At 38.4% G+C, this 72,089-nt stretch overlaps 3 protein-coding genes across 4 annotated transcripts; 2 read left to right on the top strand and 1 right to left on the bottom strand.

Moving 5' to 3' along the window:
- Positions 1-2,272: 2,272 nt before the first annotated feature.
- Positions 2,273-6,289, bottom strand: LOC109214430. 2 transcript variants are annotated; one of them, XM_019378347.1, is made up of 5 exons: positions 5,392-6,289; positions 3,559-3,611; positions 3,164-3,330; positions 2,927-3,078; positions 2,273-2,729 (listed from the first exon to the last, which is right to left on the bottom strand). In XM_019378347.1, the coding sequence occupies exons 1-5, from the start codon at positions 6,128-6,130 to the stop codon at positions 2,389-2,391; spliced, it is 1,452 nt and encodes a 483-aa protein (XP_019233892.1). In that variant the 5' UTR covers positions 6,131-6,289; the 3' UTR covers positions 2,273-2,388. The 2 variants fall into 2 exon arrangements, with proteins under 2 accessions (XP_019233892.1, XP_019233891.1); XM_019378346.1 differs by having other exon boundaries at positions 3,164-3,333; positions 5,392-6,288.
- A 37,283-nt stretch (positions 6,290-43,572) lies between these two features.
- On the top strand, positions 43,573-47,154 carry LOC109214428 (NADH dehydrogenase [ubiquinone] iron-sulfur protein 7, mitochondrial-like). Its single transcript, XM_019378343.1, has 2 exons — positions 43,573-44,100; positions 46,648-47,154. Exons 1-2 carry the CDS (start codon positions 43,697-43,699, stop codon positions 46,880-46,882), a joined length of 639 nt encoding a protein of 212 aa, XP_019233888.1. The 5' UTR covers positions 43,573-43,696; the 3' UTR covers positions 46,883-47,154.
- Positions 47,155-59,776: 12,622 nt separating this feature from the next.
- LOC109214426 (far upstream element-binding protein 2-like) lies at positions 59,777-66,579 on the top strand. Its single transcript, XM_019378341.1, has 6 exons — positions 59,777-60,205; positions 61,274-61,542; positions 61,673-61,765; positions 61,851-61,922; positions 62,077-62,193; positions 65,083-66,579. The coding sequence occupies exons 1-6, from the start codon at positions 59,896-59,898 to the stop codon at positions 66,232-66,234; spliced, it is 2,013 nt and encodes a 670-aa protein (XP_019233886.1). The 5' UTR covers positions 59,777-59,895; the 3' UTR covers positions 66,235-66,579.
- Positions 66,580-72,089: the final 5,510 nt, after the last annotated feature.

Below are 72,089 nucleotides of genomic sequence, written 5' to 3' on the forward strand. Positions count from 1 at the left end.
GCCCAAAGAGGTTTGTGTTTTGAAAGAATGTTAAAATGACTGAAAAATTCGGCTAAGTGTAAAATATGCAGGCCTCAGATGTGGGAAATGCGAAGGTGGGTTCGCAAATGGGAAATGCGAGATCTTTGTTCGTATTTGCGAACTCAGGCCATTTGGGAGAACTTCGCATTTGCGAACTCCTAGTCGCATTTTCGAAGAATGGCCCTTCGCATTTGCGAGCCATTGGTCGCATTTGCGACCACAGCCCAGTGCCCCCTTCCTCGCAATTGCGATTCCAGGCTCGCATTTGCGAGCTCGCAATTGTGAGGCCTGCTTCGCAATTGCGAAAATTGCAGAACTGAAATGCCAGATTTTTCTTAAGTTCAAAAATGCACTCCGACACCTATCCAAAACTCACCCGAGCCCTCGGGGCTCCAAACCAAATATGCACACGACCTCAAAAACATCCTACGGACTTATCCGTGCGATCAAATCGCCAAAATAACATCAAAAACAATGAATCAAACCTCAAATCACAAGTTTTTCCTCAAACCTCATAACTTTCAAATCTAGAGTTTTAAGTCCAAAACACGTCAAACGACGTCCGATTTCAACCAAACTTCACAAAAAGCGCTTAAACCATATATAAGACTTGTACCGGGCGCCAGAATCAAAATACGGGCCCGATACCCTAGTCTTTTAATCAAATTTCATTTTCATTTTCCTTAATCATTTCCAGAAAACAATTTCACACAAAAATTCATTTCTGGGGCTTGGGACCACGGAATTCGATTCCGGGCATACGCCCAAGTCCCATATTTTCCTGCGGACCCTCCGGGACCGTCAAATCACGGGTCCGGGTCCGTTTACCCAAAATGTTGACCGAAGTCAAATTTATTCAATTTAATATCAAAATTTAGCATTTTTCACACATAATTCATATTTAAGCTTTCCGGCTACGCGCCCGGACGCGCATGCAAATCGAGGCAACCCTAAATGAGGTTTTTAAGGCCTCGGAAGTACAGAATGGGTAAGAAAACAGGTGATGACCCTTTGGGTCGTCACATGATGAGAACACTCAAGCGCCCATTAAGTGAGCCGAAGCGCTCAACACGTTTTGAGCCTCGCTTCTGGGCTTAAGCGCGCTTTAAGTGCACCTTGATAACATTCTCGTTGCAGTAAGGCATGATCTTACTGAAAACTAACCATCGCCATTTCTGTCAATTGCAGGATATCCCTTTGATTTGTACATAAAGTAAAAGGCTTAAGGAGTTGTAGCAGTGCATTCACTCTACTGATCGCCCGGTCATTGATTCTCCTTCTAAACTGGAAAATCCAGTTCCCACCACTTAGGCATTCTGCACTAGAGCTCCTTCAATCTAATCATATACCCTTCGGTCTGGTATATATTTTCTATCCGTTTATTGATCTTTTTTTTCATTTGTTTAAACACATTTTTTCTCTTTTTACATCGCCTATTTTTATATGACCTTGTCCAAGAATTCCTTGCATAGACTTTTCAATATGTTTCTAAACTGTGACTCCATGAGTTGGACTAACTGGTTTAGTCCACCAGTCATGTTCTTTACCATATTTACATCTGATCACTCTTTTCAACAAGTATTCTCTATCTTGAAAGCGATTCAAATTTGAGATTTTATTGTGTGGTCGCAACTAGTAAAGTTGCTGCCACATGACCAGGAGGTCATGGGTTCGAGCGGTTGAAACAGCCTCTTGTAGAAATGCAGGGTAAGGCTGCATACAATAGACCTTTGTGGTACGACCCTTTCCCGAACCCCGCGTATAGCGGGAGCTTAGTGCACCGGACTGCCCTATTGTGTGGTCTCAAATCACTTACTCCAAGAACGCCTTGTCTTTTGCTATTCATTGTTGTTTGCCATCTCATGAGGTGTCCGGATTGCCTTCCCAAAGGAAAACCCAACCTTCTTATCAGTAATCTCCTGACCAGATAATATGTATAAATTATTGCAGATCCTTCAGTGATAATCAATAGTACTCTAGATGGGTTTTTTCCAGCCTGTAGAGGTTTAAGGCAAGGGGATCCTATTACCATTTTCCTATTTTCGCTAGTTATTGGAAGTTTCAGCAGATTGGTGTTTAAAGCAATGGAATTATCATGGATTAGGGATTCAGGGTAAGTGCTTTGGAGCATAGAAACATCAAGGTTACCCATGTTTTATATGCAGACAACACACTCATTATGTGTGATGCAGATGAAGTACAGATGAAGAACCTAACGGTAATTTTGTTCCTTTTTGAGGAAATTGCAGTATTGCGGATCAATCTCAGGAAGAGTTATATACTCTCTGCCAATGATGTTGCAAACTCCAAGAAAAGATGAAAAGTGAAATTACTTAGGCAAGAACTGACGGTCATACAACATTTGAGTTATATACTTTCATGAACATTATACTTTACAAGCTTGACTGGTGTTCCTCTTATATCTGTGTCCTTCAGTGGATCTTTGCGCTTTCTATCACCATCAGTAGGCAATTTATCTGTACAAAAGTAAGCAGCAGAGACTGGTTTGTCCAATGAATCTTCCATTTCCTCATCGCCAATGTATTTGCCTTCCCTACGCTCTCTCTCTTTAGCAGTCCAGCATTCGGGCTTAGATTCAGGGAGACAACAGTCTGGCAATGAATTACAAATTGCCGCTTTGGCATGGAACTTCAGTTTGTCGTGATCAAACACCCAGAGACCTTGGTCTTCCAGGATAAAAAGCCATTCTGTGGATATAGGCAACGTATCTTAGAAGACACAAACATGGCAATGAAGAGTTAAGTATAATAGTAGTATGTTATCTACAAGGTAGGTTTGCTATTGATTTTGAAAAGCACAAAATATGTGACTTAGCCAGTAGAAAAGCAAAACCAAAAAGATCCAAAGTATTCAAATGACTAGCAAAACCAGATAAAAGACGTACTTATGAGAGCTTTGGGTGTCGTAAATTTTGGATTCCTCAGGTTCTCTTCTGTTCCAGCTCGGGTAGAGACCCATTTAAGTAATTTGCTGGGTAGCTGAGACTCGGAGAAAGCATTTACATAAGCAAGCACCCTATCTTGATCACATATTTCCCTAGAGCCAGCAATTCCCAGATTTATTAGCACAGAGAAAAAGTTATCAAGCTTATTTCAAATTTTAGAGCAGCAATTTTCCGTACCTAGCAAACTGTATGGCGTTATCAGCTACTAAGGACCATAGTAGAGCCAAGTTCCTGAAGTGGGATTCTGGTAGCTGAAACCATCTGCTAGAACTTAGAAATGAATTATCAATCAGTATCACAGCATCATACAATAGTTTCTGTAGAATAACTGCATCTTCAGAACTCTGCTGCAACAACAAATATTGAGAGAAAAAAAAAAGAACTTGTCAGCCTTAAAGAAATCCATCTTAAGCTGCATATTTAAATTTCCATTAGCACGAGATATCCTTAAAACAAGTATCACACATACAAACAGATCGAGGAGTACAGCACAGCATGGAAGTTTTTGGGCCACCGCACATGCTATCCACTCTTAAATCTTTGCGATAATGAAGGTTGTCATGAATACGTACCAATAAGGTAGTGACCACCAGCCTTTTCTCCAACAGAATTCTGAGAAGCAGATCTACAAATAAAACTCAAATCAATCATGAATCAAGTCCAAAATTGTCAATGCAAAGCGTCACATACATGCCTTGGCTTAAGCGAAGCAAGCAAAAAAAGCAGTTAATTCGGTTTACTAAGGTTATCATGCAATGCAGTCAAAAGCTCAAAATAAATAACCATATGAAATGCCAAGGAATCTAGTAATAGGAGGTTCAAATACTCTCCCCTCCCTTGCTCTCTCTCGGGTCACCAAGATTCAAACAGATGCTCATTTATGGCATTGTAGGATAAGTGATGCTGGAAGATCAAGAATGATACATTTGCCAATATTGGTTTTCCGGAAGCACACAACTGCTTTTCTTCAGGTATCCTCCCGAACATCATTATTCTGCTGTTTAATTTTCCCGCTCAGGTACAAAGTTCCCTCTGAAAATGCACCCTATTATGATGATGCGTACAGCTTAATAGATAGCTAAGAGTAGCAATTCCAGCGCATGTAACTATTGAGATTTCATGGAAAGAATATTGCATCAGTAGATAGAGAACTTCATGAATATGGAGCCACAAATAAAGAAAATTGGACTAGTGTGTTTAGATGGTGGGATTAATTAGAAAAAAAAATCATTTTGCACATGGAAGATTTAAATAGAGAATGCATTGCTCGGAAACAAATCGCAATTCAAAGGAAATGGACTTCCAGGAAATGAACTCTTCAAAGAATACCTAGAATATGTCAAATAAAATTCCAAGAGTAGCTGAACCTTACTTCACATGCAGCAGCTTCTTTTCACAAACCATCAACCAAACTCCAAAAAAAGCCTAAAGAAAGTAAAACGGTGATGGCAAGAATATTGAACAACCTCAACCAAGTCACAACAACACAAGTACAAAAATATTAAAGGTTCCTTCAACTATAGTCATAAACAACCAACTTAACTCGCAGCGTAGAAGCACATCAAAGTTTATATCCATAAATTCCAGCTTTACCAGCAAAAGAAATATAAGTGGGACTACCAATTAACTCAGTAAATATACTTCCATAGGTAAGCACGATTTTACAAAATTGACCATTCACATGCAATGAGAACACGTTGATCCTTATATACTGGACCCCAAGGCTAGCTAACTCCTAACGGCTTCATACTAGAAATGAAAGTCTAAGGGTGTACACCCAATGGGTTATAAAGTAAAGGGATTAGTGATAAGCAAAATTGATAGAAGGTTGTCCTCAACACAATGGTTTTCTTCTCTTTCAGGGAGTGAGTTAATCGATTTGTTCTCAACATTGCAGCAACAGCTACAGTTAATTGGTTCTTCAATTGATTGGTGAAAAAAAGGAGTTTAGTATGGAACAGTAAACAAAAATACAAGAACAATGATATTTAATTATTTATATGATGCAGACAACATGACATAATATCATAAAGACCCATATATACAGAAAGTTTGAAAGACATTACAAAGAAAGTTCTATACGTTAATATTATTCGGTTCTTGTTATTAGACAGTCTAAGCATATTAAGTGGATCAATTTTAGTGAGCCAAATGACACAATTATCCTCATAAATCCCCACAAGAAGGTATGCTTGACCTGCTACTATGTTGCCATTACTGTCCATCTTGTTACATAATTTGATTTACTTTTTTTATGCTTTATGACTGGTCAGGATAGCAAGGTGATGTTACTATACAAGAATTACACATTAACAGTAAGGGGAAAAAACAATAAGCTACACTGCATATTCAAGTAATGAAACTTGGCCTCTTTCAAGGGGAAAAAAGAAGAAGCAAGAACTCACCTAAGTGTTCAAAATTTTGGAACTGCTTGAGAGTCTGAATTGCCCAATTTCGCGCATCATTTTGGACGTCCTCATTTACAAACCCCATATTAAACTTCATAGACAAATTAAGCAAGAACACCTCACATATTACGATTCCAGCTAAATCCCTGATCCCATGCCTTATATTTCGACCCTCATGAACCTCAACACTCAAAATTGGAAAGAAAACCCCTAAATTCTCGTCAAATTTAGCACACTCAACCCGATCAATTGTCCAAACCCCAACTAATTCCTCAAAATAGAGAATATTCTCATCAAACTCGTTCAAGATGTCGCTATCACCTAAACATATACATATATAACCAACAATTTTCTCTACCAAGTCCCTAATTTCACCATTCAAGCACAACCCATTACGCGAAAACTCGCATATTACATCATACAAAACGTACAGTACAGGGGCAAGCAAAGCAATCTTTTTCAACCCGTTACATGGACCCGAGCAAGAAATTAGCAAGTGAAACAAGTCTTTAGCGACAACGATTTTGCTAAAACCAGCTGATTTTGAGGTGTGAAAAGTTACAGCAGAGTAAAACCAAGTAATTTCAAGAGGCGGGTCGGGCATTGTTTGTATCAAACGAAAGAAAATGAACTGAAAATTTGAGAAATCAGAACTTCCATTTCTGTAAGAGGCCAAGAAGTGATTGATTGATTCTGTTAACATGGGCTCGAAGCCCTTTGTTGTTGATAGGCACATTTCTGGATGAATTTTGGTGGGGTTTAGGGTTTAACGGTAACCTGAAAACCCTAGGTGTAAAAAGAGTTGATGGAGGTGGGAATTAGGGGGAAAGGGAAGTTTTGGGGTCTATTTGTAACGGACATCTTTTTGAATTTGATTTCGTACCATTTTGATTGGATTTTTCAAAAGAAAAAACTAGGACTATATTGGATGGAAAGTGGAAAAATAAAGAGAAATTTTCATAAAGCTCTATCTTTTTAGTAGTAATTAGCCATCTATAGATACCATTTGCTATATTACGGAATATAGACACCTTTTCTGTGGTTATAAAATGTATTTGAAGTATTTGAGCTATTGTATTCATGAATAAAGTAGCAAAAATAGACGTGAATCAGGGAAGTCCAGCTAATCAATTGTTGTATTCGAGTGTATTCGACTGTATTCATGGAGTAAACATGGGATTACAGCTGGACAGATTATTGTATTCGACTATATTCGATTGTATTCACGGCGTGAAATAGGGGATTACATTGTTTTTAAAACGGAAAGTGAATCAATTAACATAGTAGACTCCTAATATAACTCAACAAACTCAATTATAACACACAAATTTTGTATTTTTCAGTTATAAAAAAAGATTCTCAACCGCAAAATACAATGAAATAGATAGAATACAGAGGAATACATTGAAATACAATGAGAAAAAAAGACATTGAATACAATGAAATACATGGAATACAACGAGATACATTGAATTACAATGGAAAAAAAGATAGTGAATACAATGAAATACATAGAAATACAGCGAGATACATTGAAATGCTCTTAAAAAAAAGGTAACAGAATCTTCAAATTGCTCAACCCAAACTTCAGACTCCGACGACCCATCGGATTCCGACCATGATTCCATAAGCAATTTGAATGTATCTCGCTGTATTTGAAGATTCTTTACACTCTGTTTGACTTTGATAAGGACATCACTTGATTGCTTGCTACCGTGATTTGTGTGGTAAGCAAATAATGAAATCTACGATTAAGAATTTTGGCGGTCCAATTAAAACCAAACAATCCTTCAATCGGGTGAACTCTAACGTAGCTGAAACTACCACCACAGACGAAGGTCCCAGAAGAATTCAAAACATAGAAAAAGTCGAAACCTATTATTCTTGTCTTGATTCAAGAATCCAACCAAAACCAAAGATGTAACCCACCAAAATTCTCAAAGGCCAATCACACCAAAGGCTTCAAATTTCTAAAACCACCAAATTGCAATAAAATCTTAGGGAACTTGCGGTGAATAGCAGGATAAGCCTCATATGTTGTGACTATCAAAATCAAAGCTTAAAGAAGAGAGATTTTAGGATCAGAAACTTTAGACAAAGAGGTTTTTGAACTGGGTTTCTCTCAACCAGATGCGGGAGCTGGAGCAATTTTTGAAGTGGGCTTTGCACAAATCCGGTGGAAGGAGGAGGAGATCGGAAATTTTAATGGGATGGGGAAGAGAATGAGATGTATCAAAGTAGAGAGAGAAAGAAAATAGTGTAACCGATTAGCGTATTTAGTGGCTTAGGGCTAGGAGATAACCAAAATTAAATATTTTGCTATAAACCTTAAAAGGTATCTATAGAATATAATTTTTTTTAAATGGTATTTATTTAAAATAAATATGGTGTTAACCTTTGCTATAGGAGGTAAAAATTCCAAAAATAAATTAATACGTGACTCATACTTTGTAAGAGCATGTTTGGAAAACCACCTAAGAATTGGATTTGGATGTGATTGGGGTGCAACTGCACAATTTGGTATGTTTGGCTTGGTCAAGTAATTAGTTGGTCAGCATGAAATTTGGTCACTCTTCAATTCTCTAGGAGGAGGAGGTGAGAATTGGTGGTAGTTACACTGTGTAATTACAATGTAACTTTTTAATTTCTTTCCTTTTTCTTTTTATTTTAATTTATTTTCTTTGTAACTTTTTATGTCCATTATTTTATTCTCTTTTGATTTAAATTTTTGATTTTATTTTTTACTTTTTAATCTCTTTTTTTAGTTTTTATTTTGCGTTTGCGTTATTATTCTAGTTTTTGAAATTACACCACCTAATATTAGAAATAATGAGTCATTATCCCACTTGTGCGATTTCACTAGGTAGTTGTTGTTGTTGTTGAGTCATTAACGAACTCGCATATAATGAGTGATGTCATTAAATTAAATTTCGTTGTTGAATAAGGTTATAAACTTATTATGTTTCCTAATGTTAAGTTGTATTGGAACTTATTTTTATTATGTTGGAATTTGACAATGTAAAACTCTTTCTTTTTTTTTTTGGATTTTGAAATTGTGTTATATTTTGTTATTTCACATTGTATGTTGTTCATTGTTTAGTTAGAAACTTAGAATTGATAGATTAGTTTTGTCAAATATTTGAATAATGTATGATATTATATTTATAAATATTAATTTATTTTATCAAACATGCATTACATGATGTTATTACAACAAGTATATTTTTAGTTTTAGAAATAATTAAACTAAATATTATTAATTTGAAAAATATGTATCAATTGTGTCACGACCCGAATTTTCCACCCTCGGGAATCGCGATGGCGCCTACTAGTGAAAGCTAGGCAAGCCAATTATTCCAGTTATTTAACCTTTTTCGCTTTTTTTAATCCCTTAACAATTGTGAATAAACATTATATAAACAGCGGAAATAATAAAGCGGAAGAATGAAATGTAACAATTTAATAATAATACTGATACTAATCCATAAACATAAGCTACCCAGAACTGGTGTCACAATCTCACGGACTATCTAAGAATACTACAAATAGGGGTCCGAAAAATAAATACAACGCTATTTCTGAAGTACATAAAAGAAACAGTATGGAAAGATAGAAGGAGACGCCAAGGACTGCAGACGCCTGCAGGACTACCTCGGATCTCCGTCACTGGACTGAAGGCAGCAACCTCACTGTGGTCCAAAAGCTACAGCACCGGGATCTGCACACAGTGCAGAGTGTAGTATCAGCACAACCGACCTCATGTGATGGTAAGTGTCTAGCCTAACCTCGACGAAGTAGTGACGAGGCTAGGACAAGACTACCAATTAAACCTGTGCAGTTATATCACATACAGCAAGTAATATTGACATAAACTAGCAGTTAAAGATGGGAAGGGGAAACATATTGCGGGGAAATATCAAGTAACAACAGAATTCCAATAGATAAATGTAAAGAACACTATAAATGAATTATCAGCAAGAATCAGGAAATCAAAGACAAGTGCATGGCATCACCCTTCGTGCTTTACACTCTCTCACAAATATCATGCACGGCATCACCCTTCGTGCTTTACACTCTTCCTCACCCAAGCAACAATCACAAAGCAATTTGGGCAAGGGAATCAATAACATCACCATAAAATCAAGTAACCACAGAAAACCAATAAATAAACGTAAAGAACATCATAACTCAATTGTCACACCTCCTTTTTTACACACCACCCCGAAGGATAGTATATAAGGGAGTTTTTCCAATTTAAGTGACATTATTCGAAATGGAATTATTTATTTATCAGAGTCGCCACTTGGGATAGTTTATTTGGTGTCCCAAGTCACCGGTTTATTTTAAATCCCAAATCGAGGAAATTTCGACTTTACTTTTGAAGTCTGCGAACCAGAAATTCTGAATAAGGAATTCTGTTAACCCGAGGGAAGGTGTTAGGCACCCCCGGATTCCATGGTTCTAGCACGGCCGCTTAAACTATTATAATTGGCCCATTATCTGATTTTAATACATATTTTAGCCTATGGTGTATTTTAACTTATTAACCGCTTTTAAATTATTTTTTAGGAAGATTCAACGTTATCTAAAATATGTTTTGAACCACGTCACATGAAATGCACCCGCGGTCCACGACATGTTTTGTCTAACGTTGTTGAGATTTGGATTTGGGTCACATGAAATGCACACCCGAGTTTAGGAAAGTAACATTATCAAAATAACGCGCCTAAAGCAACTACGCGTTTTTAACTTTGCGAGGACCATGAAAATTTGCTAAATGGCACGCCTCGAAGTCTAAGGATTTTAAAAGAAATAATTAAGGGAGGGCCACGCATTTGAGATTTTATTTGGCGCGGCGCACCTCAATTCTATTTTAAAGGGTATTCAAACTAAAATTCGGAGGGCCATAACCATTTGTGTTATCTACTACGGCTCACCTCCACTAGTTAAAAGTCTGATTAATCAATACTAAATGTAATTAAAGATTTTATTTAAACTAACTAGGATGGATTATATGAGGGAAAACTAATTCATTGCATAAAAAGGCCTGAGCCAACACAAGAGGATTGGTGGCCCAACAAAGAAATGGCCCGGCTCTGATTTAAAGAAGCCTTCAGAACTGGGCCTCAAAAACAGGACCAAATTCAAAGCCCCTGCAGCTGCTGAGTCAAAACCCAACATCGAATCCCTACTGCATATCCGGCACCCAATGAATCAAAGGAGCTTGAGTAAACTCTAACGATTGAATCAGCACATTGTAATAAAGTAAATGCAGTATTTTGAAATTTCAGCGCCCTAAAGACATGTTGTATATCCTTTTGAAACATTTTTAATAGAAATAGACACCTGGGATTCGAACCTGCTAAGTAGTCAATCTCATACCACACTCAATACTTATCCAACTTAAATATGCAATGCTCATAAAACATGTAATTTCCTGCTCGAATTATCATTCCCAAAACTATGCAAACTCAGAACCAAGTTCGAAAAAAAAACAGGAAGAAGAACTCAAAACAATGTAATCATGCTACATAATAATCATGAACTAGAATTCAGACATTTAACTTAAACGAATTTGAACCAAACCATCATGATATGCCCTACTGATTTAAACCTATATTAAAGAAGCATTCACATCCTTTTGAGGTCCAAATACAAAAATTCTTCGACTTAATTACAGAACAACATGATTAACTAAAAGCCTAAAACATACTTTGAAGATGAACATAAGAGTACCAACACAATAGAATAGACAACTCATGAAAGAGCTTAAATTATCACTAAGACAAAGAAAAAACTCTATTTGAACAAAGACTGATATTCAACAAAGTTGAGATTCATTCTCAGATCTTCTATTCTTGTTACATGTTTTCGGATTTGAACTCCATATGCCACTTAAAAGAGCCAAGGAAATACCTGGAAGTGAAAAAGGTAAGAAAAATGAAGTATCATCAGGTGCAGCAGTAGAAATCAGCAGTAAAACAACCAGCAAAACAACTCCAAACCCTAGAAGTGATGTATAACAGCTCAGTATATCAAATTCAACCAAATACAGCCCAGTAAAACCTTAAACCAAACTTTGACGACCAAGTTTAAACCATTTCACACTCGGATGAGTTAAAATAGTTTCAGAAGTTGGAAAGAAATCAAAATCACTGAAAATTCAATGAAACAATAACTTTTTCTCCAATTCTCAGCCGTTTTCCTTTTGTTCTGGATTTTTCTCTTCCCAAATTTGAATTGAGCTTTCCTTAGCAATGCCTTTATAGGCAAGTTATTAGGGCAGCCTTAAAGTGTTCAGTTTTGCATTTGAGCCCTTTGTGAATTTTCATTTTTGCTCAAAAGTCCTTGAATTACTGACTTGCTTGCCAAGCAAGTCTGTTTTTAGCTTCTAAGAAGCTTCTTCAGGTGGTTATTGCAAGATTCCCTAACTGAATTACCCAAATTACCCCTTAGTTACCTTGTTTTTACACTTATGGAAAATCCCCTGGGCCAAAACAAACCGAGCTTCTTTTGAATCAGGCCACAAATGACTCAACAGACCCAAAGCTGATTTTAAACTAGTCCAATGAGTATTCAAAGCTCAATTTCTGGCCCAAACCTTACCAAAGCTAATTAACAATATAAGAAGCAACCAATTGATCATTTTCTGACTATTAAATCGCCACTTATGAAAAACAAAAGACAAAAGATCAAAATTAACAAAATTAACATAACAGAATTGACCCTAAGTTTGTTTGATATAACTAAACAAAATTACTAACAAGTTCATGCCATCTAATTTTACTAAATGGTCAAATGAAACAAAAACAAGCAGAATGAGAAAGAGAAAAAAAGGAGACGAGGAAAAGAGAACAAAAATAAAGAAACGAGAGGAAGAGAACAGAAATACCCAAAGCATATAGGCGGATGGTTGGTTTGAACAGACCTCCAGTACCCTCCGATTTTGACCGGAATAGGTTTTAATCATGTGTTCTCAAATGAAAACACACGCGTAAAACCCCTTCCGGCTTCAAATCTTCAACACGACCACTGATTTACGTTTTAGAAACTTAGGGCTCAGAGCTTCGATTTAAAATTCGAAAGGTTCTGAATGGTTTTGAAGCAGACGGAGTGGGTATTTGGAATGAGTGAGGCTTGGGGGTTATTTGGTGTTAGTTTGGGGTTGAACAGAGGTGGCGCCGCCACCGAAGAACATCGTGGCGGCGCTAAGGTTTCTGAAATTCGAGGCGTTCTAGGAGGATTTGAGAGGAGGTGTTTGGAGATTTGGGATGGGGAGGTGGAGAGGGTTCAGGGGTGTATTTTTTGGTGGTGATTCGTGGTGGTGGTGGTGATTCGTGGTGGCGCCACCACCGGTGGCGGGTTGAAATAAGGGCGTACAGTTATATACTAGGGGGTGGGCGAGTTGAGGTCCGTTGGATCAACAAAACATCGACGGCTCAAATTTGTTCTAAATCAAACGGGGTCGTTTGGGCTGGGCGGAAGTGGACTGGGTATTTAATAGATTTGGCCCGGTTTGGGGGTTTGGACGGGTGCAAGGGTTTGGGGCTTGGCGATTTGGCCCACTAAATCAGCCTTGCTTATTTTCCTTTCTTTTTCCTTTTATTTCTTCTTTTCTTTTCCTTTTCAAATTAAAATAAAACCAAAATTAACTCTTAAAACTAAATTAATTTACTAAAATAAGCTAATTATCCTTCATAGAATTTATAAAAATTAATTAAGTCCTAAATTAAGAGAAAACTATAACAATTCGAAAATTAAAGAGTAAAAATGCAAAAAAAGATGAACTATTTTTGTTGTTTTCTTTCATTTTTTGTAATATTAATTAACTAATTATCCTAAAAATAGAAAATTGGATCCTAAATGCAAATGCAATGTATTTTTGTATCGTTTCATGAATTACATAAATTAAACATGCACACAAAAATGCAAACAAACACAAAATCATGCAATAATTCCTAAAAATTAAATAATTAAAAGAAAAATCCTAATTTTGAGAATTCTGTAGGAGTAATTCATGTGAGGCAAAAATTACGTGCTCACAGCTGCCCCTCTTTGCTCGGAGATTCGAAGGGTTTCCAGACAAAGATAAAATGAGCAATTATGAGGGATGTTTGCCTGCTTGGCACTCCATGAGAAGCATTTTTTGAAAAGTGTCTGACCGAACCTTTCTTCAGAGGTTGCCTACATATCCTTGGCTATAAAGGAATCAGGTCAGTGTAGTTCTGGAAGTTTTGGTAGCTGGGACTACCAGGAGCTGTGATTTCACTGCTGCTGCTACTGCTATTGCTTGCTGACTTCCTTATTACACCAAAAGGAAAATCAAAAGCTAAGCTAGCTAGGCCTATCAACTACGAGTTACAAGATTCCTATCTATAAATCTCTTGAAGCTTGATCTCGAGTCTTAGCTGATTTTGCTGTGGAATCCGATCTGAACCTTGATGCTCGCAAGTTGCAGGTGCTGTTTCTTTCTTCAGCATTTGGATCAAAGCGGGACATGCGACGCTTGGGACTACAATCATATCTTGAGCAGTCCGCAGCTTTCTCCGCTTCTGCATTTTGAGTTCACTTCTTTTTATTTTTCTTCTTTTTTCTATATTCTGGATTGAGACTCATTCTTTGATCATCTTGAACCCTGTGCCTCGAGGTAAAACCTGCTCAGACATCAAAACAAACAAACAAACGAAATTTTTTCTGCCCCAGTTTTCACTAGGAAAATTTTGTGAGTTATTTGTAACTAAGATCTAAACTATATATTTTTTTTTGAAAGCAATAAAATAAGGATTTGTGTCTTTAAAAGGAAAAAGCGACTAGGGAATGGATGCCCTATGTCTAAAATCTCAACTAGGGAATGGAGGCCCTATGTTGGCAAAAAGGCAATTAGGGAATGGAGGCCCTATGTCTAAAAATCTCAACTAGGGATTGGAGCCCTAATGTTGGCAAAAAGGTGACTAGGGAATGAAGACCCTATGTCTAAAATCTCAACTCAGGGATTGAGCCCTAATGTTGGCAAAAAGGCGACTAGGGAATGGAGGCCCTATGTCTAAAATCTCAACTCAGGGATTGGAGCCCTAATGTTGGTAAAAAGGCGACTAGGGAATGGAGGCCCTATGTCTAAAAACTCAACTCAGGATTGGAGCCCTAATGTTGGTAAAAGGCGACTAGGGAATGGAGGCCCTATGTCTAAAAGCTCAACTCATCGATTGGAGCCCTAATATTAGTAAAAGGCGACTAGGGAATGGAGGCCCTATGTCTAAAAACTCAACTCAGGGATTGGAGCCCTAATGTTGGTAAAAAGGCGACTAGGGAATGGAGGCCCTATGTCTAAAAACTCAACTCAGGGATTGGAGCCCTAATGTTGGCAAAAGGCGACTAGGGATGTTGGCAAAAGGCGACTAGGGAATGGAGGCCCTATGTCTAAAAACTCAACTCAGGGATTGGAGCCCTAATGTTGGTAAAAGGCGACTAGGGAATGGAAGCCCTATGTCTAAAAAGCTCAACTCAGGGAGTGGAGCCCTAATGTTGGCAAGAAAAAAGGCGACTAGGGAATGGAGGCCCTATGTCTAAAAACTCAACTCAGGGATTGGAGCCCTAATGTTGGTAAAAAAAAGGTGACTAGGGAATGGAGGCCCTATGTCTAAAAACTCAACTCAGGGATTGGAGCCCTAATGTTGGTAAAAAAAAGGTGACTAGGGAATGGAGGCCCTATGTCTAAAAACTCAAATCAGGGATTGGAGCCCTAATGTTGGTAAAAGGCGACTAGGGAATGGAGGCCCTATGTTTAAAACTCAACTCAGGGATTGGAGCCCTAATGTTGGTAAAAAGGCGACTAGGAAATGGAGGCCCTATGTCTAAAATCACAACTCAGGGATTGGTGCCCTAATGTTGGTAAAACAAAGTTGACTAGGGAATGGAGGCCCTATGTCTAAAAACTCAACTCAGGGATTGGAGCCCTAATGTTGGCAAAAGGCGACTAGGGAATGGAGGCCCTATGTCTAAAAAGCTCAACTCAGGGATTGGAGCCCTAATGTTGGCAAAAGGCGACTAGGGAATGGGGGTCCTATGTCTAAAAAGCTTAACTCAGGGATTGGAGCCCTAATGTTGGCAGAAGCGTAAAAGATTGAGGTTGGGAATCTAGGCTATCATTTTGTTTGGATTTTCTTCTTTTTCTTTTTTTTACTTTCCTTTTTCATTTCATTTTATTCCAATAAAATACATGAAATAAATTTGGAGGAAAACTTCCCTTTTGGGTTGATTGTTACTGCGAAGCTGTTTCTAGCTTTTGCGCAGCTTTTCTTTTGGGTGCACCTGCATTTGCATGGTTGTCTTGGGCTGCACCTGTTTCAACTTCAAACAAAGAGCAATTGTCAGTTTGAAACGGTGGTTGGTTTTGTGGCCTTGATTGTTTCGATCACTCGATCTCGGCTTGAACCTTTGTTGAGAGCCTCTGCTGCTTGCTGGTTTTCTGAAGATTGATCTCTCTCTCAAACCGAGGGACTCAACTTTTAAGACTTCATCACGGCTCGCCCGCGTGGGGCTTCGACCCTTTCACTTTATTCTACCTTTAGGGCTTTTGCCTTTGGTTTTCGTTTCTTTTTCAATAACTTTGAATTCAGAGCATCAGCCATCATGGCCAATTGGGATCGACTTGATGCACCCGCTGAGGCTGGGTACTTTTCTTCGGGCTTGGCTTTTGTTAGGCAACACCCTGTAAACTAATCTTGCCACCTTTTCTTTGTATTAGTTTCGGAAACAGAGTTAGACCGAAAGGGACTCAAGGAAAAGTAAACAAAAGGCAAGAAAAAATGAATTTGAAGAGAAGCGTCCCTTTCGGGAAAGAAGGAAGGACTTATCTGGGGTGCATGCAGGCTTCAATAGACATGACATGCTTCTTGGACTGGATGCCCGACCCGCACAAACTTTTCCAACTTCTCATAACCTCATTGTGACCCACATTTTCAAATCGAGAAACCGGGCCAGGACTCCAATAGTGGTAAGGGGTGTCTTCTTTTCGATCGACGACGCCCTTTGTGGGTTTTCGCCAATTGACCTCTCTCATTTCTCTTCTCATTGTCGCCTAATAGTGCTCTTTACGAGTTTTTACTAACCAGGCTCTCTCATTTCCAATTTATCTGCTTACCGTCGTCTTATGGTGCCCGTAGGTTTTCACCGATAAGACTCTTTCATTTTATTTCTCTCATTTTGATTGTATCAGATCCAAGCAGCTGTGTTCTCTAATTCCGACGCCTTTGGCTGATTGATCAGAAGGACTTTGACAAGGTTCGGGTAAAAAGAGAATTGGATCGCATTACAACTTTGGAATCGTTCGGGCGGGATCATCGCCGAACCATTATATCATCTGCCACAGTTTCACTTTTTGGGGAAAACAGGATTTTTATTTTGTTGTGACTGAACCCTAGAGAGAGGCTGCCTACGTATCCTTTCGGAATCAAGTCGAACGTAGTTCAGGAAAAACATTTTTTTTGTTTTTCTGTTTTGCTTTGTTTTCTTTTTTTTTCTTTCTTTTGTTTTGATTTTTTATTTTATTTTATTTTCTGTTTTGTTTTTTAATAACACTTTCGGGTTTCAAAGAGGGTAGTCAAAGAAGAGTGACCGGCTCAAAGGGTTGGCAAGAGGTGGATAGTGTTTGGGTAGGGAGAATGAAAGCCTTCGTCATCCCAATCAGATAATATCATCGCTGCGGAAAGCCTAAACATAGTACCTCTTTACTGCGTCCACATTCACAGCTGCTTCGGGATCATTTCCTTCGACATCTCCCAAGTACAATGCTCCTCTGGGCAATATCTTTCTGATGATATACGGGCCTTTCCAATTAGGAGCGAACTTTCCTTTCGCTTCCTGGTGATGGGGAAGAATGCGCCTTAACACGAGTTGCCCCACTTCGAAATTCCTGGGACGCGCTTTCTTGTTGTAAGCACGGGCCATTCTTTGTTGGTACAACTGCCGGTGGCAGACCGTAGCTATTCGCTTTTCATCAATTAGGGTCAACTGTTCTTGACGGGTCTTGACCCACTCACTGTCTTCAATTTGAGCTTCGACAATGATCCGGAGAGAGGGGATTTCAACTTCCGCGGGTATCACAGCTTTAGTCCCATAGACCAGGAGGTATGGGGTTGCTCCTACTGATGTGCGCACCGTAGCGCGATATCCAAGTAATGCAAAAGGCAACTTTTCATGCCACTGCCTGGAGCTCTGAATCATCTTTCTCAAAATCTTCTTGAGGTCAATGGCTTTAGGCCGATAAGGAGTAGAGTTCCTATGCGTTATTTTGAATTGTTCGCATATTTCCTCCATCAAACGACTATTCAGGTTTGCAGCATTATCTGTGATGATAGTTGCAGGGATACCAAATCGACAGATAAGATTGGAGTGCACGAAATCTACCACAGCCTTCTTGGTGACAGATTTGAGAGTGATGGCTTCAACCCATTTCGTGAAGTAGTCAATGGTAACCAGTATGAATCTGTGCCCATTTGAGGCTTTCGACTCGATTGGCCCAATGACGTCCATGCCCCAAGCAACAAATGGCCACGGTGCTGACATGGGATGCAGTTCTATGGGCGGTGCATGAATCAACTCACCTGCACCTGGCACTGATGGCACTTCCGGACATAGCTGAAACAGTCCTTTTCCATGGTTATCCAGTAATAGCCTGCTCGGAGGATTTTCTTTGCTAAAACATACCCGTTCATGTGGGGTCTGCATACTCCTGCATGCACTTCATGCATGATTCTTCCAGCCTCTTCTGCGTCAACACATCTTAACAAGTTGAGATCCGGAGTTCTTTTGTACAAGACATCACCACTTAAAAAGAAACCACTCGCGTGCCATCTAATGGTTCTCTTTTGGTCCCCACTAGCCTGCTCGGAGTATTCTTGCGTTTTTAGAAATCTTTTGATGTCATGGTACCATGGTTGGGTATTTGGTTCTGCTTCAACTTTATTACAATAACCATGCCTTTCCCGGACTTGGACTTCCAAGGGATCTATGTGAGCGTTGCCTGGATACGGCAGCATTGAGGCCAAAGTAGCAAGTGCGTCGGCCAATTTGTTGTGACAACGAGGGATGTACCTGAACTCTATTGACTTGAGTCGCTTGCTAAGGTCTTCCACATGCTGCTTGTAAGGGATAAGCTTAACATCTCGGGTTTCCCATTCTCCCTGGGCTTGCCGAATAATCAGATCGGAGACTCCCATGATCAACAACTCTTCGACGTCCTGGTCGATTGCCATGTTTATACCCCTGATGCAGGCTTCATACTCGGCAGTATTGTTTGTGCAAAAAAACCGAAGCCGGGCTGTGGCTGGGTAATGTTGTCCAGTAGGTGAGATCAAGACTGCCTCAATTCCCACACCTTTTGCATTTACCGCCCCATCAAAGAACATCTTCCAAGCAGTAGTATCCTCGGATATTGCCTCGACTGAGTTTACCTCTTCATCTGGTAAGTAAGTGTTCAAAGGTTGGTACTCATCATCAACCGGGTTTTCAGCCAAATGACCCGCCAACGCCTGGGCTTTCATTGTCGTGCGAGTGACGTAGACTATGTCAAATTCAGTGAGCAGGATCTGCCACTTCGCTAACCTTCCCGTGGGCATTGGTTTCTGGAATATGTATTTCAAAGGATCCAACCTGGTTATAAGGTAAGTGGTGTAGGCTTGCAGATAATGTCTCAACTTCTGAGCGACCCAAGTTAAGGCACAGCAGGTTCTTTCCAACAGAGTATACTTAGCTTCACAGCTGGTAAACTTCTTGCTCAGATAGTAGATTGCCTGCTCTTTCTTTCCGGTTGCACCATGTTGCCCGAGGACACAGCCAAAAGAGTTTTCCAAGACTGTCAGGTACAAGAACAGAGGCCTCCCTGGTTCAGGTGGGACCAAGACCGGTAGATTGGACAGATACTCTTTGATTGCCTCCTTTACCTTTCTTGACTTGGTTCATTCGATTGAACTTGCAGTTTCTGGTTTCATGGATGTTAAATTGTTTCCTTTAGCATATTTGGCATAAACCGTGTACCATTGATTGTTTTCCTTAAATAATTTCCATGTACTTACCTCTTTTGTGCTACTTTGAAAGGTTTAATTAGAAATTTCTTTCCTCAACTAATTTCTACCCGTTGGAATCAGAATCCCTTAACCAAAGGGAGATTGATTTCAATGATTTCTTTACCTTTCTTACTGGTTCTCTTTGCACTATAAAAGGGATTGCACTTCTGCACTTTAAACAGACCTAACTTTACATCTACACTCCCAATCGAACACTTTTGCATCTATACTTCAAGTTCAATACCTCGAACTTCTTACTTTCAACTCACACATTTACCTTACTAATTTGAATTCAACACTCTACGTTGCTTGAGACCTTTTGGAACTGCTATGCTTGCAACTTGGCTTTTCAAAGAATATTGTTTTCTTACTTGTTTTCCTTTGAAACTGGTATGTCTTTTATTTAATTTTCTGCCTCACCCCTATGTGTTTACTTTACAGTTTTAGCATCCTTGTTTACTTTACTGCTTATGTTCAGGGATTTGTGCTAATTATGCTCCTTCCTTGCCTTTTCTATTGTGAATCCCTACCCCTATTCCCTTCTATGTGTTTGAGATAAGGTTCTTGGCCTGGTAGTACCCTAATTACTGCCCAGGCCATAACCTGATCCACAATGGATCCTAACTCCTAAATTGGCTAACAGGCTGGTCAGGGGTGTGCCAGCATTCCCAATGGCTGGGCATGACCACCAGCCTGCCATGGCTCTCCCTGATTCCCCCTCTATGCACTTACACTTATTTTTAGACCCTTAAGTTCTGCCCCTCTCTTATGAGCCTTGCTTTGGGACCTTGAGTTCCCTCTGAACTTGGACATCTGAGGGCTAGCATTTCCACACTTCACTATGATCTTAATTCTGCAATGTGTTTGGGGTGTAAGCACTGCCCGGAGCCCTTTGAGACTCTTGGGAACTTTGACACATCCCAAATGTGAGAAAGGCTTTTGGAAATCTGATCCTAGAAGTTGGTTTATCTCTTATTGTTGGACTTTGAGTCTGAATTAGGCCGTTTGGATGTAGCTGGAGCTTCTGATGTAATTTTACTTTTCTTTTCTGATTCATTTGGGTCTGTAATAATTTGTAATAACAATTGGGGATGGCTAGTGGAAAGGGATGGGTATGAATGCATGCCAAGGGTAGAAAACTTGCCTATAGGTTATTTATAATTTCCGCATTCTGCATTTTTAAAACTCATGCCTACAAGTTTTCCTGCATCTTAGAACTCATGCCTATAAATTCTGCACTTCTGCATCTTAGAAATTATGCCTATAAGTTCTGCATATAAAAATCATGATCTTAGGTTTCTACACATCTGCATCGTAGAAATTATGCCTTAAGTTTTTCTGCATTCTGCGTTTTAGAAATTATGTCCGTAAGTTCTGCATATAGAAATCATGATCTTAGGTTTCTGCACTTCTGCATATAAATGCCATTAGGCAAACAATCATAGCTTTAATAAATAACCAACTTCACTCTAGATACCATGCCTATAGGACTCTTGCATTTATGTAATCGTTTAAAACCAATTACGCTTAGAAATCATGCCTGTAGGAATAATCAACTGAACCAACTTCGTCTATTTCATCTACGAGTCTAAAATCAGTCATAAGGTTGTCAAAATCTGCAGATCATTCGTTTATATAACCAGCAACCTTTTCCCTAAAATAAGTACGCTCTATTAGATGTCATGCCTATAGGTCTCACTTAGGCAAACTATTAGGTAATTAATTGCGTCAGTTTTGATAAACTACATCTAGACAAGGCCTAATTCGGACTTCTTATCTGAAAATATGTAATAAATCAGCCACCCCTTTACGTAAATTTAATTAAAAACCTAACCAGTACTTGAAGTCATGTTGTATTTGCTCTTTTAAGTAAGGAGCCCTGTGTGAGCCTTAATTGCTATTTGTTTCCCCTAACTGTTTATGTGTTTTTGCTTGTCGCCTAGACTTTTATCCTTTTGAAATTTTGAAAAGCCCCAAATCCCCTCCCTTTAGGACTAGTAGTGTCAATGCCTCCGGTACTGATAGGATTGGGACAGGTAATAGCATCCATTATGTAACGATACTATCCCGCGCTTTAATACCTTAACGGGGTGGGAATGGTAGATATGGATATGATGACCGGTGCGATAGTACCTCATGTAGCCCCTCTTTAAGGAGTGATTACTGGGTATTGCATTGATGTGATCCATATTAATCATAAACCTAGGACCCCCTCCCTTTTACTTGCTTTCGTCTATCTCTTTTAAATTGTCTAAATCTTTCATAAAATTTCTGCCCTCTTTACCTTTCCCCAAGTTTCAATTTATTTGCAATGTTGTATGCGAATCCCTCCTACTTGAGCCCTTAATTGCTTACTTGATTATGTGAAGTCACAATTATAGCATGGACGGGCTCAGTGCTCCATACGGGGGAAATGAAAGCAGAATTCGTTCGGATCCTCCCACATGTTCAATCTTTTTTTAGCGGTTTCCCCAGAGATCTTTATCATTAATGCAACCTTCATTTTGCTCATTCATGGAGTTGTATTTAGTACCTCTAAGAAATATGATTATCCACCGTTAGTCAGTAATGTGGGTTGGCTTGGATTACTTAGTGTTGCGCGCCTAGGAGGGCAGCGCGCTTTGGGATGCGGAGGAGCTATTATTGTCCAGCTCCCTAACCTAAAGCGGCACCGGGTTTGGACCGCAGGGAACCGTAGCATGGGGGGACGTCTAATCCTTTTGCCGCCGCAAGGCTGGCTNTTCTGAATTAGGCCGTTTGGATGTAGCTGTAGCTTCTGATGTAATTTTACTTTTCTTTTCTGATTCATTTGGGTCTGTACTAATTTGTAATAACAATTGGGAATGGCTAGTGGAAAGGGATGGGGATGAATGCATGCCAAGGGTAGAAAACTTGCCTATAGGTTATTTATAATTTCCGCATTCTGTATTTTTAAAACTCATGCCTACAAGTTTTCCTGCATCTTAGAACTCATGCCTATAAATTCTGCACTTCTGCATCTTAGAAATTATGCATATAAGTTCTGCATATAGAAATCATGATCTTAGGTTTCTGCACATCTGCATCGTAGAAATTATGCCTTAAGTTTTTCTGCATTCTGCGTTTTAGAAATTATGTCTGTAAGTTTTGCATATAGAAATCATGATCTTAGGTTTCTGCACTTCTGCATATACATGCCATTAGGCAAACAATCATAGGTTTAATAAATAACCAATTTCACTCTAGATACCATGCCTATAAGACTCTTGCATTTATGTAATCGTTTAAAACCAATTACACTTAGAAATCATGCCTGTAGGAATAATCGACTGAACCAGCTTCGTCTATTTCATCTACGAGTCTAAAATCAGTCATAAGGTCGTCAAAATCTGCAGATCTTTCATTTATATAACCAGCAACCTTTTCCCTAAAATTAGTATGCTCTATTAGATGTCATGCCTATAGGTCTCACTTAGGCAAACTATTAGGTAATTAATTGCGTCAATTTTGATAAACTACATCCAGACAAGGCCTATTTCGGACTTCTTATCTGAAAATATGTAATAAATCAGCCACCCCCTTTACGTAAATTTCATTAAAGACCTATCCAGTACTTGAAGTAATGCTGTATTTGCTCTTTTAAGTGAGGAGCCCTGTGTGAGCCTTAATTGCTATTTGTTTCCCCTAACTGTTTATGTGTTTTTGCTTGTCGCCTAGACTTTTATCCTTTTGAAATTCCGAAAAGCCCCATATCCCCTCCCTTTAGGACTAGTAGTCTCAATTCCTCCGGGACTGATAGGATTGGGACGGGTAATAGCATGCATTACGTAACGATACTATCCCGCGCTTTAATACCTTAACGGGGTGGGAAGGGTAGATATGGATATGATGACCGGTGCGATAATACCTTATGTAGCCCCTCTTTAAGGAGTGATTACTAGGTATTGCATTGACGTGATCCATATTAATCATAAATCTAGGACCCCCTCCCTTTTACTTGCTTTCGTCTATCTCTTTTAAATTATCTAAATCTTTCATAAAATTTCTGCCCTCTTTACCTTTCCTCAAGTTTTAATTTATTTGCAATGTGGTATGCGAATCCCTCCTACTTGAGCCCTTAATTGCTTACTTGATTCTGTGAAGTCACAATTATAGCATGGCCGGGAACCACACTAGTGGATCTTGGGGGATGCCTAACACCTTACCCCCGAGATAATTTCAAAGCCCTTACCCATTCTCTGGTTCTTCTTCTTTTTATTTCCTTCTTAGTGTCCTAATGCACTCAATCATTAGGTGGCGACTCTTCTAAATCTCAAACCTAATTCCCAAAAGGAAAAGAGTTGTTCGCCCAAATATCGTAAATCCGATTTCGCCTTTAGAAAAAGGGGGCATCGACCATGAAAGCTTTAAAGCAAAAGAAAAACATATTTGATTTTTTTTTGTTTCTCTGATTTCTTTTGGAATTTTCAAAAAAAAATGCTCTAAAAGAAGAAAGGAATTGTTTTTTTTTTTGAGTTTTTGGATTTTTAATTTTTCTTTTATTTTTGAAAGAAAGACTTCTAAAAATTCCTTTTCTTTTGATTGGAACTTTGGGAATTTCAAAAGTAAAAAAAAATATTTTTGTTTGAATTTTCATTTGTTTTCCTACTTTTTCTAAAGAAGAAAAAAATATTTTTGGATTTTGGATTCTGCATCTTAATTTTCGAAAGAGGGACTTTTTTTAAGAAAAATATTTTGAATTTCTGAGCTTTTATTTACTTACAAAAGTACTTCTAAAGAAAAGCAAAATATTTTTTGGACTCAATTTTTTTTCATTTTTTTTTATTGACATTTATGAAAGAAAGACATCCAAGGAGCATTTTTTTGGTTTTTTGTTCCCGATTTTCTTTTTTGGATTTTTTGGAAAAATACTTCAAAATGAAGGAAACCCGTATTTTGGATTTTGATTTTTATTGATTTTTCCTTTTTTCGTATGAAAGACATTAGAAAGAAGGAAAGAGTTTAAAAACTACTTTTTTTTTTAATTTTCTAAGGAAAGATTTTTAAAGAATGAACTAAAGGAAAATATTTTTGGATTTTTTGAAAATTGGGGTCGGAACCGATGAGGTTTGCCTACGTATCTCACATCCGGTGAGAATCAGACCCGCGTAGTTCGGTCAGCTTTGACGGAACACGGGAAACATGACACTTGAAAATTTTGGCTCATTTTGAAATGACTTTTCTTTTTTCAGAATTTCGGCAGAGTTTCAGAATTTTCTAAATACCTACCTCTCATTTTTTTTTATTTTCTTTTTTTTTCCCTTTTATTTTTTTGATTTTCTTTCCCTATTCTAGAAGCCGATCAACATGCAAGCCGAAACAAGCAGATGCCCAAGTAGCACGTAAGATGCATCAGGATGGTCTTTTCATTTCGGGTACACCTGTCCTAGACAGACCCAACCCCTGCGTTGAGTTTCCAAAGTCAAATGCACGTGATGCAAATAAATGTTCCTACTAGGGATCCGGTATGAGGTTTTGTTATACTAGGTTTAAAACCTGGGTATATTGTTCTAGACCTGGCTTACCCGAGCGGACAGATCGAGCCGAGGGGGGGCAGCGTACCGGGAATACAGAAGTTTCACCGGCTTTGCAAGTTGTCCAAACCTCATTCCAAAATTGGGATAAGACCCTAACAGAAAAGAAGTTACACGAATTGCACACTTCCCAAATGATTTAGAAGACTCAGAGAGAAGAGGGTTTCGTAGCAAGTTATATACAGTCCAAAGAATATCAAAGCGGTAAAAGCGGCATTTAGCACATTAGGCTCAACATGAAAAAATCAGATAAAACAAGCCAACTATAACAATTATTCTAAGCTCGAATTCTTAAACCCTGAACCGAAGTTCTGGGTTTGGATCCCCAGCAGAGTCGCCAGAGCTGCCACACCTCCTTTTTTACACACCACCCCGAAGGATAGTATATAAGGGGGTTTTTCCAATTTAAGTGACATTATTCGAAATGGGATTATTTATTTATCAGAGTCGCCACTTGGGATAGTTTATTTGGTGTCCCAAGTCTCCAGTTTATTTTAAATCCCAAATCGAGGAAATTTCGACTTTCCTTTTGAAGTCTGTGAACTAGAAATTCTGAATAAGGAATTCTATTAACCCGAGGGAAGGTGTTAGGCACCCCCGGATTCCGTGGTTCTAGCACGGTCGCTAAAACTATTATAATTGGCCCATTATCTAATTTTAATACATGTTTTAGCCTATGGTGTATTTTAACTTATTAACCGCGTTTAAATTATTTTTTAGGAAGATTCAACGTTATCTAAAACACTCTTGAACCACGTCACATGAAATGCACCCGCGGTCCACGACACGTTTTGTCTAATGTTGTTGAGATTTGGATTTGGGTCACATGTGCACACCGAGTTTAGGAAAGTAACATTATTAAAATAACGCGCCTAAAGCAACTATGCGTTTTTAACTTTGCGAGGGCCATGCTCGATGGCACCCCTCGAAGTCTAAGGATTTTAAAAGAAATAATTAAGGGAGGGCCATGCATTTGAGATTTTATTTGGCGCGGCGCACCTCAATTCCATTTTAAAGGGTATTCAAACTAAAATTCGGAGGACCATAACCATTTGTGTTATCTACTACGGCTCACCTCCACTAGTTAAAAGTCTGATTAATCAATACTAAATGTAATTAAAGGTTTTATTTAAACTAACTAGGATGGCTTATATGAGGGAAAACTAATTCATTGCATAAAAAGGCCTGAGCCAACACAAGAGGATTGGTGGCCCAACAAAGAAATGGCCCGGCTCTGATTTAAAGAAGCCTTCAGAACCGGGCCTCAAAAACAGGCCCAAATTCAAAGCCCCTGCAGCTGCTGAGTCAAAACCCAACATCGAATCCCTACTGCATATCCGGCACCCAATGAATCAAAGGAGCTTGAGTAAACTCTAACGATTGAATCAGCACATTGTAATAAATTAAATGCAGTATTTTGAAATTTCAGCGCCCTAAAGACATGCTATATATCCTTTTGAAATATTTTTATTAGAAATAGACACCTGGGATTCGAACCTGCTAAGTAGTCAATCTCATACCACACTCAACACTTATCCAACTTAAATATGCAATGCTCATAAAACATGTAATTTCCTGCTCGAATTATCATTCCCAAAACTATGCAAACTCATAACCAAGTTCTAAAAAAAACAGGAAGAAGAACTCAAAATAATGTAATCATGCTACATACTAATCATGAACTAGAATTCAGACATATAACTTAAACGAATTTGAACCAAACCATCATGATATGCCCTACTGATTTAAACCTATACTAAAGAAGCATTCACATCCTTTTGAGGTCCAAATACAAAAATTCTTCGACTTAATTACAGAACAACATGATTAACTAGAAGCCTAAAACATACTTTGAAGATGAACATAAGAGTACCATCACAATAGAATAGACAAATCATGAAAGAGCTTAAATTATCACAAAGACAAAGAAAAAACTCTATTTGAACAAAGACTGATATTCAACAAAGTTGAGATTCATTCTCAGATCTTCTATTTTTGTTACATGTTTTCGGATTTGAACTCCATATGCCACTTAAAAGAGCCAAGGAAATACCTGGAAGTGAACAAAGGTAAGAAAAATGAAGTATCAGCAGGTGCAGCAGTAGAAATCAGCACTAAAACAACCAGCAAAACAACTCCAAACCCCAGAAGTGATGTATAACAGCTCAGTATATCAAATTCAACCAAATACAGCCCAGCAAAACCTTAAACCAAACTTTGACGACCAAGTTCAAACCATTTCACACTCGGATGAGTCAAAATAGTTTCAGAAGTTGGAAAGAAATAAAAATCACTAAAAATTCAATGAAACAGTAACTTTTTCTCCAATTCTCAGCCGTTTTCCCTTTGTTCTGAATTTTTCTCTTCCCAAATCCAAATTGAGCTTTCCTTAGCAATGCCTTTATAGGCAAGCTATTAGGGCAGCCTTAAAGTGTTCAGTTTTGCATTTGAGCCCTTTGTGAATTTTTATTTTTGCTCAAAAGTCCTTGAATTACTGACTTGCTTGCCAAGCAAGTCTGTTTTCAGCTTCTAAGAAGCTTCTTCAGGTGGTTATTGCAAGATTCCCTAAATGAATTACCCAAATTACCCCTTAGTTACCTTGTTTTTACACATATCGAAAATCCCCTGGGCCAAAACAAACCGGGCTTCTTTTGAATCAGGCCACAAATGACTCAACAGGCCCAAAGCTGATTTTAAACCAGTCCAATGAGTATTCAAAGCTCAATTTGTGGCCCAAACCTTACCAAAGCTAATTGACAATATAAGAAGCAACTAATTGATCATTTTCTGACTATTAAATCGCCACTTATGAAAAACAAAAGACAAAAGATCAAAAATAACAAAATTAACATAACAGAATTGACCCTAAGTTTGTCTGACATAACTAAACAAAATTACTAACAAGTTCATGCCATCTAATTTTACTAAATGGTCAAATAAAGCGAAAACAAGCAGAATGAGAAGAGAAAAAAAGGAGACGAGGAAAAGAGAACAAAAATAAAGAAACGAGAGGAAGAGAACAGAAATACCCAAAGTAGATAGGCGGATGGTTGGTTTGAATAGACCTCCAGTACCCTCCGATTTTGACCGGAATGGGTTTTAATCACGTGTTCTCAAATGAAAACACATGCATAAAACCCCTTCCGGCTTCAAATCTTCAACACGACCACTGATTTACGTTTTGGAAACTTAGGGCTCAGAGCTTCGATTTAAAATTCGAAAGGTTCTGAATGGTTTTGAAGCAGACGGAGTGGGTATTTGGAATGAGTGAGGCTTGGGGGTTATTTGGTGTTAGTTTGGGGTTGAACAGAGGTGGCACCGCAACCGGAGAACATTGTGGCAGTGCTAAGGTTTCTGAAATTCGAGGCGTTCTAGGAGGATTTGAGAGGAGGTGTTTGGAGATTTGGGATCGGGGGGTGGAGAGGGTTCAGGGGTGTATTTTTTGGTGGTGATTCGTAGTGGCGCCGCCACCGGTGGCGGTGGAAATAAGGGCAGCTGCTAGGGTTCATCGCCTCTAAGGGAGACGAGTTTGAGAGAGATGAGACGTAGGGGGTTCTGAGGGGGGGTAGGGTCCGTTCAGACAGTTATATACTAGGGGGTGGGCGAGTTAAGGTCCGTTGGATCAACAAAACATCGACGGCTCAGATTTGTTCTAAATCAAACGGGGTCGTTTGGGCTGGGCGGAAGTGGACTGGGTATTTAATGGATTTGGGCCGGGTTTGGGGGTTTGGACGGGTGCAAGGGTTTGGGGCTTGGCGATTTGGCCCACTAAATCAGCCTTGCTTATTTTCCTTTCTTTTTCTTTTTATTTCTTCTTTTCTTTTCCTTTTCAAAATTAAAATAAAACAAAATCAATTCTTAAAACTAAATTAATTTACTAAAATAAGCTAATTATCCTTCATAGAATTTATAAAAATTAATTAAGTCCTAAATTAAGAGAAAACTATAACAATTCGAAAATTAAAGAGTAAAAATGCAAAAAAAAAAAATGAACTATTTTTGTTGTTTTCTTTCATTTTTTGTAACATTAATTAACTAATTATCCTAAAAATAGAAAATTGGATCCTAAATGCAAATGCAATGTATTTTTGTATCTTTTCATGAATTACCTAAATTAAACATGCACACAAAAATGCAAACAAACACAAAATCATGCAATAATTCCTAAAAATTAAATAATTAAAAGAAAAATCCTAATTTTGAGAATTCTGTAAGAGTAATTCATGTGAGGCAAAAATCACGTGCTCACATCAATTATCAACAAGAATCAGGAAAATCAATGGCAAGTGCACGACATCACCCTTCGTGCTTTTACTCACGTCCTCACCATAAGAATCAATATAATTGGCACGACATCACCCTTAGTGCTTTTACCTCACATAATCATGGCACGGAATTATCCTTCGTGCATTATCACTCATATCATGGCACGACATTGTACATCGTGCATCACGGCATCACCCTTCGTGCTTTTACCTCACAATATCGGCACGGCATCACCCTTCGTGCACTAACACTATCTCACAAATATCATGCACGACATCACCCTTCGTGCTTTTACACTATTCCTTACCCAAACAACAATCACAAAGCAATACGGGCAAGGGGATCAATAAAATCATAATAGAATAACAACTAGTAGTTAAAGATGGGAAGGGGAACAATAGCATAACAATATCCCGGCAAGGGAACAATAGCATAACAACAATATCCCGGCAAGGAAAAACAATATCAAAAGCAATAACATCCCGGCAAGGGAGATAATACCATAAACCTCTTCTCTTTTTCACAATTACTTCACAAATCAATTCACAACTTGAGCCAATGCTCTACAATGTTCAATTACCAATATTACTTCCACAATCAATTCACAACTCGAGCCAACGCTCTAAAATGTTCAATTACCAACATTACTTCCACAACTCAATTTCACAACTCGAGCCAACGCTCTAATATATTCAATTACCAATAATATTTCCACAACTCAATTCACAACTCGAGCCAACGCTCTAAAATGTTCAATTACCAATAATACTTCCACAAGCCTTGTTCAACAATAGATTTCATCATATAAAGCATAAATAATACGAAACGGAGTCACATTCATCATAGTATAAGACTCATGGGCATGCTTGACACCTACGTATAGATACTCGTCACCATGCCTATACGTCGTACTCAACAATTAACACATAGCAAATAAGACACAACTCCTAATCCCGCAAGCTAAGGTTAGACCAAACACTTACCTCGATGCCACGAACCCAATTCAAGCCTCAACTACCGCTTTACCTCTTGTTTCCACCATCAATTCGCTTGTATCTAGCCACACTTTACTTAACAATATCAATAAACGCTAAATGAATCAATTCTAATGTATGAAAAATAGGTTTTCTAAAGTTTTTCCCAAAAAGTCAAAAATCGCCCCCGGGCCCACATGGTCAAAACCCGACGTTCGAACCAAAACCCGATTACCCATTCAACCACGAACTCAAATATATAATTTGTCTTGAAATTGGACCTCAAATCGAGGTCCAAATCCCCAAAATTTAAAAATCCTAGGTTCTACCCAAAACACCCAATGTCCCCCATAAAAACCCTTGATTTTGAGTTGAAATCATGTAAAAAGATGTTATAGATTAAAGAAAATGAGTTAGAAATGACTTACTAATGATTTGGAAGAGTGAGTGCCTTTGAAAAATCGCCCAAGAGAGTTTAGGTTTTGAGAAAGTTGTAAAAATGGTTGAAATTTCGGCTAAGTTATAATTTGCATAGGTGCAGATATCGCATTTGCGATGCCAGGTTCGCAAATACAAACTCGCAAATGCGGCCTAGGATTCGCAAATGCGAAGGTAGGCCAGTCCTGCTTTCTTCGCAAATGCGAACAATTGTTCGCAAGGTACCCGTTAGGTAGCATTTGCGACATTGAGCCTCGCAAATGCGAAGGTCACCCTGCCCAGCCCTTTTCGCAATTGCGATGTTTTCTTCGCAAATGCGAGCTCGCAATTGCGAAGCCTGCAAACCTACAACACAACAACAGTATTCCTAAGTCCAATTTCACTCCGTAGCCTATCCAAAACTTACCCGAGCCCTCGAGGCTCCATACTAAACATGCACGCAAGTCCAAAAACATCATACGGACTTGGTCGTGCGATCAAATCATTAAAATAACATCTAGAACTACGAGTTTAGCATAAAAATCAAAGAAAATCTCAAGAACTCTTAAAGTTCAAAATTTTCAACCGAGGGTCCGATTCACGTCATATGAAGTCCGTTTCTTACCAAATTTTACAGGCACAACTTAAATACCATATAAGACCTATACCGGGCTCCAGAACCAAAATAGGGGCCCAACACCATCAGATTCAAACACATTTAAATTTCCAAAAACTCTTAAAATTTCAGATAAACAATTTTGCTTCAAAAAATTCATTTCTCGGGCTTGGGACCTCGGAATTCAATGCCGGGCATACGCCCAAGTCCCATATTTTTCTACGGACCCTCCGTGACCGTCAAATCACGGATCCGGGTCTGTTTACCCAAAATGTTGACCGAAGTCAACTTAAATTCAATTTTAAAGGCACTAGCATTTTAATCAAATTTTCACATAAAAGCATTTCGGATATACGCCCGGACCGCACACGCAAATCAAGGTGAGATAAAAGGAGGTTTTTAAGACCGTGGAACACAGAATTGACTTGTAAATCAAGTGATGACCTTTTGGGTCATCACATCCTCCACCTCTAAAACAACCGTTCGTCCTCGAACGGACATAGAAAAGAAGTACCTGAGTCGGGGAAAAGATGGGAATATCGACTCTGCATATCGGACGCGGACTCCCGGGTAGCTACCTCGGCAGACTGACCTCTCCACTGAACACGAACTGAAGGGAACTTCTTCGATCTTAACTGACGAACCTGCTGGTCTAAAATGGCTACCGGCTCTTCCTCATAGGTCAAGTCCTTGTCCAACTAGACAGGACTGAAGTCTAACACGTGGGATGGATCGCCGTGATACTTCCAAAGCATAGACACATGAAACACTGGATGCACGACTGATAAACTCGGCGGCAACGCAAGTCTGTAAGCCACCTCTCCCACTCGATCAAGAATCTCAAACGGGCCAATGAATCTAGGGCTAAGCTTGCCCCTCTTCCCAAATCTCATCACGCCCTTATAGGCGACACTCGAAGCAACACCCGCTCACCGACCATGAATGCCACATCACAAACCTTACGATCGGCATAACTCTTTTGCCTAGACTGAGCTATACGAAGCCTATCCTGAGTGATCTTCACCTTATCCAAGGCATCCTTAACTAACTCTGTACCTAATAACTGAGCCTCTCCCGGCTCAAACCACCCAACCTGCGACCGACATCGCCTACCATATAAAGCCTCATAAGGAGCCATCTGGATGCTCGACTGGTAACTGTTGTTGTAGGCAAACTCCGCTAAAGGCAAAAACTGATCCCACGAGCCTCCAAAGCCAATAACACAAGCTCGGAGCATATCCTCCAAGATCTGAATAGTACGCTCGGACTGCCCGTCCGTCTGAGGGTGAAATTAGGGGTGTTCATGGTTCGGTTTGGATTGGTTTTTCCCTTAAAAGAAATCAAACCAAGTAAGTCGGTTTTTCAAATATTAGAACCAAACCAAACCAATTATGTTGGTTTTTTCTCGATTCGGTTTATGTCGGGTTTTGTCGGTTTTTCGATTTTTTCGGTTATTTATCGGTTTTTTCTGAAATATAAGACATACACTACCAAACACATATTCCGGCGACCACATTTTTAACGTAACACTATCAAATCAATTGCCCTTTGAGAAATCTATTATTTACCAAGATATATTGATGATAATTGAATCAAATAGTGATGAATAATTTAACGACTCAATTAAAAATATATTATTTTTAACACGAAATGAATTCTTACACTTAACAAAAGAAAACCACCAATCAAACTAGAATGTAAAGGTAAAGAACTATACTAAAAGTGCAAACTATCAACATTTACCTATTAAATTTTTGAAACTTTGTATAAAAATATACATATATATAGGTGTAATAATAAATTTGAAATAGCTACTCCTATAATCGGTTTGGTTTGGATTTTTTCGGTTTTTTTATGATTAAAACCAAAACCAAACCAAATTTGATCGGTTTTTAAAATTCAAAACCAAAACCAAACCAAACCAAAAAGTATCGGTTTTTTTGGTCGGTTTGGTTTGGTTTTCGGTTTGGTTCGGATTTTCGGGTTTTTATGAACACCCCTAGGTGAAATGATGTGCTCAACTCGACCCGTGTGCCCAAATCACGCTGAACTGCCCTCCAGAAGTGTGAGGTAAACTGCGTACCTCGGTCACAAATGATAGACACGGGCACACCATGAAGACGAACAATCTATCGGATATAGATCTCGATGAAGAATAGGAGACTGCCACAGGAATGAAATGTGCCGACAATTCAAAACCGAGCCACATATGCAACAGTATCCTTCTTCATCCTCCTCTACCAATAATGTTGTTGCAAATCCTGATACATCTTAGCGGCGCCCGGATGAATAGTGTACCGGGAACTATGGGCCTCCTCTAAAATCAACTCTCAAAGTCCATCCACATTAGGCACACAAATACGACCCTGCATCCTCGAAACTCCATCACCTCCCAATGTAACCTGTTTGGCACCCCCGTGCCGCACTGAGTCTCTAAGGACAAGTAAATAAGGATCATCATATTGCCGATCTCGAATACGCTCCAATAATGAAGAACGAGCGACTGTGCAAGCTAACACACAGCTGGGCTCAGAAAAATCCAACCTCACGAACTGATTGGCTAAAGCCTGAACATCCAAAGCAAGCGATCTCTCACCGACCGGAATATACGCAAGACTGCCCATACTGACTGACTTTCTACTCAAAGCATCGACCACCACATTGGCCTTGCCCGGGTGATATAAGATGGTGATATCATAGTCTTTCAACAGCTCCAACCACCTCCTCTACCTCAAATTTAGTTCCTTCTGCTTGAACAAATACTGCAGACTCTTGTGATCCGTGAACACCTCACATGACATGCCATACAAATAGTGCCTCCAAATCTTCCGCGCGTGAACAATGGCTGCTAACTCCAAATCATGAACTAGATAATTCTTCTCATGAATCTTTAACTGTCGCGAAGCATAAGCAATGACCTTGCCATCCTGCATCAACACCGCACTAAGTCCAATACGAGATGCGTCACAATAAACTGTATATGGCCCTGAACCTGTAGGCAAAACCAACACTGGCGCAGTAGTCAAAGCCGTCTTGAGCTTCTGAAAGCTCGCCTCACACTCGTCCGACCACCTGAACTGGGCACCCTTCTGTGTCAACCTGGTCATCGGGGCTGCAATAGATGAAAACCCCTCCACAAACCGATGGTAACAGCCTGCCAAACCTAAGAAACTCTGTATCTCTGTAGCTGATGAGCGTCGAGGCCAGTTCTTGACTGCCTCTATCTTCTTCGGATCCACCGAAATACCCTCTATTGAAACAACGTGACCCAAGAATGCAACTGAACTCAACTAGAACTCACACTTTGAAAACTTAGCATACAACTGACTATCTCTCAAAGTCTGAAGAACAACTCTCAAATGCTGCTCATGCTCCTCCCGGCTGCGGGAATAGATCAAAATATCGTCAATGAAGACAATCACGAAGGAATCCAAATAAGGCCTGAACACTCGGTTCATCAAATCCATGAAAGCTGCTGGGGCATTCGTCAACCCGAATGACATCACCAAGAACTCATAATGCCTGTACCGAGTGCGGAAAGCTGTCTTAGGGACATCGGTGCCCTAATCCTCAACTGATGGTAGCCCGACCTCAAGTCGATCTTAGAAAACACTTGGGCACCCTGAAGCTGGTCAAACAAATCATCAATCCTCGGCAATGGGTACTTATTCTTGATTGTGACCTTGTTCAATTTCTGGTAATCTATAACACATTCTCATCGATCCGTCCTTCTTCTTAACAAAAAACACTGGCTCACCCCAAGGCGAGACACTAGGCCTAATAAATCCCTTATCAAGCAAGTCTTGCAACTGCTCCTTCAATTCTTTCAACTCAGGCGGGGCCATACGATACGGCGGAATAGAAATGGGCTGAGTGCCCGGAGCCAAATCAATGCAGAAGTCAACATCCCTGTCGGGTGGCATGCCCGGTAGGTCTGAAGGAAATACCTCAGAAAACTCACAAACAATAGGCACCGAATCCACAGAAGGAACCTCAGCACTGGAATCACGAACATACGCCAAATAGGCCAAACATCCCTTATCAACCATACGCCGAGCCTTTATATATGAGATAACCCTACGGGTAGAATGACCAGGAGTCCCTCTCCACTCAAGACGAGGTAAACCCGGTAAGGCTAAGGTCACAGTCTTGGCATGACAGTCCAAGATAGCGTGGTAAGGTGATAACTAGTCCATCCCCAATATGACATCAAAATCAACCATATCCAAAAGTAACAAATCTACTCGAGTCTCAAGACCCCCGATCACAACTATACATGAACGACGGACACAATCTACCATATAGAATCACCCATCGGTGTAGACACATATATAGGAGCACTCAAAGAATCACTAGGCATGACCAAATACCGTGCAAAATAAGATGACACATAGGAGTATGTAGATCCTGGATCAAATAGAACTGAAGCATCTCTACTACAAACCAGAACAGTACCTGTGATAACTACATCGGAGCCCTCAGCCTCAGGCCTGGCTGGAAAAGCATAACATCCGGGCTGGGCCCCACCACTCAGAACTACTTCTCTAGGACGGCCTCCTGTTGGCTGGCCTCCACCTCTAGCGGCCTGACCTCCACCTCTAATACCTCTACCTCCACCTCTACCTCCCCCTCTAGCTGGCTGAGCGGGCGGTGGAACACTCGGTGCTTGAACCACGGCACGGGAACCCTGATGCTGAGAGCTGTTCGGTGCTCGAGGGCAAAATCTAGCAATATGCCTCGTATCGCCACAAGTATAACAAGCCCTCGGCTATTGAGACTGCTGACCCTGACGGCCTGAATGACCACCCTAAAAACTCTGGACCGGTGGTGCACCGATAGGAACTGGTGGTGCACTGTAGGACTGCTGATCAGAATACTACATATGAGAACCACGTCCACCCGGAGCACCGTGAGAAGCCTGAAGTGCTGAATGAAACGGTCTGGAAGGATGGCCCCTACCAAAAGAATCCCTGCCTCCAGATGAGGCACCACTGAACCTGCCCGAATGACGAGGCCTCTTGTCAGACCCCTGACCACTCCCCTATGATAAAACCATCTCAACTCTACGGGCCACGTTCGCCGCATCCTGGAAAGAAATATCGCTCCCCGTCTCCTTAGCCATCTGCAGCCGAATAGGCTGAACGAGTCCCTCAATGAACCTCCTCTCTCTCTCTCTCTCTCTCTCTCTCTCTCTCTCTCTCTCTCTCTCAGTGGGAAGTATAGGAAGGGCATGACAGGCCAAGTCAATAAATCTGGTCTCATACTGAGTAACAGTCATAGAACCCTGCTGGGGACGCTCAAACTACCTCCGATAGTTCTCCCTCTAAGTGATAGGAAGAAACTTATCCAAAAACAGCTGAGAGAACTGATCCCAAGTCAAAGCTGGTGACCCAGCTGGTCTAGCCAAACAATAATCTCTCCACCAAGTCTCGGCGGATCCAGACAAACGAAAAGCAGCAAAGTCGACCCCATTGGTCTCCACTATCCCCATGTTCCGTAGAACCTCATGACAACTGTCCAAAATAATCCTGGGGATCCTCAGAAGATGTACCACCAAGAGTAGTAGTGAAGAGCTTGGTGAAACCTATCCAACCTCAACAAAGCCTCTGAAGATGTAGCTTATCCATCACCAGTCTGTGCTGCTGCTCGGCTTAAGAAGCGGTACGTGACCTCGCCATTCGCAAAAGAACAAGAGTGGAAGTTCAATTAGCATTGAGAAATCAAGTCGCACGACAGGATGTGAAGTTTTTTCCTTACTCTGTAGCCTTTGGGGGATAAATACAAACGTCTCCGTACCGATCCCTCAGACTCTACTAAGCTTGTCCGTGAATTGTGAGACCTAAGCAACCTAGAGCTCTGATACCAACTTGTCAGGACCCAGATTTCCCACCCTCGTGAGTCGCGATGGCGCCTACTAGTGAAATCTAGGCAAGCCAATTATTCTAGTTATTTAACCCTTTTCATTTGTTTTTTTAATCCCTTAACAATTGTGAATAAACATTATATAAATAGCGGAAATAATAAAGCGGAATGTAACAATTTAATAATAATGTCGATACTAATCCATAAACATAATCTACCCAGAATTGGTGTCACAATCTCACAGACTGTCTAAGAATACTACAAATAGGGGTCCGAAAAATAAATACAACGCTGTTTCTCAAGTACATAAAAGAAACATTATGGAAAGATAGAAGGAGACGCCAAGTCCTGCGGACGCCTGCAGGACTACCTCGGGTCTCCGCCACTGGACTGAAGGCAGCAACCTCACTATAGTCCAAAAGCTACAACACCGGGATCTGGACACAGTGCAGAGTGTAGTATCAGCACAACCGACCCCATGTGCTGGTAAGTGTCTAGCCTAACCTCGGCGAAGTAGTGACAAGGCTAGAACAAGACTACCAATTAAACCTGTGCAGTTATATCACATATAGCAAGTAATATTGACAGAAACTAGTAGTTAAAGATGGGAAGGGGAAACATGTTGCGGGGAAATATCAAGTAACAACAGAAATTCAATAGATAAATGTAAAGAACACTATAACTAAATTATCAGCAAGAATCAGAAAATCAAAGACAAGTGCACGACATCACCCTTCGTGCTTTACACTCTCTCACAAATATCACGCACGACATCACCCTTCGTGCTTTACACTCTTCCTCCCCCAAGCAACAATCACAAAGCAATTTGGGCAAGGGAATCAATAACATCACCATAAAATCAAGTAACCATAGAAAACCAATAAATAAACGTAAAGAACATCATAACTCAATTATCAACAAGAATCAGGAAAATCAAGGGTAAGTGCACGGCATCACCCTTCGTGCTTTTACTCTCGTCCTCACCATAAGAATCAATATAATTGGCACGGCATCGCCCTTCGTGCTTTTACCTCACATAATCATGGCACGAAATTATCCTTTGTGCATTATGACTCATATCATCGCACGACATTGTACATCATGCGGCACGGCATCACCCTTCGTGCTTTTACTTTACAATATCGGCACAACATCACCCTTCATGCATTAACACTCTCTCACATATATCATGCACGACATCACCCGTCGTGCTTTTACACTCTTCCTTACGCAAACAACAATCACAAAGCAATACGGGCAAGGGGATCAATAAAATCATAATAGAACCCCGGCAAGGGAACAATAGCATAACAACAATATCCCGGCAAGGGAAAAACAATATCAAAAGCAATAACATCCCGGCAAGGGAGATAATATCAAAAGCAATAACATCCCAGCAAGGGAGATAATACCATAAACCTCTTCTCTTTTTCATAATTACTTCACAACTCAATTCACAACTTGAGACAATGCTCTACAATGTTCAATTACCAAGATTACTTCCACAACTCAATTCACAACTTGAGCCTACGCTCTAAAATGTTCAATTACCAATATTACTTCCACAACTCAATTCACAACTCGAGCCAATGCTCTAAAATGTTCAATTACCAATAATACTTCCACAACTCAATTCACAACTCGAGCCAACGTTCTAAAATGTTCAATTACCAATAATACTTCCACAAGCCTTGTTTAACAATAGATTTCATTATATAAAGCATAAATAATACGAAACGGAGTCACATTCATCATAGTATAAGACTCACGGGCATGCTTGATACCGACGTATAGATAATCGTCACCATGCCTATACATCGTACTCAATAATTAACACATAGCAAATAAGACACAACTCCTAATCCCTCAAGCTAAGGTTAGACCAAACACTTACCTCGATGCCACGAACCGAATTCAAGCCTCAACTACCGCTTTACCTCTTGTTTCCACCACCAATTCGCTTGTATCTAGCCACAATTTACTTAACGATATCAGTAAACGCTAAATTAATCAATTCTAATGCATGAAAAATAGGTTTTCTAAAGTTTTTTCCAAAAAGTCAAAAATCGACCCCGGGCCCACATGGTCAAAACTCAAGGTTCGAACCAAAACCCGATTACCCGTTCACCCACGAACTCAAATATATAATTTGTTTTGAAATCGGACCTCAAATCAAGGTCCAAATCCCCAAAATTTAAAAATCCTAGGTTCTACCCAAAACACACAATTTCCCCCATGAAAACCCTTGATTTTGAGTTGAAATCATGTAAGAAGATGTTATAGATTAAAGAAAATGAGTTAAAAATGACTTACTAATGATTTGGAAGAGTGAGTGCCTTCGAAAAATCGCCCAAGAGAATTTAGGTTTTGAGAAAGTTGTAAAAATGGTTGAAATTTCGGCTAAGTTATAATTTGCACAGGTGTAGATATCGCATTTGCGATGCCAGGTTCGCAAATGCGGATCAGGCTTCGCAATTGCGAAGGTAGGCCAGTCCTGCTTTCTTCGCAAATGCGAACAATTGTTCGCAATTGCGGTACCTGCTATGATCGCATTTGCGACATTGAGCCTCTCAAATGCAAAGGTCACCCTGCCCAGCCCTTTTCGCAATTGCGATGTTTTCTTCGCAAATGCGAGCTCGCATTTGCGAGCAAGGCTTTGCGAAGCCTGCAAACCTGCAACACACTAGCAGTTTTCCTAAGTCCAATTTCACTCTGTGGCCTATCCAAAACTCACCCGAGCCCTCGGGGCTCCATCCCAACATGCACGCAAGTCCAAAAATATCATACGGACTTGCTCGTGCGATCAAATCATCAAAATAACATCTAAAACTACGAGTTTAACATCAAAATCAAAGAAAATCTCAAGAACTCTTAAAGTTCAAATTTTTCAGCCGAGGGTCCGATTCACGTCATATGAAGTCCGTTTCTTACCAAATTTTACAGGCACGACTTAAATACCACATAAGACCTGTACCGGGTTCCGGAAACCAAAATACGGGCCCGGCACCATCAGATTCAAACACATTTAAATTTCCAAAACCTCTTAAAATTTCAGTTAAACAATTTTCTTCAAAAATTTATTTCTCGGGCTTGGGACCTCGGAATTCAATTCCGGGCATACGCCCAAGTCCAATATTTTTCTACGAACCCTCCGGGATCGTCAAATCGTGGGACCGGGTTCGTTTACCCAAAATATTGACCAAAGTCAACTTAAATTCAATTTTAAAGGCAAAATTATCATTTTTATCAAATTTTCACATAAAAAGCGTTCCGAATATGCGCCTGGGCCGCGCACGCAAACCAAGGTGAGATAAAAGGAGGTTTTTAAGACCTCGGAACATAGAATTGACTTGTAAATCAAGTGATAACTTTTTGGGTCATCACAAATTATTTTTACAATATTAGTTATAAATATATGATTACTAATTAATGTATACTCAAGAAAAAATATGCATCTTAAATACTAAATCTTATATCATTTACACTTATAAAAAAAATATTTATAGGCATATATTTATTATATTTGATAACTTCTTCATTTAAAATTTAATCTAACTGCAGTTACGTTATGAGAAACAAATAGGTCATTATAATTACTATATTGTATAATTATTATCCTAGTACAGTAGTAATTACACCAATTTTACTTACCGATCGACTTTCCAAACAAACCCTAAGAAAAATATGCCACTAACCCTTGAAAATAAAATAAAAAAGAAAGGCGAAATACATAAACAATCGCTTCAAATTGTCCACAACGATCGGACAAAACCTTAAGTTGTCCACACGATCAGACAAACACCTCAACTAACCCCTTTATCATCTAGACATTTCAAATGTCTATTAAGCATATCAAATTAAACACATATTGCTGATGTGGTATATGTGTATTTATTAATAAAAGTTTTAGCGCGTGAATCATTTTTTCAACCTATTTTTTTTTTCTTTGAAAAAACCTAAGAATCAGTCGTAGCTTAGCCTCTCTTCTTCGCTTGACTAAATCACGTCAACGTCTCAACTGCAACCCACAATGAAATCACCACAGAAGCCATGAAAATCAGTCACTAAAACTCCAACCAAGCCACCGTAAATCACCAAAAACTGCCCCTTTCATCACAAAATTCCATTGTCTATAACCTCCAAAGCTCCGTATAATTCCTTCGAGCCAAAACTAGTCCCAAACCAAACTGAAATAAGCAATAAAAATTACCGCAACAATAGTTGCGAAAAAACACAAAATCTTCACTAGATAAACACTCTTTTTCATCCATCAACACCTTCATTGCAATAGAAATACATAAACAACAACCAATTATTTGACTCGGACGACAATTTTCAGGATAATTTTACACCATAAATAATTAGAGAAGTAAAAGTGATATAAGCCCAAACTCATAGTCAAGGAAACGATGAAGATAGAAGAGTGATGGTTCCAGTTGAATCGTTTCGTTCATATTTGCTCGGAGATCAATTTTCGGCGAGATAGGTCGCATGAGAGGAGCTTTTCTCGGCGTGGTCTGTCATTGATCCCTTAGTGGGAAGGGGAAGGAGTTCTGATAAGAAGAACTTGTCTTTAATTTGTTGGGTGGATGGTGGATTTGGGGAAAAGGGATGGGGGATGCAGAAGATGGGCAGAAGAAAGAAGATGAAGAGGGTAGAGGTGGCGTTGGTTTTGGATGGAAGAAGGAGATGAAGTTGAGGGAATGGGGAGGGGGAGAGGGATGGCGTTGGTTTGGTAAAAAGGTGAGGAGAAGGGCTTTTTTTCTTTTTTAAATGCATTTTCATTTTTTGTTAGTTATATGTGTCAAAATTTTAGTATAAATTACACGTGTCATTCATTAATTGACTCATTGACATGTAATTGGCAAGTGTAACTCACACATATGATCTGTTGTACTCGGATATTTACTTGATTTGTTTAATAGACACTTGAAGTGTCTAAATGATAAAGGGATCAGTTTAGATGTCTGTCCGATCGCCGCGGACGACTTAAAGAGGCCATTTATGTATTTTGTCAAAAAGAAACCATGTAATTGTAAAAATAATTTAGAAAAAAGAAATCATGTAATGGCATAAAAGTTTTACTCGTACCAATTTTAAGCTTACTAGAGCAATATGGAATTACTAGTAATACGGTAAGATGCAATTTTATTACAATATTGGTAAGAATGACAATTACTTTGTTATTGTTTCAACCAAGAGAAATTAATGTCACATTAAAAAGATTCAATCTCTAAATTATTTGACAAATTTTAGTTGAATGTTTTCGAGGAAAGAGAGGCGAACGGTGTGAATTTGGAGTTAGGCAAGCTGGGATTGCTAAGCTTTAAATTCAAATACAAATATAACGAAGTCCGTACCCAAATATCTAAAGTTCATACTTGTATATCTGAATTTTATACCCAAATATTTGAATTAATATCCAACGTTAATATCCAGTTGTGTGGAGTTCACATCAATATACTGATATACCTGAAGTTCATGTTCATATGACTAAATTTTATACAAAAATATCTGAAGTTCATATTCAAATATCTAAAGTTCATACCTCTATGTCTAAAGTTCATAGAAATTGTTTGAACATAATACCCAACTGACTAAAGTACATATTCAAATATCTGAAGTTTTTATTTGTATATATGTGAAGTTCACACCCAAATAATCATAATTCATATCCAAATGGCTAAAGTTTATACTAAATGTTGTAGTTTACACTCAAGTCAAGGTAGTTGATCCATAGTAACCGAAAAAGATGAGAGACAAAGTTCCCAGCTTTGCTTCAAATTACAAAGAAAAGCACCACCAATGCCCAAGAAAACACACTCCACAGTTAAACACAGGGTTTCAAAGTATTGATGTATTAAACTGTACCTGCCAAATTAGATTTACCCGTTAATGCAGGTTCACATGTTTGCTCAATTAAAACTCAAAGGCAGTTCTTTCTTCCTTCGTCGATCTTGAATTGCCTTTGAACTCTGCCATTCTTCACAATTTTTATCCCTTATCTTGCAATTTTTAAATACAATCACCTTTTGTCAGTTGTGTATATCGCTAGTTGCACATTAATACTTAACCCCACTTTTTTCATAATTTATTCTTTCTTTCTTATTTCATTGGCACACGTAAATTTAAAATTATTATTGATAGAAAAGTTTAAATATGAATTGCATAATACGTCAAGAAATTATTGATATTATATTTTATAATTTTATTTTCAATTATTATATTAAATTATATTTTTTTTAAAGTAGAAAAAGAACCGAATAATCAACACTCCTAATTCTTTTTTACTGCAAAAATTCTACCTCTTTTCTTCCCTCACCACCGTGATAAATAAATCAAATTCTTTTTTAATTTTTGTTTGGTTGAACAAAAAATTTCTCTAATACTTCTAATTTTGGAGCTTTTAACGCTAAAGAAATTGCCACGTTAGTGAGTGACGTATAAACCCGACCGCCTCAAACTATAACCGACCCGACGGAGCAAATATATAGCATTTGCCGTTTTTCGCTCTCTCTTCGTTCATCGGATTTTCGAATAGGAAAACAAAAAATGGCTTTGCTGGCTCGAAACGCACACCGGCTAACACAAACGACGCCGTTTTATCAACGTTCAATCCACACGACTCTTCCGGCGCTCTCTCAGCAATCCTCTTCCTCCACTCCGGCCACGTACGCTCGCGCACCTCCGCCGTCCACGTCATCTCCGGCGGGGATATCGAAGACGGCTGAGTATGTGATCTCTAAGGTCGACGATCTGATGAACTGGGCTCGTCGTGGCTCCATTTGGCCCATGACATTTGGGCTGGCTTGCTGTGCCGTTGAAATGATGCATGCTGGAGCTGCTCGTTATGATTTTGACCGATTCGGTGTTATCTTCAGGCCTAGCCCTAGACAATCTGATTGTATGATTGTTGCTGGCACGCTTACCAATAAGATGGCCCCTGCTCTTCGCAAGTATGCCCTGCAGTAACCCTATTTTTTTCGATTTCATGGATTTTTCCTATACTATGTAGGCATTTCAATTCTTTTATTTAGATTTATTCCATTTGTTGTCTGATGTATTTTTTATGTGGATATAGCGATCTTAGTTATGATATTTTAATATTTGTAACATAAATAACCAGATAGCTGACGAGCAATTGGAATATACAATGCACAGGAAAATGTAAAATTTAGAAAAATTTAAGCTGCTATTTGTAGAGGTGGGTAATAAAAGGATATAGGGATGAAAGCTAAATAGAGTGTAGGAGCAGCGTAGCCAAATTTTAGTTACGAAATGATCTGCTATGTGTTATAAAATGCAGTTCATTAGGGGTGGCCTAATTCTGCATTATGCTTTTAGGATGATGGAAGGAACCACATTTAAATAACATTAGGGGTTACTTATAAAAAGAAATAATATATATGTGTGTGTTTGTGTGGAAAGATGTACCTGAGGACTTGTTTTATGAATGTCTAAGACACAAAGGAGCGTTAGAAATTGTTGGGATGCATCTTTTAGTATGTTATTATGTGGTGGTTCATTGATTGTCGCACTGAAAATCATGATTAGTTGAGCAGTGAAACCTAGAGTTAGTGAACACTGTGGTAACTGATGGCAGGGCAACCAATTTGCAGTTTGTAAGGATTAGAAGAATTGGAGTGTAACCATGGACAAGCACTTGCACATGATACTATATCTTAAATATTGTTTTCTTGTATGATGGTTATGATGTGCTCGCTATTGATATTGATTTATCCATTTCAAAAGAAAAAAAACAAGTGCTCACTATTGATATCTGATGGATGGTTAGTGTAAAATAGGATGTAGCACATGATGTGTATATTAGGGGCAGGTACTATTTAAGTGGAGAAGGCCAGAAGGGTAGAGGGGCGTCCCCGTTATTTACGGAGTTTTGAAACCATGCGCCACTAGCCCTCGAGGATTTCAATAAATAGACGTTACATCTATTTAATTTTGTCCGGAAGTGCTTAGGTTTTATTGTTACATGTTATGTTGGTCTGTTTTTTGTAAATTTTCGTTGAGGGGTTTCTCTTTTCCATTTCATTTCTCTCTACCAGTGTTTTGAATTGCTTTAGTGTTCCAGTGGTTGGACGATTTGCTAGAACTTTTGCCAAAACATCAAGATAACCATGAACTCAAGCTGCATGTCTCAATGCTATCATGCATTTGCCTGAAGGTCAATCCGCAGATCACTGTGGGGTCGTTCTTAAATGAATATGAGTATAAAATGTTCTGATTAATGTTTTGAAAATAGAATCTTAAGGAGATGAATATATAGGAGGGTATGGGTCTCCTGCTAATATTAAACTCTCTTTGGAAATATGAACAGTGAAAGATGATAAAATATTAGAGCTTGTCTGAATTATGTGGACATAGGTTCAATGTGATCTGTTGCATATGCATTGTTGCATCTTCCTAGGGCAGGCAGTAGGCAAAGAAAGAGAAACATTGATGAGGGAAAAAACACAGTGATCTCTTTTCTATCTTCTTAGACGTGCTCTCTAAATTTTTTAGGTATGCCCTATGCCACCTGAGATATGGAAGTCACTTTTTCTTTATATCCTTGAGAACTAGAAAAGATAACTGTATCCATATATATAAAAGAAATTACAGCAGTGAAATGCCAATCCTCGGGCTTTATTTGTGAAGTCCCTAAAAATTGCTTTTGATTTGTGTTTAAGAATCTGTGCAACTTAAAGTATAGAAGTAAATCTGTCTAGCACTTGATTTTAACAATCGCTGGTGGTTCGGGAGTTTTTACCGAGAATTTTATCCGATGTAATCAGAAGTTTCTGTTTGTTGTGACAGCTCTTCATATATCTGAATTTGAATATCTGACACTTGAACATAAGAATATGGGGCTTACCTCTTTGGACCTTTCAGTGCTGGACCAACTAGGTGTGATGGTGGAGTTAAACTGAATGTTATTGCTTGGAAAAATTGCATGACTATTCGAAGAACTTTGTGTAACTATAACAGCATCCGTTGAGGATGAACCTGATGGCCGATATCAGGTTTAGGAAAACCCAAATGAAACTGACGCTGTCTGTTCTTTAGCAACTAAGCCTGACTCTGCCGAGCAAGAGGAGAAAAGATTCTGCCGATGCTCATTTTCTGTTGCTTACATCCTTTTGTCTCCTCCAACGCAACACATAGACTTGTTAACTTTTCCTCAGAACATGCCTGAATACTTTTATTTTTGCTTTGCTGGTGCTTTTTGCAATGCATGTAGAGTCTCACTCTACATCAGGCATATCTTTATAATTTTAGCATGTTCTTGGGGAAATCTTGTCAACCATCTAGAATAATTCGGTCTATGTTCAGTATTTGTCTAGTTAGCATCACCTCCTTTCCACCCATAAAATAACAGTGAAAAAGAGGATAATTGATTGTCTCTGGTGATTTGTTTTTTAAGATGCAAAGTGATTTTATTGTGCTTTGCGCTACCTTTTGTTTTAAGGAGTCTAATCTGAAGGTACAATTGCAATTTATTGCAGGGTCTATGATCAAATGCCTGAGCCAAGGTGGGTTATTTCGATGGGAAGCTGTGCAAATGGTGGAGGATACTACCATTACTCATACTCCGTTGTGCGAGGCTGCGACAGGATCGTGCCAGTTGACATTTATGTTCCAGGATGCCCACCTACTGCCGAGGCCCTCCTTTATGGAGTTCTCCAACTGCAGAAGAAGATCAACAGGCGCAAGGATTTCCTGATGTGGTGGACCAAATAAGAGCGGTTATATTTCCGTTTTCTTGGCTATTCTCCTGTGGAAATAAACACTTGGCCAAGCGCCATGCGAGGGGAGAGATCTTCTGTGAACTACTGTCATTTTATCATATCTTGAACCTTTTGTATTTGTTTTGTCTGCTGACATTTAGTGTGGTGTTGTGCAAGCTGTCACCGATTTGTTTGGGAACCAGCTTAAATGGAAGTGCGATATTGTTATTTCATAGAGAATGTGCATGCTGTGTTGGATTATATCAAAGCTAAGACATTGGACTACGCACATTCTTCCCGCAGCTAGTAACTGGCTACAAGCATTTATAAGTCTATAGATAGATTAGAGAAGTGAGTGATTGAAGAATATAGTAAGAGTGGAGCTTCTATGTTCGAATTCCAACAACAGCAATCAGCATTAAGACATGTAGTGCGAGTATATTTTGTTTCAGCTTTGATAGACCCTCTCATTTGTTTGCACTTGATGGAGGTCTGGATGGCTCATATCTCAACCCATTAATGCATTTGTTCTTTTAATTTATACTATATTAAAAGCACGAAGGTCCTTAGCGAAATGTGGTTCGCCTTTTTTATCCTTTAAAAATAGCTTCACATTAGACAAAGTTGTAATTTAATTATTCTCCTAATATGTAGGATTTTAAAATTAAATTAAAATTTGATTATTAAATCTTTCCTTATTGAACTATGTAGAAACTCATAATATTTAGAACTATTGAGATTTACTATAAATAAACAACTTTGACTTTTTTATATCCTTTTACACATAAAATAAACGTACTCCAAAATTTTGAAAAAAAAAACTAATTTGAATTGAACTATAATCTATATCTATATTATTACACTTAAAGCACGAAGGCCCTTAGCGAAATGTCGTTCGCCTTTTTTGCCCTTTAAAAATAGAGTTTACATTGTACAAAATAGTCATTTTAGTGATTTTCCTAATATTTAGGACAATTAATGTATGGTTTACTTATAAATCTTTCCTAATAATTGTATAAAAAGTCCTAATTTTTAAAATTTAAAAACCAGTTTATATTTACATTATATAATTTGTTTTCTTTTAGAGTATGTAACAAAACTATAAATATATGCAACCGGTTTCACGAATAAACGATCAAATGGTCTCAATTGAAGGGTGTGTTTGGCATGAAGGAAAATATTTTCCGGAAAATATTTTCCCATATTTGGTTGGCTTAAATATTTTGGAAAACATTTTCCTTATGAACTCATTTCTTTTAAATGGAGGAAAATATTTTCCTTATAAAGAGAAGGGAAAACATTTTCCAAAACTTCTTCTCAACCTTCCCTACCCTCACCAACCCAACCCACCCCCTCTTCAAAAAAGGTTTTTTTTTTTTCAATTTTAATTTTCCGTTACCACCCATCTTACTACCCCTCCACCCACCCACCCCACCCTCAACCCCCTCCCCATCCATACCGCAAACTTTTTTTTAATTTCAAATTTCTATTTTTTTCGTTTCTGCACCACCCACCACCCCCACCCCCCACCCCGCACAAAAAAAAAATTTACTTTTTTTTTTTGTAATTTAAATTTTCTTTTTTTTTTTCGTTTTCTGACACCCCCACCCCCACCCACCCCCCCCCCAAAAATATTTTTTAAATATATTTTTCAGTTTTAATTTTTTTTTATTTATCGATTTAAAGGTTCTACAAGTTCCAAAATTATGAGTTCGGAGGTTTATGTGTTTGGAAGTTTACTGGTTTAGAAATTATAAAGTTTATGGGTTCGAAATTCCGCGGTTTTGAAAGTTTAGTTAAAGATAATTAACTCTAGATCCGAGACGAATAATATGAGTAGAAAAACATAGCCGAGTATAAATGTTGACAGCGATTAAGATCGGATTTAATGGCATAAGTAAAGATGCATTAAGTAACAAAAATATGAGTAAAGGAAAAGATTCACCCGATCTTCAGTGAGATGGATCTTCTTTCATTTTATCAAGATCAATGGTAGACAAATACAAGAACCTTATGACCCTTTCTGGATCCGATGAAGGTATGGGATCACTGATCCTCTCCATTCTTTGGAGAGGTGTGTTTACATATTTTTTAGAAAGAGTGAGAGGGAGACCAAAAAGAGAGCCCCCCGAATGGGAAGTCCTCCCCTCCTATTTATAAGGGGGGTATCCATAGAAAATCCTAACAAAAGGTACAATTTAGAGAGAATATTCGGTAGAATATTCCTTTTGAGTATTCTAAAGCAAACTAGCAATTTCATGACTGTCCGTCCTCGGCCTATCCGACCACGACCTTATTGATGACGGTCCGACCTTGGCTTTATTGATGACGGTCCGACCTTGGCTTTATGCCTTCGCGTGCCGAATTTCTCTGGTCTAATTTTGACCCATACAGAAGTCACTTAGCGAAATGTCGTTCATCCGTTTTATCTTAAAAAATATTAAAAAACAGTTATTTAGTTATGTTCATAATATATAGGAATTTGAAATCAACTAAAGTTTTTGTTATTAACACTTTTCTTATTTAAACCAAGAAATATCAATATCTAAAATTTTAAAATCAATTAAAATTTACTTTAGATTGAATGGGTAAATAACTTAACTAAACGCAAGAATTTGTCTATATTATTGTTGAGTTATAGGTTAGAAACCCGAAATGCTGGGTTAAAAAGGAGTGTATGCCTCCTTTTAATATCTATTTCTTTTATTTTTAACAGTACCTTAAATTAAAAGTATTTTATAAATTCATTGATCCACAACTACAAGACAAAAAAGTCTAAAAAAATCTAAAACAAAATATCTTTATTTGAGAAGTAAGAAATGAATTTAACACTAATTTTTATAATAAATTAAATTACTAAAGAAAAATTAGTCATTCAATTATTTTTCTAATATTTAGGACATAAAAGTTAATTAAATTTTTTAGTTATTAAAGTTTTCTTTATTTGGACTAGATATGAAATCGTAGTATTTAAAACTTTAGAGCAATTAAAAGTTTACCATGTATAAAATATTTTTTTTTTTATTTGAACTATCTAAATATAGGTTTAAGTTAAAGAAGGAATTCTTTTAGGGCATAATTTTGTTTTTCCATTGAAGGTCTCTTTAAAAGCTCCTTCAATTGATTCTTCTTCTTCATCTCACTGAGCCGATATTTTTTGGGTGTTCATAACCCAAACTTCAAGCATATGTTAGGTAAGTTTTTAATGTCACTTTATCGTGTATTTACCGTGTATTAAGCATAACTGTATGTAAATGTTCTAATATTTACATTGTACGTGCTTCTATGTTTATAATCCAAACAGGTCGATATAGTTTTTAAGTCTTAAAGTATTGTTCTACTACTGTTTAAAAAGGGCATAAATCTGATTTCTATCATGATGTTAGCCAAGAACTCACTCGCGATATTCAGGTATGAACTATGTAACATAATTATAATTTCTTACCAAAAAATTATTAGAAATTTAAGAGTACAATATTCTTCTAATTGCCTCACAATAAATCACAACTGAAGCATACAATTCCGTCTAGCAGCTAAGCAATAAACATAACCAATAATTATGAGTTTATGATTTCATAACAAAGCAATACTCTTTACAAAAAAGACACAAGAGATTGTAATAGGATCAATATTCATCACTTTTAGATATTTATATTTTATTTTATGATTGCATCATATTCTTTAATAATATTTATGTAATTTTCAATAAAATTAGTACCTATTAATATAGGGTGCACGCGCAACGCGCGTATCATAAGACTAGTTTTTATATTAAAAGCACGAAGGCCTTTAACCAAATGTCGTTCGCCTTTTTTACCCTTTTAAAATAAAGTTCACATTGAATAAAATAGTCACTTAATTAGTTTTAATATTTAAGAATAGTCATTTAATTATTTTTCTAATATATAGCCTTTAAAATACAATAAATTTTATATATTAAATTTTGCTTATTTGCACTATATGATATACCATACTTGTAAAAGAAAAAAATACCAAAAATGTTCAAAGTAGGAAACCTACGCCTTAGAGTTCCTACTTCTAGGAGTCTTTATTCTTTATTATAAAAAATTAATTAATAATAGCAATATTACTAACTCCACCACATCATCCCCACAAAATTAAATTTTATTTTAGAAAAATCCTTCCAATGATTTAACACTTTAAATTAACTAAAATTTTATAGACAATTTTGTATTAGTGGAATTTCATTGAATAATCGTGTTTGCAGAAGAACTTTTTTGCTACATAAATTTCAATTTGGATAGAAGTAAATGTATATATTGGACAATTCTTATTATTTTCCAGTAGTCCATAAAAGATGTGTCAATTACTATGATAAATATCATATAAAATTCTTCATTTTCTGTTGCATGATTTTTGTTAAAAGAATGATCAAAGTAATAAGGCTCAAATTAGATATAAGTTCATGCATTTTTATTTCTCATAATCTTTATTTGAGTTGAATAAAATATGTCATTAGCCTTTTTATGAACTTTTTCTTTTTACATTCGGAAGAAACACACACAAATCATTGCCTAAATTTCAATGTTAAAAGAAATTAGAACCCAGTGAAATTTAGACATAAGCCAACATGCAACATATTAAAATACAACAAGTTTTACCCTTAAAAGGTAGCTATGATTTTTTGTCGAGATAGTTGTTACTAAAATTATATTTAAATGAAATTCATTAGTTTAAATCTAATATTTTATAGATTTATATTCATGTAATTTTCAAAAATACTATGCTCATTAGATAGCCCAAAAACTAGTTACTTTAAAATATCTTAATGGGTACTTAACACCATCCAGACCCGGAAAAGTTTATTTGCACTTCTATTTTAGTTTGTGTTTTGGTTTGTTTCAAAATTTCTCCGGTCGCGTTTTACTTTATTATGAAATCTGCAATATTATATTTTCTTGAGTTTACCTTTATTCTTTATTTGCTTATCGCTCTATCTATGTGTTAATTTTTATGTTCTTTTATGTTAATTTGTTGGCCGATTTTGTAAAACAAAAGGATTAACTAACAAGTTTAATCATCTTGTGGAGTTCTAGAAAAGTGTTGACGTCATAGATGGCGGTCCAAATAATTTCTCAACATTGCTGGTCATTTTTTCATATCGAAAAAAATAATTTTTTATTTTGTGAAAATACATTCTCCCACGAGTTATTCAATCTTTGTTTCTTCGATATGTGGATTAATTTCGCATGAAAGCAAATCTCATCAGAGAGAATACATCAGTCGGGAATCAGGATTGAAGATATAGAGTCATTAATCATTAAATATTAAGAAAAAATTCTTTTAATTTACATAGTAAATACAAGATCAAGTTTAGTTTCTGCTGTAACAATCTGCATCCTATAAATATTTTCTTGTTGAATTTAAGTTGTTTTTATTTGAAAAATAAATAAATGGGGAGAGAAAGAAGAGCTCCTTGATATGATAACTATAGCAAAGAAAGGACCATGATCGTTTGACGAAGATATCAAGCTCTCGAATCTTGTTGATAAAAATAAGATATCAAGTAATTTTTAATAATAAATAGGCATACTTGGACTTTTTGTCATAATTATATCTTACTTGATTACATACATTTCATTTAGAGATAAAGAATTACTCATTATACAATTCAACCTTCATGATCAGTAATAAAACTTGAACTCTAGACAACACTTATTTGCATATAAATATATGTGTATATAGTGAAGTTGAAGATTTTGACATGGAAGGTACATCAAATTTAAAAAGGGGGTTTGACATTTAGAAAAGAGAGTAGTCTTGAGAAGATAATTATGTCGAGGCAGAATAATATTGTTATCGCTGAAGGTTATAGAGAAGATAAAATTGATCAAAGAATATTGCTTCGTGCATTGCCTATTGGAGCAATCAAACCTCAAAATAGGGATATGTCAAAGTTTATTTGAAAGTGGGCAAGCTAGAAGAATAGAGACAGAGTTGATTAGAGAATATGCCTTTTGACTTTACTCATCAAATGTCTTAAGATTAGGCGATAATGCTGGCTTTTGGTATATTTAAAATATTTTAAAAAAAATCGAATATGTGTAACGACCCGACCGGTCGTTTTGAACTTTTGCACTTTGTTTGTCAGTTCTCGGACATGACTTGCCCCGCGTGATGTATTATGACTTATGTAAATCGTTGGTTTTGGTTTCAGGTTAATCAGAATGAACTTGGAAGAACAGTTCTCAGTTTAAAACTTAAAAATTTAAAAAGTTTGACCAAGATTTGACTTGTTTGTATATGATCTCGGATTGGAATTTTTATGATTTGGTTAGCTCCGTTAGGTAATTTGGGACTTAGGAGCGTGATCGAAATGCATTTTGGAGGTCCGTGGAAGGTTTAGGCTTGAATTGGCGAAATTTAAATTTCGGCGTTTTCCGGTTGATAGGTGAGATTTTGATATAGAGGTCGGAATGAAATTTCGGAAGTTGCAGTAGCTCCGTTGTGTCATTTGGGATGTGTGTGCAAAATTTCAGGTCATTCGGACGTGGTTTGGTCGGGTTTTTTTTTATCAAAAGCGTAATCTAGAAGATTTTGGGATTCTTAGGCTTGAATCCGATGCAATTAAATATTTTGATGTTGTTTTGAGTGTTCTGAAGATTGGAACAAGTTTGAATAAGGTATTAGGGTATGTTTGTGCCTTTGGTTGAGGTCCCGGGGGCCTCGGGTGAGTTTCAAGGGGTTGAACGGATCATTTCGAAGTTGAGAAAGTTGCAGATTTTGAGTTCCAGCAGTTGCAGGTATTTTGGTCTTCGCGTTCGCGAAGGGGCAGGAAGAGAGGCGTCAGGTTTGGCCTTCGCATTCGCGAAGAGGAGTTCCGCGTTCGCGAAGGGCCGGGTTAGCATGCATCGCGTTCGTGAGAGGTATTGTCGCGTTCGCGTAAGTCTGAGAGGCTGAAGCATCGCGTTCGCGATGGTAGGGTCGCGTTCGCGTAGGAGAGTTTTGGTCAGCGGAATTTTTGTGCTTCGCGAACGCGAGGCTTTGACCGCGTTCGCGAAGAAGGATTTTTATGCCTGGGCAGAATGTTTTAAAAGGGCTACTCCGCGATTTTGAGGCTAAGAACCTCCATTGTTGAGCGATTTTGAAGCTTGGGAGAGCTAATTGAAGAGGGAATTCAAGAAGATTTCTTGGAGGTAAGATTTTTGAACTCAAAAGTCGATTCTTGTGTGAATTCCACCTAGTAAATCATGAAAATTAAGCCAAAAGGTGAGAACTAGGGCTTGGAAATTGGATTTTTGAATTGGAATTTGAAGGACCATTTGGGGTCGGAATTGAACACTTTTGATATGTATGAACTCGTGGGGAGATAAGGATCTATTGATGTAAAAAATTTTGAGTTTCGGGAAGTGGGACCGGGGCTCGGGTTTTGGTAATTTCGGGATTTGTGGCCTTAATTGATTGTTTTCGCTTGGGCTTTGTTCCCTTGGCATATTTTGACGTCCTCGTTCTGATTTTGGATATATTCGATGCGCGTGGAGGCCAATTCGAGGGGCAGAGGTGTCGCGAGCTAGAGATTTAGCCAGTTCGAGGTGAGTAACGGTTGTAAATGAGGTTCTGAGGTTTGAAACCCCGGATTGCACATCGTAGTGCTATATTGAGGTGAGGCACACGCTTGATGACGAGCGTGGGGTCGTGCACTATTGGGGATTGTGACTGGTCCGTCCTGTATGACCGTTAAGTCGCGTATTTGATTTGAAATCTTATGATATTCCATATTTTTAGAGATTGATATTATATTTTGGGCTGTATGCCATGTTTGGGGCCTTGTGCCGACCTGTTGAGACCCTTAGGGGCATTTTTACTAATCTTCCTCACTCTATTTGTTTGAAAACATATCCTTAGTGATGTTTTACCGGTTTATTGTTTAAATCTGTTTTATCACTCTACTTCTTAAAATGTGAAAACCGTTTGGGCTGAGTTCCCTGTTTTACTGATGGTCCGAGTGATCGTGAGGTTGATGACTGAGATAGACCGAGGGTCTGATTGTGAGGTTAATGACTGAGAGAGGCCGAGGGCCTGGTTGTGAGGATTATATACTTATGGATCGGGCTGCACGNCGACATATATATATTATATATATATATATATATATATATATATATATATATATATATATATATATCGCTGCAGCGATGCATTGGATCGGGCTGCACGCCGCAGCGATATAGCGCTTGGGCTGTAGGAGCCCCTCCGGAGTCTGCACACCCCCAGTGAGCGCAGTCGACTATATATATGGACCGGGCTGCACGCCGCAGCGATATATGGATCGGGCTGCACGCCGCAGCGGTTACTATATGGTACCTATTGAGTGTGAGTGCTGAGTGTGAGCGTTGATTGGTAAGAGTTGAGTCACGAGTGACTAAGAGGCTTGCCCGAGGGGCTATATATATATATAGATATATACATGTACAGGAGTGATGTTTGCCTGAGGGGCTAGTTATGAATTTACTGTTTTCACTCCTCTTTAAGTGAGTTTCCATTGAACATGGTGAATTAATTACTGTTTTCACTCATCTTTAGACCGAGCCTCTGTTGAAAATGTTGAACAGATGTTTTAAATAATCTTTCATGTAAATTGAAGTTTTAAGCTACGAAAAGGATTCTGTATTTGTGCCCGAGGGGCGAATTTCTGTGCCTATCTGCACTAGTCGTTCTGCATTCATTTGCGTAATTGTTGAAAAAGTCATTTTCAAAGAAGTTTTAAACCGAGCTAAGATGTTTTAAGGGATTTTACAGCTTCATTGTTTCCTTACTGGTTTTTGAACTGCTTCTATACAGCATATTGATGCACTTTTCGTGATTTCTTATCACTCGGTCTTTATTTATGATTATTACTCACTGAGTTGGAAGTACTCACTTTACTCCCTGCACCTTGTGTGCAGATTCAGGTATTTTCTGAATCCAGTAGCGGGTATTGGTTGATCGGAGGCAGATTCATCGGAGTTTAGCAAGGTAGCTGCCGGCATTCGCAGCACTGCTTTTCTCCCTCTTTATTCTATCAGTCTGTACTCAGTACGTATCAGACTTTGTCAGTTGTATTTAGACCTTAGTAGATGCTCATGACTAGTGACACCCCGATGTCGGGCTGTATTTATTTCCGCACTTGTTTTATTTCGCTAAATCTATATTTGTTGGGGGTTTATCCCTATAAATGACTTAAATAGACTTATTAAACTGTTAAAAACTGAGTTTGGGAATTGTGTCGGCTGGCCTTGTCTTCACGAGAGGCGTCATCACGACCTGGCCCGGTTTGGGGTCGTGACAATATGCATGTATATTATTAACTATATTTGATATATATGTTATTTGCTAATTTGTGTATCCTATGACTCGATATACACGTGCAACGCACGTGCGGAGAAACTAGTGTGTGTGTATATATATATATATATATATATATATATATATATATATAACAAATAAAATAAATTTAATTTAATGTAAGAAAATCTTGATCGAGTTATTAACTTGTGACTAAACGAAAAAGTAACTGTTTCAAGTAATGCATCATTCATGGAGAATTCAAAGTGATATTATACCCTATTAAAAGATTGATGTTATAAAATAAAATTGTAAAGTAAAGAAGTATAGAGAGAGATTGATGTATTATTCAGCTTCAAACTCATGTACATAATGAACTCAAATCTCCTCTATTTATAGAAGAAAGGAAGTTGTTGTGTAAGCTGCTACTGCAAGCTAATGTGTAAGCTGCTTGTAAGCTGCTACTGTAAGCTGCTACTGCAAGCTAATGTGTAAGCTGCTTGTAAGCTGCTACTGCAAGCTGATGTGTAAGCTGCTTGTAAGCTGCTACTGCAAGTTGCTGTGTAAGCTGCTTGTAAGTTGCACTGTACCAGATATAGATAATCTTCTACCGGGGGTAATATTTATCTATAACGGCGTACCGAAATGATAAGCTTCTCCAGAAGGCTTATTTCCAATAGAGTACTAAATAGATAAACATATTTACGGCGGAGTCCCATATGGATAAGCTTCTTCAGGAAGCTTATTTACAACGGAGTACTAAATGAATATCCATAATATAATATATATTTATAACACTTCCCCTTGGATGTTCATTAAAAGATAATGTGCCTCATTAAAACCTTATAAGGAAAACCCTGTGGGAAAAAACCTTAGTAAGGAAAAAAGAGTGCATCGCGTATTTTACTCCCCCTGATGAAAACCTTGTTTCAAATATTCGAGTCTCCGTATTTTGATCTTGTATACCATCTTCTCAAAAGTTAAATTTGTAGAGAATATTATCCACCACTATTTCAGATCGATTTAAATTAATCTCGTCAAACGAAGAAGGTGCTGCAAGTCATTTCATTGAGTTGCTTGCAACCTGCCTACATCGCTGCTTGTAGAAAACTTCAATAGGGTACTAAATGGATAATCTTCTTCAGGAAGATTATTTACAGCGGAGTAATAAATGACATCCACAATAATATTTTTATAACACTCCCCCTTGGATGTTCATTATTACGTGCGTCGTTAAAACCTTACTAGGAAAAACCCCGTGGGAAAAAATCCTAGTCAAGAAAAAAGAGTACACTAGTAATATACATTGCAAGCTGCCTCATTAAAAACCTTACCAAGAAAACCCAGTGGGAAAAAACCTGAGTAAGGGAAAAAAGTACAGTGCATACTTTACTCCCCCTCGTAAAGACTTGGGTATTTCAGGACCAAGGAGTTCATCATCCTCATCTGGAGGTAAGAACGGATCCTTATTCACTTTAAGAGATAAAAAAAATCATTGGTGTACTCAATGGTTGTGCTTTGTCCATGTATGAGCATTTTAAGACCCTTTTTGTATAGGCAGATTGATGGATAAGAAATCCCGTCTGCTAAATGTTCAATTGCTGACTAAGACAAAGTTTTGTGTTTTCAAGATCTTTCATCTCAAATTCTTTCTTAAGATATTCAATTGCCTTTTGGAGCTCTTCTGGAGTTCCAACAAGATTTGTGCCATCAATATAAACAACAAGTATAACCTTCTTTTAGCAAATATTCACTGAGGCGATTATACCATATGCGCCCAGATTGCTTTAGACCGTACAAAGATCTTTATAATATATCGAGTACATTTCTCGAGACTTTGAACTATATGCTTCAGGCATTTCAAATCCTTCAGGGATCTTCATATAGAATTAATCAAGTGAGTCATATAAGTTATGACTTACATTTAAATGGTGTGACATCTTCAGGTGTCTGGACTACATGTCCGATCCTCATAATCTTTTACAATATTGTGCGCTATATTGTATCAAATATATCATCGACGATTATTTTGTATCAGTTCCTAAGCGACATAATTTGTTGAGATCTCATCACTTTCTTTATTTTCAGATAACTTAAATTTTTCGGGAGTTTCATGAAATGTTATGTCGTTGGCTCTTCTAGAGCTTATTTCCTCCTCATTATGATCATTTTGATCATTAGCTCCTATCATTTTTCAAGGATTGTTACCCTCTGAAAATCGCGAAGGAAGAAATATATACATTCTGACCCAGGCTTTTCGCACCTGCGGTCCAGATGTCGCACCTGCGTAACCGCTTCTGCGGTCCCAAGCGCCGCACCTGCGGTTTCCACTTAAGCGGCCAAAACCACATCTGCGTTGTACTGCCCGCACCTGCGCTATTGCAGGTGCGCTCCCCTTACCGCTTCTGCGGTTTCTGCCTTCCCAGGCCATTTTCGCTTCTGCGATTCAAATCTCGCTTCTGCGAGACCGCACCTGCGGTCCCCTAGCCGCAGGTGCGGTTATGACAGCAATGGGAAATTTCAGCTGTCATAACCAACTCCAAATCTTTCCGCCAACCATCCGAAATCACCCCGAGGCCTCCGGGACCTCAACCAAAAGCACCAATAAGTCTTATACTACCCTTCAAACTTATACCAACCTTCAAAACACCTCAAACAACGTCAAATCAACCAAAACACATCGGATTCAAGCCTAAGGTTCTAAAATCTTCCGAATTCCGCTTTTGATCAAAAAGTATACCTAACCACGTCCGAATGACCTGAAATTTTGCACGCACATCCAAATGACACAACGGAGCTACTGCAACTTCCGAAATTCCATTCCGACCCCTATATCAAAATCTCACCTATCAACCGGAAAATGCCAAAAATCCAATTTCGCCAATTCAAGCCTAAATCTACTCCGGACCTCCAAAACACATTCCGATCACGCTCCTAAGTCCCAAATCATCTCCCGAAGCTATCCGAACCATCATAATTCACATCCGAGCCCTCTAACACATAAGTCAACATCCGGTTGACTTTTCCAACTTAAGCTTTCTTAAAAGAGACTAAGTGTCTCAAACCTTCTCAAAACCTTTCCGAACCCGAGCCTACCAACCCGATCACCTATAGAACCGATAAACAAAGCAAATAGAAGCAGGAATTGGGGAAACGGAACGATAACTCATGAAACGACCGGCCGGGTCGTTACAGTAAGCTGCTACTGCAAGTTGCTATGTAAGCTGCTACTGCAAGCTGCTGTGTAAGCTGCTTGTAAGTTACTTGTAAGTTGCTACTGCAAGCTGCTGTGTAAGCTGCTTGTAAGTTGCTACTGTACCAGATATAGATAATCTTCTACCGGGGGTAATATTTATCCATAACGACGTACCGAAATGATAAGCTTCTTCAGGAGGCTTATTTCCAATAGAATACTAAATAGATAAACATACTTACGGCGGTGTTCCATATGGATAAGCTTCTTCACAACGGAGTAATAAATGAACATCCATAATATAATAATATATTTATAACAATTGAAACTTAAACTGGATATATAATACTATATAAATATAAGAATTCAATAGGTTGCCAAAAGAAAATATCTAAAAGGCATCCTTATCTAAAAATAACTCAAGAGGTCAGCTATAAATTGCTCTTTTGACCCCAAACTTGCCCCTGTTCTCTATAATCCCTCTCTTAATTCTCATTGTAGGGTTTCCAAATTCTGCTTCTTAGAAATCCTATACAACAAACACAACTATGGCGGAAGAGGATGTTCAATACGAATCAGAAGTTGGAGGAACAAACAAGAGGAAGTACGAAGACCAAACGACGCCTTCTCCTATTCCTCGTAAACCCACAGGATTCTCTGCACCGATTTCTGATTGTTCCGGCGCCGCTCCTGCCGTGGCCTCTTACAACAGCGTTCCTCCGCCTATGGATGATTTCCAGCTGGCTAAGCAGAAGGCTCAGGAAATCGCCGCTCGGCTCTTCAACAGCGCTGCCGAGCCGAAAAAAGCTCGTGTTGATAACGGCGCTCCTGTTGGTGCTCCATTTGATTCTTTTGAACGTAAGGGTTTTGAGCTGTTGTTTTTTTATAAGACAATTGTTTGTTTTTATTTTCTCTGTAAATGATTGCTTATTTTTTGTGCCTTTAATTAGAGATGATTTTTTAGATTTATTTGTTGCATTTTTTGGTCCTTATAATGTCTACTACTTCTTTTTACTGATTTTGACATTTTTATTAATTTTCTCAAGGATGGATATGCTTCTATTTTGCTGAACTTTGGGGGAAAGTTTTTTAAGTTATTTATTGCATCTATGCGTGTTATCTTTTGTAGATAGAGGGAACAGTTGAAAAAAGTAGTAAAGATTTATTCTCAGGAATTAGTGATGTGCATGTTTGACAATTTATCACTCCTAGTTGTTGGAGCAAATGTTGACGATCATCTTCTATTCTATTTTCTTTTTTCTGATTTAATCATTTTCTTGAAAATGGGCTCATGTAGTTTTTGTGTATTTATCTGGAGCCAGGTCTTTTGAGCTATTTTTTTCATCAGAGTTTATTTTCTTTTGTTGGTTCTTTATAATTAACAAGGGGTCTAGTTATAAAATAGTAGGTTTTTTCTATTGTCGAGAATTAGGGGATGGCGTGTGTCTTATGGGTGTGTTTGGTATGATTTAAATGTTTTTTTCAAAATTGGCCACCATGAATTGCAGGACATTGTTTTCCAAGGGGAAAGGGTGGGGTGTGGGGGCTACAACTTGCCTCACTTGTGGGCGCTGAAGTGAGAAGTTTTTTCTTTTTAGAATCTCCCAAGTCTTACTCCATATCACTTTCTCCTATTCTACGTTGATAATTACATAGTATTGTGAATGAATAGCTGCTGCAAGTGTTGAGTTTTAATCGTGAAAATATTTTGAGTTGTATGTGAATGATTACAGGTCAATAGGTTGTGTTATAAACTTTGTGCCAGTGACAGGGGCGGGTTGCTGTTTCTTTTCATCTTTTAATGTGGTCACCATTCATGTGCTTTGTATCTCTTGATGATCTTATGCTCTTCTTATTAACCAACTTATCGATATGGACTTATGGGTCCACTTACTGTTTAAATGTTTTGTTTTTATTGAACCACAGACAAACCCATTGTTAATCCAGCAGTGACAAGTTCATATGGTTATCCGGGGGGAAGCAAGAAGATTGAGGTACCAAATGCGAGAGTTGGAGTGATCATAGGCAGAGGTGGGGAGACCATCAAGTATCTTCAACTACAGTCTGGAGCCAAGATTCAGGTTACTAGAGACATGGATGCTGATCTAAATTCTCCAACTAGAGGGGTTGAACTCGTGGGCACACCAGAGCAAATTGCCAAGGCTGAACAATTAATTAGTGATGTTCTTGCTGAGGTGCTAATCTTTATCTGTTAATACCTGAACAATACTGTACCTTAAAATGCTCTTGTGTCTTGAATCAAACCAAATTGAACGGGTTCTGCCATTTTGAATGTGTTACCTATGCACAATGCATATCAAATAGGCTGATGCAGGGGGTTCTGGCATAGTTTCCCGGAGGATAACTGGACAGGTGTCTGGAGCAGAACAATTTGTAATGAAAGTCCCCAACAACAAGGTGACTTTTACTGCTGTAGTTGGTTAATCTGCAATAATCTGTTTCCAGTTTATCTAGTCTCTCAGACCTATTGGTATGCTCTTAGGTTGGTCTTGTTATTGGCAAAGGAGGTGAAACCATAAAAAATATGCAAGCAACTACTGGAGCTCGTATTCAGGTAATACTAAAGATTTCACAGATAATAGTGCAACTTTCGCAACAGTAGTGATGCCGTTTAGTCAAGGATTCTAGTGATTTGCATTGTCTGGAACACAGATCAGCTTAGATGAGATATGAAGTCAGCTGTCTTACCTTTTCCCAAATTGTCACAGGTGATTCCTTTACATTTGCCTCCAGGTGATACATCAAGAGAGAGGACAGTACAAATTGATGGGTCAAGTGAACAGATTGAGGCTGCTAAACAGCTGGTGTATGAAGTTACTAGTGAGGTACTTGTAGTTACCTAATCTGTCAATCTGACAGTTGATATTTTTGGTGCTTATTTTCTTGTGAGGAAGCATACTCTGTTAAATCTATTGCTTTCCACTCTGTGTATGATTATGTCTTATTCTGTGATATGGATTTGTTGTTTCTCACTGTGTACTTCGATTCGATGTTGTGGAAATTTGCAACTTACCCGGATGTTCTAGCTTTCCTTCTCTTAGCATATTTATGAGGTAATATGTTTAACTTTTTTGCAGTGAGTGCTTAGTTGAATTCTTAATTAGGATTGTTCTAACCAGTGTTTTAAAATTTATTCTGTTGCTAAAGCATCATGAATGACAAGCTGAGTGTTTCTCAATCTAACTTCTACTGGGTGGTCATCACTTGCATCTATAATTGTGATAATCGTGTATTGCTGTCTTTGGTCCTATTTGTGTCCCTGGAATTCAATAGTTTGCAGGTATCGTTTTGCAGCCTTCTTTTTGATTCACAGCTCAGTCCATGGGACTTTCTAGTTCATTTCAATTACCCCTGTGTGAAGGAGATGGGCCCCGGCTCTGCTTTACTTTTGAAGGGAGAATTCTTATTCCTTCGGTCATGTTTTTTTTTCTAATTGCAATTAGGTCCTCTGTTATTCCTTTCAGTCACAGGCTTCTTTTCTATTTGCAAATAGGCGACGGAGAGTGCGGTATACCACTCTACAGTACAATACCATATTGATTTTCCGTGAATGTTCCATCTACAGGACATATCTGCAGTATGACATGGCATCTTCTTATGCCTGTCGGCTTTCTGATTAGTTTCTTCAGAAGTTCATTGAGGCTGGTACTTGTTGCAGGGTTGGGTATTGGGTTCTTGTCTGAAATCCACGGTAGTTTAAGTTATTGTATCGATGATGATCATAGAAAGTTCTAGACATAACCTTATTTTATGTATTGATCTGTCTAATAGTTTTACTGGACTTCTGGTGATTTCTGTGAGGCAGGTGGGGACAAACCTTTCCAAGAAGGTAGCTAAAACCAATCTAAAATTTTTCTCTAATATTAAGATGTATTCTTTATTCATAAGATTTGTGATCATACTTGGTTTGAATTTTCTAGTTATAATCAGGATAAGACAAACTGTATCGGTTAATTTTGTATCTGGTCACTAATATTGTTATTGGGAAATATTGTAGGCTAGTGTGTATTGGACAATTGGTGACACCAACATGAAACCATTTAGTGTTGTTGTTCCCTCGGCAGTGTTCTGGTATGGTTTCCAACCTAACTACTGACAACAAAGAGACCCTTCTTTTCTGAAGATGCAGGGGAATAGACTAAGTTCTTATGAGATTGTTTTTCTCTCGTTGGAGTCAAAATCGAGATATTAATATTTCTTCACTGGTCAATTTAACTGGAATTATTTCTAGGATGTGGTTAAGCTATAATTTATGCTGCTGTGACATTCCTAGTTCTATTGGTGTTCTTTTATTTGACAGTTGTTCATTTATTTCAGAGTTAGATTTATTGTGCCATAGTAGTTGATTATCCCCCCCCTTTTCATTTTGCTGCAGTAAATGATTACCCTTATATCTGAGAATCTTTCATAGACCTTTGAATTGATAGCCCTGAAGATTAATTTTTTCTTTCATACACCTTTTGAGTGATAGCCCTGAAGATTAGGCTCTTTCTCTTGCAAGTCCAGTTTGTAGCTTCGGTAGTTAAGGTTCTGCTTTGTAGTGTCTTTATGACTGATTTATCTAGTTACCTTATATCCAATGTAAGTGATATGTTGCCTTCTAAAACTGTATGTATCCAATATTGTTTCCTGTTGGTGTTCACTAATGTCCTCCATTTTCATAACACATTTTTCCTTCTTGCTCCTTTCTCCTTGTCATTATTCATGAATACAGCACAACGACTAAGAGTTCATCTCTGGAGCCATAGTAGTTGAATCCCCCAACCCCCCCCTCTTTCAATTTTGCTGTAGTAAATCTTTGAGTTGATAGCCCTGGAGATCAATTTTTTCTTTCATAAACCTTTTATTGATAGCCCTAGAGATTAAGCTCTTTCTCTTGCAAGTCCAGTTGGTAGCTTCGATAGTTAAGGTTCTGCTTTGCGGTGTCTTTATGGCTGATTTATCTAGTTACCTTATATCAAGGTAAGTGATATGTTGCCTTCTAAAACTGCTGCGGTGTCTACCAATATTGTTTCCTGTTGGTGTTCACTAATGTCCTCCATTTTCATAACACATTTTTCCTTGTTGCTCTTTTCTCCTTGTCATTAACTCATTATTCATGAATACAGAACGACGACTAAGAGTTCATCTTTGGAGCCTTATGATGGGGTGCTGTTGTCTTTATTCTGGATAAATCAATATCTTCAATGATGTTTATTCTGGATTACAATGAACCTGAAATATCTAATTTAGTTCAGGATATAGGAATGAAATGCTTTCAACGTATATAATTGCTTTGCTGACAACTTAAAGCATAAACCATTGGGTCATCTTTTATGAAGGTGGATCATTAAGGCCTATATTTCTTCGTCGGTCATTGCAAGTGTTTTTGTGTTAGAAATATTTTGCCTCTATGTAGAATTTGTATTGTTTTTTGTATTGTTTTTCCTACTTGCTATGGTATCCTTCGCTTCAAATTGGATGAAGATGGGCTTCTGCAGGAGTTTGTACCACCCAATCAGTACGGTATGTAGGCGGCTACACCTGTCTTGATGTATATTTTCTATAGTTTGATAACTTTTGAGTTATACTGGGTTTATATTGTGGTAATGTTTCTGCTTTATCTGCTGTGTTTATGTTATCTCTATGTGCTTGTTTTGCCCTTTGAAAATGTCTTAAAATATGCAACTGGATAGATAGTTCTTGGTTCATTTTAGACAACAATTCTTCTGCAGAATCGTGTTAGAAATCCAGGAATGTCTGGAGGATATCCTCAACAAGGTTATCAAGCTCGACCTCCTGCAAGCTGGGCTCCTCCTGGTGTGCAGATGCAACAACCTGGTTATGGTTACCTTCAACCAGGAGCATACCCAGGTCCATCCCCCCAGTATAACATGTCTCAACCACCCTACACTGGTTACCCCCCACAACCAGCCTCTGGTTGGGACCAGGCAACTGCACCAAATCAACAAACGTCCCAGGCAGGTGGGGCAGGTGGTTATGATTACTATAGTCAGCAGGCACCCCCACAACAACAAACACCTGGAGGCTCATCTGCTTCAACTGATACTACCGCCTATGGTTACAATCAGCCATCAGCCACAGGTTACAACCAGGGACAAAGTTATTCCCAAGATGGCTACGGTGGATATCATGCACCTGCTCCTCAATCTGGTTATCAGGGTCCTGGTTATGATCAGCAACAAGGTTATAGCTCTACTCCCGGTTATGGGAATGTACCAAACCCAGCTTATGATGGCCACAACACTTCATATGGTGCGCAAAGTGATGGCAGTCAAGCACCTGCACCAGTTCAGTCATCAGCTACGGGTCAACAAGGATATCAGTCTGGCCAGCAGCCCACCCCTAATCCTAGTTACCCATCTCAAGGGTTTACTCAGGCTGGGTATGGCGGGCCACCTACTTCCCAAGTTGGGTATGGCACCCAGCCCGCTGCTGGTTATGGCCCCCCGCAAGCTCAAAAACCTCCAACTGGTCAGCCACTGCAGTCTCCTAGTGCACAAGGAGGCCATGCCCAGCCTCCACCAGTGCAGCCCGGGTTTCCACAGCCACAAACTGCTCAATCAGGTTATGGTCAGGGTGATTCTGGGGCTCAGCGAGCTCCATCGTCTTATGGCACTCCAACAGCTCAACCTGGGTATGGTGCACCAGCCTATGGGGCTCCACCTATCGCCCAGCCTAGCTATGGGCAGCAGCTGCCACCTTACGGTAGTGCCTATGCTGGTGGTTATGCGCAGCCTCCGGCGGGGTACTCATCTGATGGCAGTGGTAGTGGCAGTGCACGTGGAACCTATGATGCAAATCCGACATCCCAGTCTGTTCAGCCTAGTGCTGGGGGAGTTCCAAAAGCCTCACCGAAGAGTTAATGAGCATCTACTTGGATGATAGCTAGTTCCTTTAAGGTTGTTTTGCATGTTTTATCTGCTTAGTGTTAATGTTTAGGTCCTGTTGTGTATTAGGATAGAGTCTTATTGTTCAGTTTGTTTTTGGCATCATCTCAGAGCGTGTGAACTTTTCCATGTTAGTTGAAATGGGACATGTGAGCTACTAAGATTCCTTTGTCTCGAGTACTTCTCTGATCATGTTATTTGAGCTTTTTATTAAAACATAAAGCGTCTCGAAAGGCGGGAATATATAGAGGAAGAACAAGCATGCTTGAATTATTTGTAACTACCTATCATGATATATAACGAGGTGGATTCTGTTTTGAATTTATCATTCATGAATTTTGTTACATAATAACCTCAAAATGAGATGGAAATAACTACAAGTACCGGGAGATATTTGTTTCTTTGTAGTTTATATTTATGGGGGTTTTTATTCGAGTCTTTTAGATGCTGTGAAATTCCATATTACCACTATTTCTAATTACTTCGAACAGAATTTACAGTGTAGTACGTGAGAAGCGAGTCATTCTATAGATACAAAAAGGTCCAAATAGTGAGCAGATTAACAAGATGTATATATAAGGGGTTTTGACACAGTTACCCACAAAAATAAAACTATTTACCCTTGTCTACTCATTTATTTTTCTACTCATAAACTAATTACATTGCCTACTAATAGTAATTTTTGTGGGGAATTTTTTCTTTATTCTCAAATTCTTTTTTATTTCTATGCTTCTTTTCTTTTTTCCTTTTTTTCTTTCTTTTCTCCTTTTCTTTTTTCTCATTTTCTTCCTATTTTTTTTTAATCTTTTTCTCTTTTATTCATTTACTTTTGCCTAAATCGTATTATTGATATTTTTAGCATAATTTATTTCACACTCAAATTTGACTCCTTCTTTATTTTTATTTTTTTCTTTATTTCTTGTTCCTTTTCTAATTCCACGTGACTGCTCTACAAACCTTAATCTCCTTCCCTACAAATATCAGTACATAATCTACCATTAGCAGTAACACCAACCAGTGATGGAGCAAGAAAACATAATCTAAGGCCACTAAATTTCCATATATACTAGTTAGAATAGAAATAATAATAAAATGTTGGAAAATGCAATAAAAATATAAGTAGCAAAAAAGACTTCTAGTACCATATGATACCAATATGGTATACATTTATACCAACAGAGTATATGATTGCTCTAGAATATTGCTACAACTATCTGTGACTATACTATTGTACCAAAATATTGAATGATACAATAACAATATGAGAAAATTACGTGCTCGCGTTGCAAGCTAAATATTCGCCAAGCAACTTGCTCATTCCATATACTAACATGGTATATAGGTGTATGGGTCGTTCCAACAATTACCTATAATTATAAAAACTATTACATAAGACACATAATCTATATCCATTAGCACAAAAAAATTTCAGCACTGCAAATCACGTTCATATAAATAATTTCAGAATAGAATTTACTTGAAATGCAGCCAAAACAACCAACAAATGTTCAAACTACCATATGATACCAATATGGCACATAACTATACCAACATGGTATACAGTTTTACTGGTTAATTACCGACAACTATATGACNATACTACTATTACATAACACACATAGCATAAAAGAGAAAAATTAAAAAAAAAGTGTAACCACAAATTAATATAATAAAGATTTTCAAGATATTGTACTATATTACTATTATTAAAATAAAATCAAATATTGTACTAATAAATGCAGCTAACAATAAAAAAATGAATCAACTAGCATATGATACCAATATAGTATATGGCTATACTAATAGGGTATATAGTTGCAATGAATTGTACACCAAAATGGTATATTTGTATACTATTTGAGTATAGAATACAAATTCTTCTTCTTCTCTTGTTCAACTATATTTCAACCCAAACTTCTAAAATCTACTACAAAATCTCCACCAAATTGACTAAAACTTTAGATACAACCTCCAATCAACTTTCCAAACAAACCCATATAGGATCGGATCAAAATAATTAAAAACTCAAACAAACCAAGTCATGAGTTTCAAGCTTCAAGGTCCTTCAATGGTGTATTTGAATTTTCGTACAATAAATCTCCAAAAACCAGTTTGGGTGAAGAGAAAGAATTGTTTTTGTAAGCATTATCTACTTTTCTTTGTTTGAATCAATGAATTATTTTTATCGAATACACAAAGAGAGCCCTCTGAGTGTTGTGGTTCGATTTTTTTTTTTATATAACAGGGAGGGCTCAAGACTGATGATTTCTTTCCATCAGAAGGCTGCAACTGGGAAGCTTACTGGTGTATACAGAAAGTATCGCATCTCTAAATACGAGATTTGGATTTTTGATTGCTGAAATTGGATTGTCGTTTTTGCTTCAAATGAAAAAAGAGTAGAGTGGAGTAAGAGTTGGAGAAACAGTTGAGATGAGGGACAAGCTGCACGTGATTCCAATTATTACTCCCTCATATTATTGGAAAATAACCGGGTAAATAGTTTGGGCAGCATGGGTAGGAGTAGTAAATAGTTTGGGCCTGGGCATTAAAGGGTAAATAGTTTGGAATTAATAGGTATAAAGTGAGATTTTCTCTATATATAACTATAAGAGTCCATTCTTTAACAGTATTAGGATGCAACAATTGGATTGGATGTCCCAGGAGGAACTATAAATACCCCAGATCATGAACATTCCCAGTGCAGATCCATTTCAAAATTTCGAATAGTAACTGTATATGCCAAAATCTGCCCTAAGGATATTTAGTGTAATATGTCCTAAGGATATTTAGCGTAATACGACATTAAGGAAAGAGTCGGTGGAAGTCGATCAGGAAGCAACAAGATTCATGGCCGACGTGTCAACCATGACCGATGTCGAGTATTGTGTAAAGAACTATAATGGCTACTGGTTGAAATAGGATATTAAAGAGAATATTCTAGTGAATATTCTCTGCACTTGTATTATTAGGGTTTGTTAGGTCTGTAGGTAAACTGGCGACAAAAGATGAGGTCGGATACGAGCACCAGAAAGTCAGATGCCCTTCGCGAGTTCCACCAAGAACGAGGACACAAAACTGAGGATTGCATTGCCCTAAGACAGGTGGTCGTAAACATGCTTCGACAAGGACACCTCAAAGAATTGCTGAGCGATCGGGGAAGGACCAACTTTGCCAGAGGACCCGAACAGCATCAGGGACTGCCGAAACCCCCCTCACCAACCTGCACCATCCAAATGATCATCACCGGCGGCGGCGACGCTTCTATCAACAGCGTGAAGTTCACCACAACTCATAAGATCAAACGGTCGATCACTTACGTACGGTATGACGAACTTGAAGAAAGTATCATCTTAGACTGGTCAGATACCCACGGTTTGGTTTTCCCTCACTATGATGCCCTTGTTATCACTTTACGAATTCTAGATACAGATGTGAGACTCATTATGGTAGACGATGTGAGCGGCGCATGCATTATCCACCCTCGAGTACTTGCACAAACGAAACTCGAGGATAAGATAGTGCCGCGTTACATCACACTAACGGGTTTTAACAATGCAGTTGAGCGAACATCTGGAGAAATCACACTCCCTGTCCTGGTTGGCGGTGTAACTCTGGAAACCGCATTCCTTATCATGGACCAGGACATAACATAAAACGCCATAATAGGGCGACCATGGATACACGCTATGAGAGCCATCCCCTCCAGCTTGTACCAAGTCATCAAATTCCCAACTCCATAGGGAATATTCAGCATACGAGGGGAACAACGCACATCTCGGTAATGCTACCGCATCGCCCTAGATTGTACGGTCACTCAACAAGCGAAGGGCAAAGCAAAAGAGGCATAGCAATCAACAGGGCCGAGGTCGATATGTAATGAGAGCGAGGATGTCATCAGAGACCCTGGTACGGTAGAAGCCGCAGAATCGACCATAGAAGACCTCGACCCTGTTCAATTAGATGGCAACGACCACAGCAAGAAAGCTTACATCGACTGCAAGCTTCAAGAACCAGGTAAACTTCGTCAATTCTTAACTACTAACGCGAACTTGTTTGCTTTTAGCCATGCAGATATGCCAGGTATCCCGAAGAAAATCGCTACGCACAAGTTGAACGTTGACCCATTCCACCCCCCCAGTGAGCCAGGTGTAAGTTCAAATCCGCGATAAATGATGTAGTACGCGAAGGGGTCAAAAAATTATTGGAAAATGGCTCCATCAGGGAGTCAAAATACCCCCAATGGGTCGCTAATGCGGTCATGGTGAAAAAGAAAAATGGCAAGTGGCGAATGTGCGTGGACTTTACAGATTTAAATAAAGCATGCCCCAAAGATTCATTTTCATTACCTCATATCGGCCAACTCATCGACGCAACGGCCGGGCACGAATTGCTGAGTTTTTTGGACGCCTACTCAGGCTATAATCAGATCCTCATGAAAGAGGAGGATCAGGAAAAAACCACTTTCATCACCCATCAGGGGGCGTACTGCTATAGAGTGATGCCCTTTGGACTGAAAAACGCAGGAGCAACTGTCACGCCCCAACCTCGGGAGGCGCGACCGGCGCTCAACCGAGTAAACCCGACTGAGAAAGCCTGCTAGATTTCATTCTACCCAAATTCGTCTTTGAATAAAGAGGAAATGCACACCATTAATCAAATTCTATAAATATATCATTAACGACTTCCATTTCATTTCCATTAGCAACTTCGTTCATAATTTTCAAAATATTACAAGTTTTTTACATCTTTGCCAAATATCAATATTTCTAATTTAATTCCAATACCCGACACCACCCACAACCTGTCTACGGAGCCTCTAAATACAACTGAAGAGAAATATGGAAATGCCGGCAACAAGGCTCCGGCTATACCTCAATATACAAGTACATGATGAACAGATGATACAGGACCCCGAAATGAAGTGGGGCTCACCAAGTCGGCTGAAAAGAGGATGCGCCACTAGCTGCGACCAACACTGTCTGCTATAGAATCACCTACATCCATTTAAAGATGTAGCGCCCCTGGAAAAAAAGGACGTTAGTACTGCCGAATAGTACTAGTATGAATAGCTAAAAGTCCTCTTTCAAAATAGAATGCCAATATAAGAAAAGACAACCATGTAAACAACAATAACAATCAATGATATCCAAAGGCCAAGTTAAACATAACAATTTTTCAATATACGAAAGTTCATATGGTGGAAATGAAACTCGGGATATGAAAACAATACTATTATTGGATAGAAGATATTTAATACCGATTCACCACAATTCACAATACCACCGCTTTCTTGCGCGGAGTCCGATCACGACCCGATCGGCTAGGTTGCCTCATTTGAGACATGTATCTCAATCATAATATCATTCTCACTTTCCGGTTTCAGTATCAACACAGTACCCCATGTGTGCGGCATGGCGTCCGATCATGGCCCGATCGGCTACGCCGTCTTACCAAGACGTTTTTCCTTTTTTCATCAATCATCTCATTTCAAATTTATTTCACATATATCAGTTCATCGGCACTTGGGGCCACAATTATCACATCATACTTGGCACTAGGCCACATTTCATAACTCAAGCTCTTTTCCCCGACAACTCACATCATTTTCACTTTCAACATTAAACCTTTCAATTCAAGATAATAGGCACATACGAGAGCAATTATAGGTCGTAAGCATAAAGAGGATTTCACACATTTCTGCATAACCATCTCAAATCAAATTCGACTTGAAGTCTAGGCATTTTAGCACATTTTTCACATTCTTCACACATTCTTCTTTGACAAAATAGCACATTGAAAGCATTGAGATACATCTTGCACATATATTCTTG

The sequence above is a fragment of the Nicotiana attenuata genome, unplaced genomic scaffold, assembly GCF_001879085.1.
Source record: "Nicotiana attenuata strain UT unplaced genomic scaffold, NIATTr2, whole genome shotgun sequence".
Classification (NCBI taxonomy): Eukaryota; Viridiplantae; Streptophyta; class Magnoliopsida; order Solanales; family Solanaceae; genus Nicotiana; species Nicotiana attenuata.

Coding starts and splice junctions, on each gene's coding strand:
- LOC109214430 (XM_019378346.1), bottom strand. CDS start 6,130: ATGTGCCTATCAACAACAAAGGGCTTCGAGCCCATGTTAACAGAATCA. Junction 3,612..5,391: donor CCAAAATTTTGAACACTTAG/GTGAGTTCTTGC, acceptor TTTTATTTGTAG/ATCTGCTTCTCAGAATTCTG. Junction 3,334..3,558: donor TGGTGGTCACTACCTTATTG/GTACGTATTCAT, acceptor TTGTTGTTGCAG/CAGAGTTCTGAAGATGCAGT.
- LOC109214428 (XM_019378343.1), top strand. CDS start 43,697: ATGGCTTTGCTGGCTCGAAACGCACACCGGCTAACACAAACGACGCCG. Junction 44,101..46,647: donor ATGGCCCCTGCTCTTCGCAA/GTATGCCCTGCA, acceptor AATTTATTGCAG/GGTCTATGATCAAATGCCTG.
- LOC109214426 (XM_019378341.1), top strand. CDS start 59,896: ATGGCGGAAGAGGATGTTCAATACGAATCAGAAGTTGGAGGAACAAAC. Junction 61,543..61,672: donor TTAGTGATGTTCTTGCTGAG/GTGCTAATCTTT, acceptor CATATCAAATAG/GCTGATGCAGGGGGTTCTGG. Junction 62,194..65,082: donor TGTATGAAGTTACTAGTGAG/GTACTTGTAGTT, acceptor ATTCTTCTGCAG/AATCGTGTTAGAAATCCAGG.